The sequence below is a fragment of the Odocoileus virginianus genome, chromosome 2, assembly GCF_023699985.2.
Source record: "Odocoileus virginianus isolate 20LAN1187 ecotype Illinois chromosome 2, Ovbor_1.2, whole genome shotgun sequence".
Taxonomy (NCBI): Eukaryota; Metazoa; Chordata; class Mammalia; order Artiodactyla; family Cervidae; genus Odocoileus; species Odocoileus virginianus.
In genome coordinates, this window is record NC_069675.1 from 24,338,696 (window position 1) to 24,410,096 (window position 71,401).

At 49.5% G+C, this 71,401-nt stretch overlaps 2 long non-coding RNA genes and 1 other non-coding gene across 3 annotated transcripts; 1 reads left to right on the forward strand and 2 right to left on the reverse strand.

Moving 5' to 3' along the window:
- Positions 1-23,823: 23,823 nt before the first annotated feature.
- On the reverse strand, positions 23,824-32,000 carry LOC139037086 (uncharacterized). Its single transcript, XR_011489884.1, has 2 exons — positions 30,979-32,000; positions 23,824-25,551 (listed from the first exon to the last, which is right to left on the reverse strand). It is a non-coding gene; the product is annotated as an uncharacterized lncRNA (long non-coding RNA).
- Positions 32,001-45,957: 13,957 nt separating this feature from the next.
- On the reverse strand, positions 45,958-46,029 carry TRNAC-GCA (transfer RNA cysteine (anticodon GCA)). The gene has a single exon. It is a non-coding gene; the product is annotated as a tRNA-Cys (tRNA).
- Positions 46,030-62,474: 16,445 nt separating this feature from the next.
- LOC139038595 (uncharacterized) lies at positions 62,475-67,009 on the forward strand. Its single transcript, XR_011491616.1, has 2 exons — positions 62,475-62,683; positions 63,471-67,009. It is a non-coding gene; the product is annotated as an uncharacterized lncRNA (long non-coding RNA).
- The last annotated feature ends 4,392 nt before the right edge of the window (positions 67,010-71,401 follow it).

Here is a 71,401-nt window from a genome sequence, read left to right on the forward strand (position 1 = left end):
ATAGGGTAATTTCAGGGTGTCATGCGTGCCCCAGGAAAGAAAGTCCATACTAACAGAAAAAAATTTCTATATTACTATGTTAGTTACATTACTGTGTTGTGCTTAGTCGCTCAGTTGTGTCAGATTCTTTGTGACCTCATGGACTGTAGCCCACCAGGATCCTCTGTCCTTGTGGATTCTCCAGGCAAGAATACTGGAGTGGGTTGCCATGCCTTCCTCCAGGGAATCTTCCTAACCTAGGGATCGAACCCAGGTCTCCCGAATTGCAGGTGGATTCCTTACCATCTGAGCCACCAGGGAAGCCCTCGTTATATTAGTTACATTTTATATATATTCGGTTTCCTTCATCGCTCAGTTGGTAAAGAATCTGCCTGCATTAGTTATATATGTTCTTGCCTGGAGAATCCCAGGGACAAGGGAGCCTGGTGGGCTGCCGTCTATGGGGTCGCACAGAGTCGAACATGACTGAAGCAACTTAGCAGCAGCAGTGGCAACATATTAGTTATATATTGCAGTTATATTGCAACTATTTTTAATTATAGCATTCATTGCTATGCAATTAATTCTCTTCTACATCCTGTTTGCAGCAACAATGGTGGTCTTGGGAGGGCAGGGAAGGCTTCTGGGAGGAAGGGCACTTCACTTAAGACTTGCTTAGTCTGTTCAGGCTGCCGTAACAGTACACCACAGACTGGGTGACTTAGAAGCAACAGAAATTCATTTCTCACAGTTCTGGAGGTGGGAAGTCCAAGATCAATGCACCAGCAGGTTTGATGCCCAGTGAGAGCCTGTTTCCACCTGCTTCCAGATGGCCATCTTTCTGCTGTGTGCTTACATGATGTGAAAGGTGAGGGAGCTCCCTGGGGTGTCTTTTATAAGGGCACTAATCTCATTCACCAGGGTTCTAACCTTAAGGCTTAATCACCTCCAAAGGCCTCACCTCCTAATACCATCATGTTGTGGTTAGGATCTTGACATATGAACTTTGGTGGCACACAGACATTCAGTCCACAGTGAGTCTTAAAAACTCAAGGATGAGGAAGCTCCAGTGAGCGTGGGGACAGGAAAGACGAGGTGCAATTCTGAGCATTGGTACAGGAGGCCCCAGAGTTGGAGGCCCCCCTCTCCTGGATGGAATCAATTGGGACAGGACTGCAGGCATCTGGAGAAGCACTAGCCAAGGCGAGCATACAAGACTGGGCAAATAGAGACAAAGGAAACTCAAACTGTGTGCGTTGCCTCTGCTTTCTATAAAAGCAGCTTGAGTACTTGGCACTCAGAAGAGGAAATGGCAGGTGTCACACTGACCTTTCGTCAGGAACCGCCACAACACCCTCCCTTCCACTGCACAACTCCCCAGTTGACTTGGTAGCCGACCCATGGCTGGACGTGAGGGAGGGGTTTATGACCAGACACAGACCTGAATGTACATGCATGTGAGCACGTAGGACTGGGTGAAGTGGCTGGATGCCTGAGCGCATGACATCTGTTATTGTTTCATTTGTTTCAGTTTGCAAGACTAGGGCAGCAAAGAATGTGAAAAACACAAGCGTGAGTTTTAGAAACACCCAAGTTCGAATTCTGACTCTGTCACTTTGTTACTGTTTAGTCACTAAAGCCTGTCTGACCCTTTTGCGGCCCCATGGACTCTTGCCCACCAGGCTCCTCTGTCCAAGGGATTTCTCAGGCAAGAATGCTGGAGTGGGTTGCCATTTCCTTCCTCAGGGGATCTTCTTAACCCAGATATCGAAACCGAGTCTCCTGCATGGCGGATAGATTCCTTAAAACGAAGCTATCTGGGAAGCCCACTCTGTCACTTACTCACTGGTTAATCTCCACTGAGTTACTTAATCTCTCTGAGCCTAAATTTCCCTCTTTGCAAAATGGGGAAAATGCCACCTAATTTTACCTTAAAACAAGCAAGCCAACAAATTAATGGGGATAATGCTAAACTTGCAGAATCATTAGGAGGATTAAATGAGATGATGCAAGCAAAAGAGCAGGCACATAATTGACTCTGTAGAGGTTTATTTTCTTTTCCTCCAAGCACCACACCTGCTATTCACACATGAATAATAAGAGCAGAGGCATTTATCTAATGTGAATCAACCTCATAAGATTTTCTAAGGTATTCATAATTAAGAAATGGAACATCACACTCTTTGAATATCCCAGTGAGATTTCCTGTGTTTACAAACTTTCATAAACTGAGAATCATCAGGACTTGTTACTCACCAGTGGTTAAGATTTAAAGAAAGACCCATATCTGGGGACAGTCAGGTATTTCCATCATTAACTTTCTGCTGGTCACAAATGACCAGTAGAAACTGTTTTCCTTATTCCAATTTAGGAATTTCTCTGGGATGTGTTCTCAGGACTCCCAGGGAGTAATGGGTCATCTGTAGCTCTTCTGGTGCTGTCAGCACTGATCGCCCCAAGCAGAGGCCTAAATCTGTGATCTGTTCTGCTAATCCCAGCGAAAACCCTGTTTTCTGGGCTTCCCTGGTGGCTCAGATGGTAGAGAATCAGCCTGCCGTGCAGGAGACCCAGGTTTGATCCTTGAGTCAGGATTGAACCTTCTCCTTGGAGAAGGGAATGGCATCCCACTCCAGTATTCTTGCCTAGGAAATTCCATGGGCTGAAGAGCCTGGCAGGCTGCAGTGCATGGGGTCGCAAAGAGTCAGACACGACTGAAAGACTGACTCACACTCACTTTCTCTTGCCTCTGCTTTGAACACTGAAGAAGATCTCTATTGTGGATTAAATGTTTGTATTACCACCATCCCTGCATTTATATGTTGAAGCCCTCGCCAACCGGTGTGGCTGTATTTGGAAATGGGAAGTAATTAGCATTAAATAAGAGCATGAGAGCCTGAATCCAGTAGGACTGATGTCCTTACAAGAAGAGGAAGAGACATGAGAGATTTCTCTTGCTCTGCACCTGCACAGAGGAAAGATCATGAGAGAATGCAGAAAGAAGGCAGCCGTCTACAGCCGTGAGGAGAGCCCTCCCTAGGCAGCAGATCAGCTGCCACCTTAACCTTGAACTTTCAGCCTCCAAAACTATGAGAAATGAATGTCTGGTGTTGAAACCACCCAGCTTCCAGTGCTTTGCTACGGCAGCCCAAGTGGACAAATAAGCCTCTCTGTTCCTCCCATGCCTGATCTACCCACAACCGCTTTGTCTCAGACTCCTGCCAGCACATGACACCAGGGCCCCTCTCCGCTTCTAATCAGCGGGTTTCCCCAGAAACCAACTTTCCACGCAGCCCATTCCCTTTCCTCTTAATCAGGTTCAGTTTTCATCTAACGGACTTTTTTCCCCCGAGCTTTGTTTTTATTTATGCATCTAATTTTCACAATACTAGTATGAAGGCTGGATTGTTATAATGATACTCATTTTACTGATGAGGAACCAAAAGCATAGAGAAGTTAAATAAATTACCCAAAGTCCCTCACGCAACCAAGACCAGAGTTTGGCCTCCGAAGCATTGGATGGACTTCTTGGCTCACTGTGCTGAAGGCAGCAGAATCTAGAAACTGGCATTTTCTAGGCACTTTTCGTCTTTGAACTGCTTTTCCCACCCCCCAAATCTGTATGGTAAACATATCCAAAGGGCACAGCAGTTTTTAAATGGTGATGCCATTGAGTGGCCGTCTTTGGAGTGCTCACTCTGTGTTCTTGAGGGGTCGGGAAACGGAGGGGAAGATGGTATGTGAATGCCCCCCCAACCCCAAAGGGCTGGGCTCCCTTGGGTTATCATTTCTTCGCTCCTGCTCTTCCTGTCCTCAGCCTCCCTTCCACTTCTAGCCCACCACGCTGCCTCGGGTCCACTCTCTCTTCCCCCTGTCTTACCTCCCTTTTAGACGGTCAGCCCCCTGCAGGGGTGGCTGTGTCTCTCTCACCTTTGTGAATCTGAATGACAAAGAGCTTGCCATGATTTACCGCTGTGCTTACCTGTGTTCTCTTTCCAATCTCAGTGTTAATTCCCTTGGGTAGTTTCTCTTGTCCCCATTTTACAGAAGAAGAAACTGATTCATTGAGACAAGTTTCCCTGCCTAGAATCAGGCCACAGAGGAAGGAACTGGGGTTCACATCGGGGCCCCTGGTAACAATCTCCTCTGCCCCCTCTGCCCCCAGCCCAGGCCCAGCCCTTGGTGCCTTTCCCGAGCTGCCGTCTCAAAGCCCCTTTCCCTCTGTCTGACCCGCTCACATGCTCCCCCAAGCTAGAGTCTTCTTCAGGACTCTTTATTTTCAGGTACATTCCTCTAGAACAGCAGCCCAGGAACCCACAGCACCTACAAACAAAACCTGCACGTGGCGGGTCCTTGATTACCTTGGGTGAAGAAATGAACCCTGTTTTCCTAACTAGACATCACGTCCTAAGCAACAGAGCACACCTGCTTAGCTTCTGTCCCCAGCACAGGGCTGGGCACACTGCGGGACTTCCTCCCCTGCCCACTGGACACTCCTGACTGTCCCACCCCTGCCTCCGGCTGCTCATTATAAAACCCCCCAGACTAGCACCCATGATCCTCACCCCTGCTGCCGGAACTCACATATGCCATGATTGTTAATATGGCCTTTCCTTTTTCTCTCTGAATCAACATTAGCTTTGCTAACTCCCTTCCCTCCAACTGATAAGGATGGGGTAACGGCATCTGGACAAACTTGGGGTGTACTTTTCTTGCCTTGTCAGAACAGCAGCTCCTATCTGGCCGGCGATGGGCTGGGAGCCAGCCCCCAACAATGGAGGCCTTGTGAGCCGGCCTTGGGGGTGTGCTGCGAGCCTGCAATTCAGCACACACACAGCCCTTCCGGGTGCCACCTTCTTATCTCCTGCCACCGAGCGCTTGCCCGCGTTGGGGGTGTAACCCAAGCCCTGTAATTGCATGTCCCGATAGAGCATTGCTGGGCCTGGGCCACCACTGTACATTGCACCCCTGTGAGAGTGCTGGGGACTGTCACCATATCCTGTGGGCACTCCTGTCTGGGGAGCCTCTGGCTGGGTGTCCTCCTCTCTTCTCCCAAGGGTCTTGGACTGACTAGGAAAACCACAGCACAGGGCAGGCCGTCTCAACTTCCCACACCCCAGAATCAGTGTGTTGGGGGACCCCCCTACTCCAGTCCAGACACAAAGAATGGGTTCTCTTTCCTGCGCATCCCCTCACCCCCAGCCTACTTTGTGCTGTTCTTAGTCTCCCTTTCTCTGGACTCCTCCACCTCTCTCATTCTGCTTGCCCATCTTATCTTCAGCTTTGTCCTGCTTTCTTTCTTGGCCTCTCCGCCTCCATAGGACCAGCCTCTCTTTCCATTTCCTCCTCCTCTCTGGGTCTTCTCCCACAGAAGGAGCTTGGAGGGCAACTCTGCTCTTCCCAGGACTCTGACCTCTCCGAAAGCTCCAAGATGTGGTGGGGGAAGCAGTTAACTCCAAAGACCCCACCCATTCACCCCAAGAACACCATCCTGGCTCACCAGGCACCCCCCCACCCCGGGCTGTGTGTTCGGGAGAGTGCCTGGGACACAGTGCACTATGGGGCTGAAAAGACCCTGGCCCTCCCAAAACTTCCTGTTTGGGAGAGAAAAATGGGTACTGAAAAAGTCTTCAGGTGGCAAGTGCTGTGATGAGTGACAGTGAGGTCTAATCTGGGACTTCCCCAGTGGAAAATTAGAATTGGTTTCTTTGCACTGGCACCGTTTGTTTCTAGTAGACCCCTTGTCACCAAGTTGTATTCAGTTTCGTTTGCAGGTTTCAAGAGGATGCCTCTGGTTGCCATTAACAACCAACAATAAGAGACAGTGAGCTCACAGAGACGGGGGAGCCCATCAGAATAACAAAGGAAGAGGTGATGAAGGCCTGGCATCATGCTGGCGATGGAAAAAATGGAGGGAAGGACCAATTCAAAAGCATCAGGGTGGTAGAAATGGTACATGGGAGGCTCGGATGCAGGGTGACATGGAAAGAGGCATAAATATGGCCCCAAGTTCTCTTGCTAGGTAGACAGAGATGCCATTTACAATATGGGAAAAGTGGGACAGCACATATTTGGGGCTGGGAGGGAAGCCAAGAGTTCAGCTGTAGACATGTTAAGTTTGAGATGCCCAGGAGATGACAGCATTAGCATCCCTACCCTCCTTTGCTGCAGTAGAAGCCTACTGCCTATCCCCCTACCCCAGCAAGTGTTTCTGGTTGAGTTGTCACAGTCACAGCCTCACTTCCACAAGCATACAGAAACACAAAAAGGTGTGATTCAGGCTGCCCAATCAGATTACTGACCCCCGGACACAGAGGTGGTTCTTGGGACGAGCACACATGGGGGACTCTGAGGAAGAGAGGACTGCATTCTTCTCTGAGTTTGCTAGCTACAAGGAAAGGTACAGCTAGCGCTGCCAGTGGCTTTGTTCAGCCAGAGAATAAAACTCACATGGGAGAAGCTCTGATCAGGAGATGGAGAGAGACTAAGCTCTGGCAACACCATTTGAACCTCTGGGTCCATCCTTACCTGAAGCTAGATCCTCTCTTTGATCCAATACCTGACCTCATAAAATCTTTTTTCCCTCTAGGAGCTAGTTTGAATACTTCTCCATGTGACTGAAAGAGACAATCCAATATGACTAACACCGCATCCTGGAGGTGTCAGGTGGACCTTCTGGAACAAAGACAGATGCAGGAGTGGAGGAAGTCAGGTTCTGAGGAGGGATAGACACATGAAACCATGGCCGGAGATGGACATGATGGAATCAAAGGACATGGGACTCCAACATTCACCTTTGCTTCCTTTCTCAAGTTTCTACCCTCCAGGTAGGTGTGACTGTGGGACTAAATCAGGTTAAAAGGATATGGGTGAAAGTCCTGTGGGGGCTTTCCTTTTCCCACTGGATGGTGAGAACTGCAGGAGTAGCTCTCATGGACATGGTAGCCTTGGACTCCAGTAGGCCCTGCCTGATGCCCCAGGGAAAACTGAAGCCCCCCCTTCCACCATCTGCCAAGAGTATTGTTTACTCACAGTTCAACTGAATCTGCCCCCAGAAACTGCTTTTTATGTTTCCTTCCTGGTGGGTGTTAAAAGGGGCCTGTATCCAATAACTAGTGGAGGAACAAGCGCAGCTCCTCGCCTTAATTGAGATAACTTTGAAGGCCATCCCAGCTCCTGAGCTCCTCCGGAATGGCTGAGTCCTCTGTTATGACTGCATCACGGCTCAGCTCTGCCCTTTGCCCTGTTTTACCTCCATCACCACCCCCCCGCCACCCACAATGAGAGTTCACTCCCCAGTAGGATGTCTGGCTGCACATCTATCTCAGAGTTCGTTTCCTGAGTAATCCAACCCCTGACAGAAGCTGTCTTAGACTGTGTTCTGGAAGCAGTATGCTGAAAATAGTGAAGAAAAAAGGTACAAGAAGCTTGAGTTCTCTAAAACCACTAAGCCCCAGTATCAGCCCTGAACCATCAAGGTATATGATAGAAAAACAAGCAAAAAAAAAGTAAGAAAGAAAAACCAACCTTCTATTTTGTTTAAGCCAATGTAGTTTGAGGTCTTTGTTATAGCAGTCTAAACCATATTCTGATTAACATAGAATTTGATATCCAGAAGTAGAATGTTAGATGTGGCAAAATTGTAAATATGAGGCATTGTGCTATCGTCAGACAGTGAGCAGGTATTTCAGGCTGGAAGGCTGGTGACCCGTGCTATGCAAAACAGTTGGTAACAGTATCTCATCTGATATCTTGGAAGACAGTTCACATACCTACTGAGCCTCTAGTTCTGGAGGAAGTGGTTAGAAAAGGTGCAAATGTTGGTGGGTATAGTCTTCTCCCCACATTTAGCAAGGTCCTGGAAGAGAGAAAAACTCAGCATAGAAACAGCAGTTTGCAAGCAGAGATGAAAATAAACAGACCTGTCTATGGAGATGCTTCCTGTCTGGGGCCAGTAGTGTAAGTTGACTAGGAATAATCTAGTATTTGGAAACTCCACATGCTGAGAAAGTCAACTGCTTGTGTACCCCAAACTGAGGAAGTGACGTGAAGGGACCCTGAAGAGGCGGGCTTTCCCAGGAGATAAGACAGACTATGGCCCAAGCCATTCCCAATCAGTTCCCGTTAAGAACAGCCTGCCAGCCAGTGGGAATCAGTTCAACAGCCCAGAGTAAATTAAGGGTGTTGTCTTTCCACCCAGGCCTGCCAGGTTAAGTAACTGCATGAAATATTGTTAAGTTAAGAGAAGGTAGGAAGGACTTCCCTGGAGGTCCAGTGGTTGGAAGGCTGCTCACCAATATAGGGGAGATGGGTTCAGTCCCTGGTCCAGGAGGTCCCACATACTATGGGAAAACTGAGCCGTTGTACCACAACTATCGAAACCCGTTCACCCTAGAGCCTGTGCTCCGTAACAAGAGAAGTCACTGCAACGAGGAACCCACACATCACAAGCAGAGAAAGCCCATGGGCAGCAAAGAGCCAATGCAGCCCCAAATAAATAAATAATAAGAGAGAGTGAGATGGGCAGATTATAGAGCCTGGGAAATAAATGTGCACAAATGTGTCTTCCGGCTTAAGAATTATGGCTACACCAGCTTTTTTCACTGGGCTACTTGCTTATGAGACAGATTAGAAATAAACAGACTGTAATTATATTGGTTTTTTAAAAAATAGTTTTATTGAGGTATAATTCATATATGAGAAATTCACCCTTTAAAATTGTACAATTTTGTGTATTCAGAGTTGTGTAACTGTCACCACTATCTCATCCTAGAACACTTTCATTACCTCCAAAAGAACCTCATTTTTCACCATATGTAAAAGTCTTCGAGTCCAGAGCCTCAATTCTGTTCCAGTTGTTTATGTCAGTCTCCATGCCAGTACTACACTGTGTTAATTACTATAGTTTTGCAGTAAGTTTTGAAGTAAGGTGGTATGAGTCTTCCAACTTTGTTCTTCTTTTTCAAGACTGTCTTGGCTACTCTGGGTCCCTTGCAACTTTGTATGAATCTTAAGATACATTTTCCATTTCTGCAAAAAAAAAAAAAAAGCAGTTGGAATTTTAATAGGGATTTCATTGAATCTGATCTGTTGGCCATTTGGGAGAGTGTTACCATCTGAACAATATTAAGTGTTCCAATCCACAGACATGGGGTGACCTCCATTTATTTAGTTATTCTCTAATTTTTTTTGATGATGTTTTATAGTTTTAAATGTACAAGCCTGGAACTTCTGTTGTTGGATTTGTTCCTATTTAATCCTTTTCAATATGATTGCAATTGGATTATTTTTTATATTTAATTTTTGTACATTATGCTAAGTTTCTGAGATAAATTAATTCACAAAAATCTACAGGGCTGGTCAGTACAAACTCTAGGATGGCTCAACTTCTAAAGCAAGCAGTGAGTTCCCAAACCTGCAGCAGTAGGAAACAGGCTCTGAACACTGCACCCTCACCAACCCAAAAGATTATATCCTCCAATGCTCTCTTCAGATGTGGCCCCAGAGGGGCCTTCTAGACAAAGAAGGATGGCCCAGAGGGCAGAGCCAAGAGTCTGAAAGAATGTTTTTAGAATATTCTCCTCTCTGAGCTAGGGAACCTCTGGAATTCTTGCTCAGTTAGATCTGCATCTGCTAATCGCTATGCTCCTGCTATGTGCTTTCTGTTTTTCTCTCATCCAAATGGCAAACCTAACTGTGGATATCCCATTCCTGGGCTTGCTTAGTAGCTCAGCTAGTAAAGAGTCTGCCTGCAATGCTGGAGACCCGGGTTCGATCCCTGGGTTGGGAAGATTCCCTGGGGAAGGGACAGGCTACCCACTCCAGTATTCATGGGTTTCCTTGGTGGCTCAGACAATAAAGAATCTGCCTGCCATGCGGGAGACCTGGGTTCATTCCCTGGGTTGAGAAGATTCCCTGGAGGAGGGCACAGCGACCCAAGCCAGTATTGTTGCCTGGAGAATCCCCATGGACAGAGAAGCCTGGCGGGCTACAGTCCATGGGGTCGCAAAGAGTCTGACACTACTGAGCGACTTAAGTACAGCACCGCACATCCCATTCCTATTGTATATGTGTATGTGTTGCTGGTTGGTAAAGATTAGGGGGTAAATAACTTATTTTTCAGTTTATGTCCCCAGACCTACATGTGAACTTCATATAAAGGTCTGACAATTGTCAGGAAGACCTGGGCTTGGAGCTGCTTGTGCTGATGGATAAAACCTTGTGTTTGGGCTTGAGAATGGGATGTGCATGTTGCAAGTATGAGAAGAATGTGCATTTATTTAGCTGGTCAGAGGTGCAGACTATCTCTAGATCTCTAGCTTTCCCTGGACAGCCATTCTCCTCTTCTTCAATAGGGATGGAATCTGACCCTTTGCTGCCCAAGGAAAGAATGTATTTCCTAAGTTCCTTTGCAACTAGGTGTGTGTTTGACCAAGCCTGAGAGCAACATCATGTGAGTAGATACAATGTATGCAGCTGGCAGGCCTTGGCCTTCAAAGGAAGTAGGCATACCTTCTTCCTCTTTTCCCCTTTTCTTCTGGCTGGGAGAATGAAGTGCTGGCAAGGGCTGGGCCATAAATCTCAGAGAAAAGCTGCAAGTGAAGGATGGCAAAGCAGGAGATAGAAGAAGCTACCATATCACTCCTACATTGCCTTCCCAGACTTTTCATGCAAGAGTCAAGCTTCTACTTTTGATGTCTACTCGGGGATTTCTATGTTACAGCAGCCTAGTGTTATCCTAACATAGAGAGTTTATCTGTTTTTCCTTTTTTTTTCCCCCAGCTGTGCCTCATGACTTGCAGGATCCCAGTTCCCTGACCAGAGATTGAACCTGGGCCATAGCAGTGAAAGAACGGATCCTGACCACTGGACCGCCAGGGAATCCCCAGTTTATCTGTTTTTAAGTCGGGAGAGACTAGAGCATGTTGGGTGCTCATGAAAATAACCCATTAAAGAGGGAGGGATTGATGAGGAAAGAGTGGGCAGATAACCGAAGGAACAGGGTCCTTGAGAAGATGAGAAGGAATGGGATTCAGGAAACAAGAGATAGAATCTTCCTTTCACTGAAGAAACTTGGATGTGTCTTCCATTGTGATAATGCAAACACAGGAATATTTGTGAATTTAGTGGTGGGAAGATGAGGGAGACTCAACATAATTGCAAGAGAGTGATGCTGTTATAACCCATGAAATCTTGTATTGGTCATACTCCTCCACATTTCATTTGTTCCCCGATGCACTCATCATTGATCGATGAATCCTTTATTTTTATTTAATTAGTTGTTTGTAGTGATGTAATAAGCACCTGCAAAACCACCAGCCAAACTGGAGCCTTGACAATGACCCACATCTTTCCCTATGATTCCTCCTCCCCCATGCATCCCTTGCCTCCCCCATCCACAGTAACTATCCTCTTCAAGTCTGTGTACCACATGCCCTTGGTATCCTTTTAGTGCAGTTTTATTCTATCTGTGCATATTTCCAAAATTCATGTTTTTTATATTAATTGTTTTTAACCTCATTAAAAGAATACCATTTCCCCCCACAATCTTTGAGGATGCACGTTGTTTACCTAACTGTATATTGCTAAGATTCATTTGTGTTATTTTACTTTGCTGTGGCTCATTTATTTAACCTGCTCTATAATAGTCCATAGTACCCCTGACTCAATGCATGAAATTAAGCAAATTCCCAGAGACAGTGGAAGGCAGGGGAGCCTGGCGTGCTGCAGTCCATGGGGTCACAAAGAGTCAGACACGACAGTGATTGAAAACGAAAACAACTAATGACAGTCCATTATGTGAATATCTCACAGTTTATTCATCCACAAACCATGGACTCTAAGCTGAGAATGGAAAGAAGTGAAGGCAGGAGGGGGCTGATGGGCAGAGAGAAAGTGAAGGAATCAGTGGACCGGAGTGTTCTGTGAGGCCCAAGAGCTGTGGCAGTGGCACCTGGATTGGGGAGCAGGAAGGCTTGGAGGTGATAGATGGATGAAGAGTGAGGGGATGAGAATTTCTGACTTCAGAAGTGATCAGGCTTTGGGACAAATGTGGCAATGATAGCTAAGGTGGGGATAATTGGAGATGTAGGTGACAGAAGCAAGAGGTCAGAGTGTGGATACAGGCCATTCTATTTGTCTAGGATGGTGGCAGGAGAGGGACAGAGGAGAAGATGAGGAGTTTCAAATGGGGGTCTTCAGTAGGGGAGGGAGCAGGCCTGGAAGGCTGGGAGGTGAGCGGAACGAGGGAGGAGGATGGCAGAGCCAGAAGCAGCAGTGTCTGAGTTCAGGGCTTTATAGGAGGCTGAGAGGAACAGCTGGAAATGACCCTGAGGAATAATAAAGAGAAGCTCCGCCTTTTAGCCCTGCGGCGCAGAGAATGTGAGCCTCAACAGCCTCCACTCCCGAGGGTTGTAGGGAGATGGTAGCTCAGGCCCAGGAGGAGGACACATTCTGAGAGGAGGCTGAAGGTGTAGCAGAGAGCGCTGCCTGTGGTGTATCGTGAGAGCAGGGGATGAGGATGGGGAAGCGGGCCTGCGTCTCAGGGCTCAGCGAGGCAGGCGAGGAAGCCGCACGGGGGTGGGAGGGGAGGTGGCCCTGGACCTCATGGATGGATGGCCAGCCTTGGCTGTCTCTCGCCAGCTAGGAGCGCTGCCTGCTCCTGGCCACTGCAGATGTGTGCGAGGGTCATCGCTCAGCATCTTGCTCCCATGCGGCGGTGACACCAGCCCTGCGTGTCCCTCGGGGCTGGTGTACCTCATGTGAAGGGGAGCCAGAGAGTCAGGGGAAGCCAGTGCAGAGAACTGCCCTGGTTAGAGGAGATCCAGGGATCCTGGACCCCCACTGTCAACTTCCTGTCAGTTCAGGGCCCTGGGCTCATCCAACATGTTCTATGAGAAGTCTTCTGACTCCAGTCTGAGATTAGAGACAACATCTTGGCTCTTAGGGAGGCCTGTCTAAGGGAGGAGTTTGGAGGGAAAGCAGATGAGGTGAAGCCAGCCACTTGGGAGACAAGGATGGTGCTAAAAAAGATGCAGCCTGCCAGCCACTGTTTTGCAACAACACCAGTACAGAAAGGGAAAGTCCAGCCCAGACTGTGTTTCTATGGTCTTAGGCAAGGTTTCCTTCTGGATTTCTCACCTGGGATTAACTCAGTTATTCCTCTTCAACTGTGAAAGCTTGGAGCAAGAGTCTGGGATTATTAGACACAAAGTCCCTGGATTATTTTTGGGGCCTCCCCTCCTACACTGACCTCTCACATGATCCAGCCATGGCCTCTCCCGGAAACCCAGGCCCTACTCTGCTGGTGCTTTCTCTTCCCTCCCTCAGGACCATGGGCCACGAGGATCTGAGTAGGAGCCGGGGGTTGGAACAGGTGGCAGCAGAAGAGGCAGGAACTGGCGATTTCTTCTGAGTTTCCATTGCTCGGCTTAGTAACTCGGTCCCCCCAGGCCCTGCCTCAGGGGCAGATGGGCCATCTGTGTGCTGCCCTTACCCTAAAGAGAGGGGCTTAACTAGTACCACGGGGTGGGGCGGGAAGGGGCCTGGGCTTTATACTTCTCCACCCCTCCAGCATTCAGGAATCCTAGTCTGATAAGGGAGCATGGTCTTCACTCTGTAGGAGCCCTGGGCAGAATCTGGTCTAACCCACATATGAAACACTTTGGAACATGCCCAGTGAGATGGAGTCAGGGTGCAGGGGAGACATGAAAATAATCTCTTAGGTCAAGTGAAGTCTTTCAGTCAAGTCCAACTCTTTGCTATCCTATGGACTGTAGCCTACCAGGCTCCTCTATCCATGGGGTTTTCCAGGCAAGAATACTGGTGTGGGTTGCCATTTCCTTCTCTTAGGTTCAGTTCAGTTCAGTTCAGTCGCTCACTCATGTCCATCTCTTTGCGACCCCATGAATTGCAGCACGCCAGGCCTCCCTGTCTATCATCAACTCCTGGAGTCTACTCAAACTCATGTCCATCAAGTCGGTGATGCCACCCAACCATCTCATCCTCTGTTGTCCCGTTCTCCTCCTGCCCCCAATCCCTCCCAGCATCAGGGTCTCTTCCAATGAGTCAACTCTTCACATGAGGTGGCCAAAATATTGGACTTTCAGCTTCAGCATCAGTCCTTCCAATGAATATTCACGACTAATTTCCTTTACGATGGACTGATTGGATCTCCTTGCAGCCCAAGGGACTCTCAAGAGTCTTCTCCAACACCACAGTTCAAAAGCATCAATTTTTTGGCACTCAGCTTTCTTCACAGTCCAACTCTCACATCCATACATGACCACTGGAAAAACCATAGCCTTGACTAGATGGACCTTTGTTGGCAAAGTAATGGCTCTGCTTTTTAATATGATATCTAGGTTGGTCATAACTTTCCTTCCAAGGACGAAGTGTCTTTTAATTTCATGGCTGCAATCACTATCTGCAGTGATTTTGGAGCCCCCCAAAATAAAGTCTGACACTGTTTCCACTGTTTCCCCATCTATTTCCCATGAAGTGATGGGACCAGATGCCATGATCTTAGTTTTCTGAATGTTGAGCTTTAAGCCAACTTTTTCACTCTCCTCTTTCACTTTCATCAAGAGGCTTTTTAGTTCCTCTCCACTTTCTGCCATAAGGGTGGTGGTCATCTGCATATCTGAAGTTATCGATATTTCTCCCAGCAATCTTGATTCCAGCTTGTGCTTCTTCCAGCCCAGCATTTCTCATGATGTACTCTACATATAAGTTAAATAAGCAGGGTGACAATATACAGCCTTGACATACTCCTTTTCCTATTTGGAATCAGTCTGTTGTTCCGTGTCCAGTTCTAACTGTTGCTTTCTGACCTGCATACAGGTTTCTCAAGAGGCAGGTCAGGTGGTCTGGTATGCCCATCGCTTTCAGAATTTTCCACAGTTAATTGTGATCCACACAGTCAAAGGCTTTAGCATAATCTCTTGGGTTAGGGAGACCTAATCTCTTAGGTCTCTGTGATGTGTCCGGTCATATTCTCAGCAAACGAAGGGTTGGTTGTAGGGAAGACTTTTCTGGATTTGGGTGGAAGTATACATGGTCAGAGAACAAATTTGGCCTTGGATACAAGAGATGGCATTTTCAGCTCACAGCAGTGGGAACCAATAGAAGGCCCCAAGATGTATTACTTAAGATGTAGTATTGTGCTCAGTTGCTCAGTCGTGGCCAGCTTTATGTGACCTCTGGACTGTAGCCCGCCAGGCTCCTCTATCCATGAGATTTTCCAGGCAAGAATACTATAGTGGGTTGCCATTTCCTTCTTCAGGGGATCTTCCTGACCCAGGGACTGAGCCCGTACCTCTTGCATCTTCTGCCTTGTCAGCTGGATGCTTTACCACTAATGCCATCAGCAGAAGCCCCAAATAAGACTGGCTTAAACCCTGGTGGCTCAGATGGTGAAGAACCTGCATGCAGTGCGGGAGACCCGAGTTCGATCCCTGGTCGAGAAGATCGCCTGGAGAAGGGAATGGCTACCCACTCCAGGATTCTTGCCTGGAGAATTCCACGGACAGAGACAATAGCCCATGGGCATGCAAAGAGTCAGACATGACTGAGCGACTAACACACACTAACAAGAGAGGTGTCTAAACTGGGGCCAAAATGACAGCAGGGACTCAGACTTTTCTAACTGACTTGATATTGGGCCATCTCTATGAGGTCCTGCCCTCATCCATAGGCTCCAAAGAGGGTCATCCTCACATAGACTTCCAGGCTGCACAGAGTAGGAGAAAGAGGGTCCAGAGGGGCTGCTTCCCATTTAGAAGTTCATGGTAGAAGTTCATCCCGTGGATGTGAGCAAGGGAAACTGGGAAGTGTAGTTTTTATTGTCGGCAGCCATGCATCCAGTAAGCACCTTTTGTTCTATTAAAGAAAAGGGGAAATTGTTCTTGGGGAGCAGCTAGCAGCTCTGCATCATGAGACCCCAAGTGCACAGCAAGAAGGTTCTCGTATTGTATGTGTCTGTCCTGTACCTCATTCCCACAGGGTTGGGCAAGTGACTCAGTCCAGGAAAACCACAGTAATGCACCCCTCTGCCCACGGCAGCTGGTCCAGAACTGAGTGCATGACTCAAGGTGAGCCAATGAGAACACTTCCTCAGGATCTTGCCCTAACCAAATAGTGGATGGTACAATTTCCTGTCTGGTCTTGAAACTGTGAAACGGTAACCCTGAACTGACCATGGTCATTTTCCCTGCCAAAGTGGGGCAAAGCCTGCCTGCAGAAGACCTGCCACCTGCCACCCTGCCTTGCCACCAGTCTCTGAGAGACGCAGAGTAGGGAGTCCCGGCAGGGTGAGCGCCACCCCTGCCCTGACTGAACCAGTTAAGTCAGCTGTCCCTTTTCACCAAGCTGATTCAAGCTAAGTTTTGGCCGTTTGGAGCCCAGAGTCCTGACTTAGTACTTAAAGTGCTGCTTTCTCCTGGGGGAGCTCGGGGGGGGTTTGGGTGGGGGTGACAGGGTGGGGACCCCGCTGAGACTGCAGACCTGGAGGAAAAGAATATGGGCTCCAGACAACGGGCAGCTTCCTCCTGCACATTTCACTTGATCTTAGCCAAAAGGCCGAAAGGCCGAGAACCGAGTCTCCTGCACGTTTGGTCTGAGGCCACGTGAAGTTGTCACTCGGCATCTCACTGCAGAGAAATATTCCATTTCTTTGCATTTTTTCCAGTCAGTTCTGTTTCCTGCAAGGCAGCTCAGCAGTGAGAAGGGGGCCTGAGGAGGGGCCACCCTCACAAAGGGCGCATTTTCAGCTTATCCAGGGCCGTTATCAGCCAAACCTAAACTCTGAATCACCTGCATCTGTGGGCAGCCCCATAGGTGGGGCGGCTTGATTCCCCTCTGGGCTTGCCTGTGTCAGGACCTGTGAGTGGGGGCGGACTTTCAACAAAGGTTCGTTGTTTTCTGTCCCTCCTGCTATCAGGGCTCTGGCCAAGGCATTCCTGAGCCCCTCTTCCTCGTCTCTCTACTCACCTGCAGTCCCTGGCCCCCTCCCTCTGGGCACCATCCATCACCACTTGACCTAGTACCCAGGCCTCCTGTATCAGCATAAAGCCCTCAGAGGAGAGGGGGTGGGGGCTGGAGAAGGAAGGCAATGTGCATGCCTATCTCTCTCCGACTCAGTCAGAACAAGACAGAATCTGAGAACGCCCTGTGCTTCCCAACCCGTGACTCCCCTAGTCCCTTGGGGCCTCCGGAGTCCTCTGGACTGCAACCAAGCTGTCCTGGGCCTGTGGTGTCACCTGATGGCCAGCTATGGAACTGTCTGGTTCCTACCTTTTGTTTCTTTTGCAGTTGAAGGGAGGGTCACATATGTACCATAATCTGCCTCTTTTCTTTTCTTTTTTTTCTTCAATATTCATTACTTTATTAGGCTGCATCAGGTCTTAGTTGCAGCATGCGAACTCTTAGTTGTTTATGCATATGAACTCTTAGTTTCAGCATGTGGGATCTAGTTCTTTGACCAAGGATCAAACCCAGGCCTCCTTCATTGGGAGTGCTGAGTCTTAGCCACTGGGCCACTAGGGAAGTCTCTTCACTCTGTTTTTGTTCTTTGTTTCTTCTTGCACAACCAGTTCAGTTCAGGTCATTCTTCCTCAGGATGTTTTTTTTTGGACACACCACACAGCTTGCAGGATCTTAGTTCCCCAACCAGGGATTGAACCCGGGCCCTCAGCAATGACAGTATGGAATCCTAACCACCAGACTGCCAGGGAATTCTCCTCAGGGCATCTTTAAAACCCAGATTTCACACCCTGAACCCCCTTCCTTCATCTCCTTTCTAATGACCCAACCACAGTTACCTCAGGAGCTCCTTTCTCTAGTTTATTCTTTCAGCTCAAACAATGCTGGCTGACTGCTTGTCAGGATAGAGCCAGGACTTCTCCTGCATCAAAAGAAAGGCAGACTGAATTCCAGAAAGATCCATCAGAATGATGAAGAACAAAAGCTTTCAGCCTTCAGAGCCCTTGAATTGCACCTGGAAGTTTCCTTCAGAGCGCCCCACCCATCACCTCATACTTCTATTAAGAAACCTCCTTTCCCTCAAGCACCAGCTTTCAAGAAAAAAGTAAACAGACTTTTCTAGATGCACATTGTTATTTTCCATTTCTACCTACAGGTCTTGCAACAGCAGGGTTTTTCTTTTTTCCCCCGTGTGGGTGTGTGGCACTCAGCTTTTAGATGTGTTAAATGAGCATTTATGGCTCAACCTGGAAAACTGAGCCCCATTCATAACGCTGAGTCCTAGACTTTTTTCTCTTGGCTCATTGTCTGGAACCCTGACCCACTTCCCAGAAACCAAGTTTTGAAATATTGCTAACTGGTAAGCAGGGACTTACTACCTGACTAGACATTTAAGATGAAGAGATACTTTCCAGGGCAAGATGGTGAAGGCCTTTTGTTGTTTCAAAAAGGATAATATACAAGAACTATCTGATTTCCCAAGGAAAGGAATCTGCTAGAACTCTTGGGGCTTGCAGGATGGGCAGGGCTAGTGGGCTAAGGCTGGTGTAGGAGACAGTATGTGAAGAACCAAGTGATGCTGTAGACTCAAGAACCGGGCAGAGAGGATGCAGGAAGGGCTGGGCTGAGTGGAGGGGTCTGGGGAGAAGTGTTAGGGCCACGTACTGGAGAGGCAGACCCAACTAACGTCTATTAAGCACCATCCACATGTCAGGAAGGGCCCAGTGGGGAAGCATGTGGATTCCCAACACCGCCTAATCATTCTATGCCCCATCAAACTGGCATTCCTTTACTATGAGTTCAGCTTTACTGTAGTGGAACTAATCTCTGCTTGGAGAAAGGAGAAAGCAGGCTGAGGAGAGGATCCGTACTGCAACACTCTATCTCCTCTGAGCAGTTCAGCTCTGACTGTGAACTTACCTGCTGCAATTAGACACACAAAAACTTGAGACCTTGCCCCATGCTCCTTATGAAACAGCTTAGAAATCAACTATTATTCTGGCCTGTTCTTTTGGGTTCCCCCACCCCACTGCTGATGCTGGGAAAGATGGAGTGCAGGAGGAAAAGGGGCGACAGAGGATGAGATAGTTGGATGGCATCGTCGACTCAATGGCCCTGAGTTTGAGCAAGCTCCAGGAGATAGTGAGGGACAGGGAAACCTGTCATGCTGCTGTCTATGGGGTCGCAAAGAGTCGAACAGACTGAGCGACTAAAACAACAACCCCACTGCTAGTAGCTTATTAAAGCAGAACATCCAACTGACTCTTCAAAGTGTTCCAGACATGATTTTCTTCATCTCCTTATATTTCCAGTGATGCCTGAGCACCTTGTAAAGATGGCGCCCAAGCAGCTGCCTGACTGGCTTGTCCCTTACACCAGCTCTGGTGCTGGCACTGAGAATGCTCTCGCCCCACTGTGTAAAGTAACGTGATCTGCAGTCTACCTGGTGAAACCCAGGCTGAGGGCAATTAGGTTAGCTGCCCAAGAGGCCCATAGCTGGTGAGTGAATCCCACGTTTGAGATGAGATCTGAATTCAGCTTTGTCCGTCTCATTCCAAAGCCCAAATCTTCTTCATCTCCTCCCCCTCCCCCCAGGAGAAAATGGAAAGAGAAAGGTGATGAGAGCAGGAGGGTGATTCCTCTGAGGAGATACAGGAAGTAGAGGTTTGAAAGTGCGTGCATGCTAAGTTGCTTCTGTGATGTCTGACTCTGTGTGACCCTGTGCACTGCAGCCTGCCAGGCCACGGCATTCTCCAGGCAAAAGTACTAGAGAGGGGTGCCATGCCCTCCTCCAGGGGATCTTCCTGACCCAGGGACCAAACCTGAGTCTCCTGTGTCTCCTGCTTTGCAGGTGAATTCTTTACCGCTGAACAGGCAGCTGTAACATGGAGAGTCAGGGATCTGCCTCTGCAAGATGGCTCAAGTGGAAGGAGTAGGGTGGAGCCAGCTTGGGCTCCTGGACTGTTGGAGGGGAAGCCGACTTGTCTTGGAGAGAGGGGAATGTGTATACTGCCAGGCCAGGATCTCTTCTTCTGCACACGGCCACCTAGTAATGCCCACTGAAAGGACGAGGCAGGCCTGGAGTCTAACAGAAAGAGGCTGGGGTCCAAGAGGAAATTTTGCAGGAGAAATCTCTCCTTCAGCCCTAGAGTCAAGGCTGCAGAAAGTCCTTTGGACCAGATGCAGACAGGATGCTGAGGGCTCAGGATTTAGCTCTAATTGATCCCCTTTCTCTCCTCATCGCCCTGCCCGCCGAACCCCTAGTCCAGGCCCCCTCTGTTCCAGGGCTAGAGAGGGCCTGGCAGCCTATTCCTGGCCTCGCCAGCAGAGGGCTCCAGAGCAGAGGCCTCCGGAGCAGGATGCCCTGCCTCCATCCCTGCAGGGAGTGTGTGAAGTACTGGGTGGTCCTCCCCGCTCACAGGAGCCTCGGGGTCCATCTGCACGGGTGCTCTTTCCTTGTACACAGGTGTATGTCTGTGTGTGTGACCCCCGCGGGTCTGTGCAAGTGTGCACAGCACCTGTATATGTGGGCCTGTCCATGTCTGTCGGTTCTCGGGCACACGGCCTGTTTGTGTGTTGGTACATGTGTGTTTGCTTGCTTCCTTCTTGCACGCACTGGTACTACTTGTGTCCCTGTGTATATCTGTGTACATGTGTGTGCCTTGTGATTTGTGCATAAGTATCTGTATAATTAAAAGATGCTTGCTCCAAGAAAAGCTATGACACACCTAGACAGCATATTAAAAAGCAGAGACATCACTTGGCTGACAGAAGTCTGTCTAGTCAAAGCTGTAGTTTTTCCAGTAGTCATGTATGGATGTGCCAGTTGGACCATAAAGACAGCTGAGTGCTAAAGAATTGATGCTTTCGAACTGTGGGGCTGGCGAAGACTCTTGAGAGTCCTTTGGACCGCAAGGAGATCAAGCCAGTCCATCCTAAAGGAAATCAACTCTGAGTATTCACTGGAAGGACTGATGCTGAAGCTGAAGCTCCAAAATTTTGGCCACCTGATGCAAAGAGTCTGACTCATTGGAAAAGACCCTGATGCTGGAAAAGATTGAAGGCAGGAGGGGAAGGGGGTGACAGGGGATGAGATGGTTGGATGGCATCACCGACTCACTGGACATGAATTTGAGCAAGCTCCAGGAGATAGTGATGGATAGGGAAGCATGGCGTGCTACTGTCCATAGGGTCGCAGAGTCGGACGTGACTGAATGACTGAACAACAACAATGATCTATGCTGGGCTTTGTGAGGAGAGAGGAAAAAAATAGTGAGAAGGTATGCAGTGGAATCTCAGCATTCTAGGGGCAAGGATGCGGACCCAGCCGGGCTGCCTCCTGCCCTCACTCAGCGCAGTTCCTGAGTTTGTTTGTTAAAATCCTGTTTACAGCAGGTGTAGCGGACGTCTAGTTCCCAGGAAACAGGTTTTCCAGAACGCTGTGTGTGTGTGTGTGTGTGTCTTTTCTGGCTCCTTCTTTTGCAGCTTGAAAATGTTGTTCTCCTCATTGGGAGTGGGGAGCAGTGCCCCAGAGAATGGGGGGAAGGTAGAGGGTCAGAAAAAACAACAGGCCCCTGGCTGCTTCATCCACAAGTGGGGAAGGCAGTGGCCGGGGGACCAAGGTCTTGGCCCAGGAGCCTGGGGGTCCTACCAGCTGGAGGCCCTGGCTGGTGGGCAGCAGCCCCTTCTGGCCTCCTCATGGTGGTCCCAGCCAGGGCTGTGGGGGAGACAGGTGGGATCCTCCCCTCACCTGGGGTCACGTTGAATAGGCACTGGTGGAAGGGAATGGGGCAGAGGGTGACGCTCACCACACAATATTTCCTATTGCTGCTGCAACAGATCACCACAAACTTAGTGGTTTAAAACAACACAAATTTCTTTTACGTTACTGGAGGTCGGAGTCCAAAATCGGCCTCACCAGGCCCACATCCGGGTATTAGCAATGCTGTGTGCCTTCTCGAGGCTTCCAGGGAAACCATCCCCTTGCCTTTTCCAGATTCTAGAAGCCACCTGCATTCATTGCCTTGTGGCCCCTGTCACATTGCCTTTCTATTACTTTGACCTTCTGGACCAGGTTTTATGAGGACCCTTGTGATCACACTGGACCCTCCCAGATAATCCAGGACAATTTCCTCATTTCAACATCCTTAACATGATCATGTCTGCTAAGTCCTTTTCCTGTGAGCTAACATATTCACAGGTTCTGGGCATTACATGTGGACACCTTGGTGGGGAGGCATTATTCTGCCTACTAACTAGGACAATCACAGACAAACTGGCGAAAGGGGGTGACATTTTTTGGGAGGGGGTGCATCCATGGCTTACGGGACCTTAGGTCCCTGACCAGGGATTGAACCCAGGCCCTGACAGTCAAAGGGCCGAGTCCTAAACACTGAGTCACCAGGAATTTCCCAGGGTGGACAGTCTTAATCCTCCTGAGGCTATGCTGAGGCACTGAGTGGGACCCTCACTCCTGCCGAGGAGCAGTATTGTCCTGACATCTTGTCTGGGGGACTGAGCACCAAGAACCAGGGAGTGCTGGCTGGTACAGGGCCCTTCCTTTCTGCCTGCTCTCCCAGCAGCTCCTGGCCAGGCACCAGCTATGATCTCCATTCAGAGTGACCCCTGGGTTCCCTGAGTCCCCCACTCACCTCCCCCTGCCCCTTGCAGCTCCAGATCCAGCCTCTGGCCCTGTCCACACCCCTAGAGCGCTTCTCACTCCTTGGTTCCTTTCCCGTCACAGCCCCCACTCCCTGCCCGGGAGGTGCGTTGGGCTCCAGCCTGCCAGCCCAGGCCCACCCACTAGCCAGCCCTCTCCACACGTGAGAAAACCACCCCACATGGGCTCTCTCCAGCTCCCCACAGAAAAGCCCAACTGCATGACTCGGAGGAGAGGAAGGGGGACGCGCAGAATGGTGCAGGCTAGTGCTCAGGGGGTCCCAGTGGGATGGCGGGCCTCCTGGATGCTTGGTAAGGCCAAACAGCACCGTCAGCACTACTGGAATTAAGCTGGAAATTCCAAGTGCTCTCTGCTGCTAAAAAAAAAAAAAAAAAAGTGTCAAATTTTCCCAGAGTTTTTGTGGAAGTGGGAAGCCCTGAGGGGCTGGAGCACTCACAACACAGGACCCCAGAGCTTTGGGGAAATCCAGACGTTACAATGTGTCCACAGTCCTCTGGCTGATAGCTCCCCCAGCCTCTCAGCTGTTGCTCCCGGCCCTGTGAAAATTAAAGACGCCTGGAGCAGAAGGGGGATTTTGCTTCTCCTAAGGACCCACAGATTTGTTCGTGTGTGTGTGTGTGTCACTGTGACTTTTCTGATAGGGATTAAGTTATTTTTTTCCTGGAGAGAAAAATGTTGACAGGGCTTAGGTGGATCGTCTGCCCAGAAATTCCTGGTTCACTCAGGTGTGCTCTCCCCTTTGTTCTAACACACAGGCACGTGCTCACACCACCCCGAGGTCTGGACCTCACCAACCATGCTGTCTGGGTCCCTTCAGGGCCTCAACTGCACTCCTTATTGTTGTTTCAGTCTCGAAGTCACGTCCGACTCTTTCGTGGCCCCATGGACTGTAGCCTGCCAGGCTCCTCTGTCTATGGCATTTCCCAGACAAGGATACTGGAGTGAGTTGCCGTGCCCTCCTCCAGAGGATCTTCCCAATCCAGGGATCGAACCTGTGTCTCTTGCATTAGCAGTCAGGTTCTTTACTATCTGAACCACCAGGGAAGCCCTACCCAACCACCTAGCCCAGCCCCAACCGGTGTGGGATGGGGATTCCATAGGGGTGAGTCTGCTGGCCCAGAAGAGGCGCGACCACTCTAGGCAAGTGGATGAGTTTCTTGTTGCTGTGGTAACAAATCACCAGGAGCCAAGTGACTCAAAGCAACTTTATTCTGTTACAGTTCTGGAAGTCAGAAGTCCAAAATCAGTCTCAGCGGTGATGACACAGTTTGGTCATGTGCTGCTAAGTCCCAAGGTAGGGCCCAGGTTTCACATCATCCTTTTTGTGGTCAAGATGCTGAGAATGAGATCTGGATCTGAGTTTTGACTCTGCCTCTTCCGAGCTATGGGACCTTTCTGAGCTCCCATGTCCTCGTCAGCAAAATGGGGATGATCACTGGCATACCTCTGTTTTGACAACTAAATAAGATCATGTTCTATTTAACTGAAGTCTGCAATTCTCTGGCACATAGATATGCCTCTAAATGGTGACTCTAAATAGTCTGTCTCATCTGGAATCCTGACCATTCCCTCTTCATGGTCTCATTCTAGGGTCTCAAACTTCTGGAATCAAAGAAGTATGATACCAAGGGGGTGGTGGGATGAATTGGCGGATAGGGGTTAACATATATGCTATGTTGTGTATAAAATAGACAATTAATGAGAGCCTATGTGTGTAGCACAGGGAACTATACTCAGTACTCTATAGTGAGCTAAATGGGAAGGAAATCCAAAAAAGAGTGGCTATATGCAAACGTACTATTGATTCGTTTTGTTGTACAGCAGAAACTAGCATAGCATCATTACAGTTTATCATTTATAGTTTCATAGAACAACTATAGTGCAATAAGTTACAAAAAAAAAAAAAAGCAATCTGATTAAGCTGATTCATACCAATTCCTGCCTCAGCCTTCCTCGATGAGCTTCTGATTTGATAGGTCTTGGGTGGGTTCCCAAACTCATTATTTTTATTAACCTTTTAATTTTTAGTAAATGTCCTGGGTGATCCTGATGTTTATCCAGGTTTGGGAGCCACTGGAATAAGTGACCATGGGGTTTTATTTTAATAAAGGCCAACTTGTGCACTCAAAATCAGGGGTTTAGCTTAGCGGTACCATCTCACGGCCCCTGGAACCACAGCAGTAGGACCCTCTCACTCCCTCTGGGGAGGTGGCATTCCTCCAGAGCACTCTGCAGGAAGGGGTAGGGGCTGCGCCAGCTGTGTCCCCTCCTGCAGCTGTTTCAGTACCGTGGCCCCTTGGAAATCACTGTGAAATCCATTCTCCACATCTCCCAAAGCTGGGCCAGGTGGCTCCTGGCTGGAGCAGCTGATCCCACCCGACTAGAGAGGGTCTGTGAGCCAAGGTAAAAAACCCACCCATTTTCACTAAGCACGGGGCTCCCCCTCCACCCGCAACCCTGCCCAATGCTGCCTTCCTGGGCCACCGAATGCTTTCTGTCCCAAATCAACTCACGCCTTCTCACAGGAAGACTTTACTTGGGAATGCCCAGCTTTCACATTTCTGCAGGTTCACTCAGGACTGTTTTGGCTCTGTAAGTTAGGGGTGGCTGGATTCTGCCTCCACCCTGGAACCCCCAAGGCCTGGGACAGAGCTGGCTGCACTGGGGAGAATGTAGAGAAAGTGCCAGGTTCCCCTCACTCCTGAGAATCACAGCCGATGGGGGCTTACCATGCTGCGGGGAACTCAGCCTGTTTATTAGCTGCACGGAGGTGCAGAAACTGGGGTTTGGCTGAGGAAGAAGGGAAAGGCCCAGAATGAGAGCACTGTCCTCCGCCAAGGACACAGGGCTGTTGACGTGGGCGAGATGGGTGCAGCCTCTGGATCAAGTCCACGGTGAGGAGGAAATGGTTTTCACTGAAAAACAAAGTTGAAAAACAGTTTACTGAAGGGAAGAGAAAGAGGAAAGGGGAGGAAAAAAAAAACCACCTAAAACTGTCTGATCATCAAAATCACCTAGTTGGTTAAAAATACAGATTCCAAAATGCGTTCCAAGTCAATAAAATATTATTCTTGGTAGCTCTGGGTTTCTTTTTCCTTGTGGTTTAAAAATGTAGATCCCTTGTCAATTATATCTCAAAAAAGCTGGGGAAAAAATTAAGCTACATGTAAAGTCAGTTGAAGAATGAAAATCAGTTGCACAGTAAGACAACTTTTTCAGAGGGGATTTTTCAGTGCATGCGGAGATTGAGGAACGTAAATTAAATCGTCACATTTCTAAGCTGGACATTAATATCTGAACTTGGAAGATTTAATAACATAATCAGCTTTTTTAAATTAAGGAGAATCTGCCATTGGAAATAGAATGTAAATCTTTAGAAAATGCAGATTTCAACTCATGTAGCTTGGAAGACCCCTGGCTGGGTAGGTATAATGAGTGAGCGGAAGCAGTGTCTTATGGAATCAACAGCATGGGTTATGTTTCTAATTTTCCCATTAGGCTTTGGGAAGGAGGAAGAGGAGACACAACAGGATCAGGAAGAAAAATCCTAAAAGCCACTTCTCTCCAACTGGCTGGGTGTCTCCAGGCTGGGTCTTCCGCTGAATGACTCTGTCCCATCCCTCCTTCCTTTTTCACTTGTTTTCCAGTGAGTTGTCTCCACTCACCTTCTCCCTTCCCTCTTCTTCCTCCACCTTAAGCCCCTGCCACCTGAACAATGGGAAGCTGACTAACGTCTTTCAATTCTGCAACATGTTCATGTCCCAGTCCCTGGAATCTGTCCTCATATAGGTCTGTGCATGCGTGATTAAATGAAGGATCTTGAGATGGGAAGATTATCATGGGCTATTCTGGTTGGTCTAATGTAATCACTAGGGTCCTTTAAGAGAGAGGCAGATCAAAGAGTAGAAGGTGATGAGATGACAGAAGCAGAGATCAGAGTGATGCCCTTTGAAGATGGAGGAAGGGACCACAAACCAAGGAATACAGACGGCCAACTAGGGCTGAAGAAGGCGAGGAGATGGGTTCTTCCCTGGAGCCTCAGGGAGGAACCAGCCCTCTGACAACTTGACTTTAGCCTGAGACTGATTTTGGGCTTTGGACTTCTAGAAATGTAAGAGAATGAAGCTTTATTATTTAAGTCACTCAGTTTGTAGTGATTTGTTACATAGAAATAAGAAAGTCCTATGCTGAGGCTTCCCTGGTGGTCCAGTGGCTAAGACTAAGTGCTCCCAATGCATGGATGCCCTAGGCTCAACCCTGGTCAGGGAACTAGATTCCACATGCCACAACTAAGAGTTCACATGCCGCAACTGAAAAAGACCCTCTAAGCTGTAATAAGACCCAGGACAGCTAAATAAATAAGTACCTTTTTAAAAAAGAGAAAGAAGTACACCTCCTGACCTCTGCCCTGTCCACCCCACCACCCAGTCCTCACCTGGGACCAAACTCTTGCCAACACTTGGGCCCTTCTTAGCACTGCTGTCCCTGGCCCTCGTAGCAATGTTCGATATTTTCCACCTTGCTCTTTCTTAAACCTTGCATCAGCCCACTCCCCTGCTGGTCCTTCTGCCTCTCGGGTCCTCTTCCTCAGCCCCTTCCTCGTACTCTTCTATGCCACCTCCAACACGGCTGTGTGTCCCAGGGTTCTCTTCTCAACCTGCTCTTCTGCTCACTTTCTACTTTCTAGGAGTGTCACATTCCAGGGATGACCCCCAAATCAAGGCCATGTGCTCCACACCCTAATAGCCAACTGCTAATAGTGGTCTTCCTGCTCCCTCCTCAGCAAACCACTACCTCTATCCGAAAGCATTTTCCACCTTCCCCACCTGTTGAAATCTGGCTCACCAGTTTACTCCTCAAGGTCCAGCTCAAATGTCACTTCCTCCAGGAAGTCTTCTCTGTCTGCCATGCCACATGCTTATCTTAAATAAGTTTCTTTTTATTTTACCAACTTTATTTTTTTTTAGAGCAGTTTTAGGGTTCACAGCAAAATTAAACAGAAAATTCCTGAGGAGCACTTATTTTTCATAGGCTGTTGTGTGACCAGCTTTTATTAACATTATTCATTTCACTTAAATCTATGTAGTAGAGAGGCATTTTCTTTTTCTTTCTTTCTTTAATTCTTTCCTTCCTCTGTTCCTTCCTTTCATCCAGGTTTATTGGACATATAATTGACAAGTAAGAATTGCATATATTTAAGGTGTACAATATGATTTTTTGTGATTGTTTTGAAGTAGTTAATTAACTTATTTGGCGGCATTGAGTCTTAGTCGCGGCATGGGGGATCTTTCATTGAGGCCCTAACATTTCTCTCTAGTTGTATTGTGCAGGCTCTAAAGCCCATGAGCTTCAGTCAGTATGCAGGCTTAGTTCCCCTGCAGCGTGTGGGATCTTAGTTCTCTGACCAGGGATCAAACCTGTGTCTCCTGCATTGGAAGATGGATTCTTAACCACTGGACTACCAGGGAAGCCCCATGATGTTTTGATACACATGTACATTGTGAAATGATTACCACAACCAAGATAATTAACACATATTACTTCACGTTTTACCTTTTTTCCCTTTGTGAAAACAATTAAGAGCTACTCCTTTAGCAAATTTCAAGTTTATAATATAATATAATGCTAACTATGGTGGGGGTGGGGGTGGTTTAGTCCCTAAGGCATGTCTGATTCTTTTGCGACCCCATGGACTGTAGCCCTCCAGGCTCCTCTGTCTGTAGGATTTCCCAGGCAGGAATACTGGGGTGAGTTGCCGTTTCCTTCTCCAGGGGATATTAATTCTAGTCTAGTACTATACATTAGATCTCCAGAACTTATTCATACCGTGTGTCTGAAACTTTGAACACTTTGATCAACATCGCCCCATTTCTCCCATCTCCCAGCCCCTGGTAACCTCCATTCTACTGTCTGCTTCCGTGAGTTGGACTTTTTAAACTTTCACATATGATAGAGATCACGCGGTATTTGTCTTTCTGGGTCTGGTTGATTTCACTTAGCATAATGCCCTGCAGGTTGACCCAAGTTGTCCCAAATGACAGGATTTCCTTGCCATATGCTTGTTAACTCTGCCCATCTGTTGGCCTGAAGGGACTGTGAAACCCTTAGAAGAAGTCATAGCCTGATCAACCTTGGACCCTCAGCACCTAAACCAGTGGGATAGATGGAACTCTAGAACACCCTCCTCACCCACAGTCTGACCAGGAGATAGAACCCCGCCCCTGCCCCTCCTCTCCTGTCTTCCAGTCCAGAGAAGGCTGTCACGGCAGAGCCCCTTAACCTCAAAGGTTCACGACAACAGATGTCAAGTGTCCTGTACAGGCCTGTGCTTTAGCAACACCGGGTGGTGGAGAGAGAACTTGAGCTGTGTCTTGGAGTTCTGGATCCTATCCTGTCTCTCACAGCTTGCCAGCCTCAAACAAGCCCTGTCTGTCCCTCTGAGACTAGGATGCCCTATGTGAAGAAGGAAAGGGTGATCCCTATTCTGTATCTTCCCCAAGAGGCCACACGGATGGACTAGAAGGAAATCCTCCGTGAAGGAACTTACAAGAGGGCGTGGTGCCCCATACCAGGTGCTGGGAGCCCCCAGGGGGCTCTGAACAGGCAGTGCATTGCCCACCAAGCCCAGGACAACAACTACCCCTCCCAACCTCCCTCTGCTCAGCTGACCACAGTTCCCCCTGGGCTCCAGGGTGCTTCTGAGAAGATGAGGGGAGCAGCTGGGTGGCAGAAGAAGGAGCCAGACCCAGCCAGGGAGCACCAGGGGTTGCTGGCTTCAGCCTCCAGCCAGACTCCAAAAGACAGTCAGTCACACCAGGTGGGTGGAGGGGGTACACCCGAAACCCCAGAAATCTCTATAGGTCTCAGAAAGTGCAGCGAATGTGGTAAAGCCCTGCTCTGGTGTTCCCTATTACTTTTGTCCTCATTAATACAATTTAACGAGTATGCATTGATGGGAGACACCAAACACTTTGCAGAGATTCACAGCCTCTGTCCCTCATGGGTCTTCAGAGGGTGGGCAGGACCTGGGAGTCTCTGGAGGGAGCCTGACGCCATTGCTGAAGGAAGCCTGGTTGATTTTGGGGGGAGGCTGGGTTTTGACAGCACCCCACAGCATGTGGGATCTAAGTTCCCCGACCAGGGATCGCCCCCTGCACTGGAAGTGCAAAGTCTAAACCACTGGACCACAAAGGAAGTCCCCTGCTTGGTTTCATAGTCCTTCTAGGTGCTGTGTTTCTGTTCCTGTTGTCTCCCTATAGGGTTTATTAACTCTAGTATAACTTGCCCCAGGTTTCTTAGCTGTGCAATGCTAAAAGAAGCCAAAGACTGTGTTTCCAGCTATACTCAGGCCAGAGAATGGAAAGGACTGTGGCCTCCTGAGGATCTGGCAGCAGGAGACAATGGGAAAGAAGAAAGTGACCCAAAGAGGAAAACATGTAGAGGGAGACAGAGTCAGGGCTGTTTGGTGCTACTGGTCCTCCCGCCTGGAAGTTCTCCTTTCTGAACTAATTCTTGGGAGTTCTGGTGGTAAAGAACTAACACGAGTAATGCTTTTAAAAATCACGTTTTGTCCTCTGGATAAATAAATGCATGCCAATTCTAGAAAATTTTTAAAATTCAGATAACCAAAATCAAAATAAAAACAAAGGAAAAAGAAGAAATCTAAAATTTCTCCTTATCTCACAACTAGTCAAGGTTTCAGTGTATATCCTTCCAGTATTTTTAATGGATCGACATAGTTTCTAAATCAGATTGATTTTTATACTCATCAGCCTTTTGTTTTTCTGCTTACTATGCTTTAAATTTATTTCTGAGTTACTAACTGTTCTTCTATGGCATCATCTTTTATTTATTTATTGGCCACCTGGCATGTGAGATCTTAGTTCCCCAACCAGGGATTGAACCCACGTCCCTGCATTGGAAGCATGGAGTCTTAACCACTAGACCAACAGCGGAGTCTCAGCACCATCTTTGAAAGGCATTTTATTTTCTGGATGGTTCATAATTTATCTAACCAATCCCCTCTCATTGGATATTTAGGCTGTTTCCAGTTTTTCAGGCTTAGAAATAACAATGAAGAACAACCCTATAGCTGTCTTCACACATATGATATGTATGTCCCTAGAATAAAGTCTCAGGAATAAACTCCCTGAATTAAAGGGCTCTAGGTTTTGTTTTCATCACTGAGCAGGCCCCAGAGAAGGCTGGGTGTTTCTAGAAGTCTGTGCACTCAGCCTGGCGCCAAGTCCTGGGGCTCACCCAGCCCCCAAGTCTGCATGCTCCACAAGCTTCAAGTCATCCTCCTTTCTTCTCCCAAACACACCCCCAGGCCGTGGGCTCACCTGAGGAGTGAATTACACCTCCAAGCCCGACATGAGGCCATCTGTCTTATGCTCTGGAATCCTGATGAGATAAAATCTGGGCAGAACACATTTATTTATTTAATGTATTTCTGGGCAGGCCAGCCTCCATGTCAGAGATCACCTTTCTCCAGACCAAGGTTAAGAGTTTACAGGAGGAGGAACAGCTCATGGAGTGCTGAGCGACCAGCTCCAGGGCTCACCCCATGAGGGCCAGAGGGGGCCCCACTTTCCATCACCCCAAGAACATCCTGTCCCGAGTTCCAGCCTCCCACATCCTGCCTCCCAACCTGGGGCTCAGGAAACATCACTGATACAGCTGAGCTGGCAGTGAGGATTCCACTTTTCAGAGGCAGAGCTGGGTTGTGAGCCATGTGCCCAAATAACTCATCGTGAGAAGCAGAGTCTCCCAAGTCCCCATGCCTGGGCGCGGGGTACCTCCATGAGGCCTCTCTGGTGCTGGATTCTGAAATCCTGCTCAGGCCTCTGAGCATGTGCAGCGATCCACTCTTTAGGGCTTTATCCTTATTTTAGGCTCAAACTCTGCCAATGCCCCCATGAGACCCCACAAATATCCGGGGTTCTCTTGTGTTCAGACAATCAGATCGCGTTCCTGACCTTCCTTCCTGCCTGTCCTGTGTCACATCTCTGACTCTCTTCAAGTTTGGTGTCTCTCCATGTAATTTGGGGAGCCTGGGGCTCCTGACCCTGTCAGAACACCAGGGGAGCTCCATAAATACATGGGGTCCAGGGCCTCTCCCCCAGAAACACAGGCTTTGTGGGTCAGGAGAGGTTCCCTGAAACCCATATTTTCACAGAGGGTGGTCCTCCTGGTTCTTCGCACAGAGTTGGCTTCTTGTCCCTCACGTCTGTTGATATGCTGGGGGGACAGGGCCTTTGGCCCCTGAGTCAAGCAGGCCCAAGGCGGGGAAGGCAGTAACAGATGGGCTCCCAGGCTGCCTCCTCAGGTAACCCGAGTTCAGGAGCTCTGGCAGCCAAAGGGGCCCCTCCTGGCGGGGGACTTGGCCGGGACGAGCGGAGAGCCGCACAAAGCCACCCTCACAGCCGCTCTGGCTGTGCGTCCCCGGGCGCTGGCCTGCCAGGGTGCACAGGCGCTCCTCTGTCAGCCGGGTCTAGAGGGTTTGCGGCCGGAGAATCAAAGCAGCATCCTCAGACTCCTGCGGACACTTCCTCCAGAGGCTCTGGAAGCAGCAGTTTGAGGTGGAAGGGCCTCTGTGGGCCAGAGGTTGGTATCTGCAGACAGAGGCCCACACATCACCCTTCCTGTTCCAGTGCCACCCCTTACCTGGGCCCCAGGTCTCCTGTGCCAGCCTGGAGGACTAGGGGGGGCGGGGGATGGCAGCAGGGAGCAAACCTCTTCAGGCTGCTGCCCTTCCCCCACCCTGAGGCAAGAAGGTGAGCCTCCTTCTTTCTCCACACGGGCTCTTGGGACCACCTAGGGCTGCAGTGGATGGTGTGATGAGCCAGAGGTCCCTGTGGGTGCTGGGGGACCCCATAGATGTCCTACTCATTTCCAGCCATTCCTGATTTTCGGCGGTTGAAGCAGTTTAAATGTTCAACAAAACTCATTCCCTCTCTCAGTTAATGGTTAACTCCATGCTCTCAGTTGCTCAGGTCAAAACCTTGGAATTGACCTTGAATCTCTTCTCTCAGAACATGGGTTCAGTCCCTCAAGAGTCCTGTCGGCTGCATTCTAATATAGTCCAGACCCCAGCCACCTCTCACTATTTCTGCTCTAGCATCTCTTGCCCAAATAGTTTCAACAGACTTCCACCCAGTGTCCCTGCTCTACAGAATAACCAGGAGACAGAGCTGGGTGGGGATGGAGGCTCTGCCACTGACCCTCATGTGTGTTCAGGACCCTCCTGTCCAGATTTGATTGTGTCTTGGCCAGTCTTACCAAGAAAAGCAGTTCATTCATCATGTACAAATGAGATTCTTTTTATATCTTTATAAGATATCACTATCTCCCAAATTCTTCAAATCTTCCATCCTAATCCAGGGTTTATGAAATCCACCATCCTCCCATGGACTCCTCTCTGGCATGAGGATTCCAAGCCTCACTCAATACAAGAAAGTCAGTACTGCAGGGGCCTCTCCGGGATGATGCGACGAGGGATGGTGGGGCCCCAGCAGAGCAATGCCCTGCTGGGAAATCGCTGTGATGATTTTGCAGCAGGTGCGATGATGCAACAGCTGTGCGTGAATGACATGGGAAAGCTGGGCCCCTTTGCCCTGGGGATGCTTCCACCACCCTCATCAGCAAGGAAGGAGTTCCTCCTAGGAGCTTAAATCAGGACTCATCTTTCTATGGGACGTCAAGCTCCTTGCTGGGTGATGTGGGTAGGAACAGGTTTTTCCTGGGACACTCTGATGTGTGGGTGTTCCTGTGCGTGAGGACACACCTGCCCCGCATAGCCCGCAACTCCTCCAACCTGGAGGTGACAGTAATCAGGCTCAGCCTCTCTTAGCTGGCCCTCCTACCCTAGCTGCATCTCCCTTTAAGGCCCAGCTTAGTCTTGCTTTCCAAGCCGCCGCCACTGGACTGGACTCCCTGGCTATAGCTGAGCAGCCCCACATCAGGGCTCGGAGGAGCCAGGCCGTCCTGCCCAAGTGAGGACTTGGGGCTCTGAGAGGAGGATGCCGCCAAGCCCTTGTGGCCCAGCAGGTCCACGGCAGAAGGGGGTCAAAAGACAGATCCTCTTGTCAGTGCTGGCCTGGCCTGCTGGGAAAGGGGTCAGGGTCAGGCAGGGGAGGGAGGAAGGATAAGCAGCTCTCAGACTGGGGTGCCAGAATCAGCAGCTCTCCTCACCCCCGTCTCAGCCCTGAGGCCTTCCCAGGTCCACTCCCTGCCAGCCGTGGCCCCTCTGCCTTCTTGAGTCCCCAGGGCCTGCCAGAGTCTTCCCCATTCTGCTGCCTCCGGCCATCCCCTCACAGTTCCCTCCCCTTCTTGGCTGCTGCCTCTGCCAGCTCCAGGCCGGAGAGCAGGACCTGGGGGTGGGGGGAGTTTGGACCGGCCAACCTCTTAGCAGTCAGACTGCCCTCCCCTTAACAGACTTCCTAGAAGGCACCCCACCCTCCCCATCCCTACCCCCATACCCACCCCTGCTTCCCCCAGGCCCTGACTCAGCCCATAAATTACCTGGGGATGGTCGCTGACTCAGCCAGGAAGCCCAGAGCACCCCCCTCTCCATCCCCAGGCCTCAACCCCACAGCTGGCTCTCATTCCAGAATGCTTGGGCCCCTCCCCTCAGGAAATTCCTGGAAAATATCAGGCTTCTTCAAGGGGAGATCTAACCACAGCCTCAGCAAGGAGGGGAGCGATTGCAGCCTCATCCATCATCCTGCAGCCCTGGGCCTCCTCCCTCAGCTGGGGTGTGTGTGTGTGTGTGTGCGTGTCTATCGGGGTAGGGGGCATTGGCTGAGTGTCAAGGTGTCGGTCTCCATAAAATGACTGGTGCCTGGCCATGGAGGGACAGCAGCAAGGGAGGAGAGCCCGGCGTTGGGTGGGGCGCTCAGGGCAGGCTGCTGGGAGGTGGGACCAGTCCTGGGCCCCAGAGGATGGTGAAACTGCGCAGTGGGGAGATGGGAAGGGAGCTCCAGGTCCAGGGAACGACCTGAGTAAAGGTTCAGAGGTGGGAAGCAGTCCAGTCTGTACAGAGGATGGGAAGGGAGCTGGAGAGCAACCAGGTGGAAGGGGTTCCAGGCAAGAGAACCTGGGTTGATGAGACAGGAGGGCTAGGGCCAGGCTGAGGAATTTACAGAGGATGTCCAAAGCCATGGAGAAGGCAATGGCACCCCACTCCAGTACTCTTGCCTGGAAAATCCCATGGATGGGGGAGCCTGGCAGGCTTCAGTCCATGGGGTTGCTAAGAGTCAGACACGACTGAGCGACTTCACTCTCACTTTTCACTTTCACGCATTGGAGAAGGAAATGGCAGCCCACTCCAGTGTTCTTGCCTGGAGAATCTCAGGGACGGCAGAGCCTGATGGGCTGCCATCTACGGGGTCGCACAGAGTTGGACACGACCGAAATGACTAAGCGGCAGCAGCAGTCCAAAGCCAAGGCCTGGGAGACTCTGGGGCCCAGGAGCAGAGAGGACAGAGTAGTCCAGTGATGGCTGAAGAGATGAGTCTGGGAAGAGATGAATGTTAACTGACGAGCAAGCCCAAGAAACACTGGTCTTGGCAGCATCCGGGGCCCGCTCAAACCTGGAGGAGGGTGGTGTGGGGCAGGGCCTCTATATCGTCAGATGGCAGAGGCAGGGCTCCTGCCCTCAAGGAACCCAGCATCTTTGAGCCATCAATCTAAGGGAGGGACAGACACCCCAAGACCTTGCTTCCTCCTCTGGACCCAAGGATACCTCATTGAATGCCTTCTTCGGAAACCCCATTAGTTTGTGACGAAAAGCCAAGTCCAGCCTGCAGATAAAACCCCTCCTTTTTTTTTTTTTTTCCTGGCTGCTTCCCCTCGGACAAAAACAACTTTTTAAAAAAAATGCAAAAATTTCTGCCCAACTTCCCCTCAGGAAGGATGGCTGGATGATGTGGCTAGAGCCATAGTAACAGAGTTGCTGAGAAGATAAACAAAGTAAGCTAGCGGACCCAAGGGGTGCGTCAATGGCGAAGATTTCCTGAGACCCCCAGACCCTGGATGGGATACCAAGCCAGGGAGCTGTGGAAAGGGGTCTGCTGAGTATCTAGTATTCATTCACCTTTCCTGAAAATAACATAACAGGTTTACAAGGCATGGCAGGGAGTCAGAAAGATGTGGAGTCGAAAACAGAGAGAAAGGTGGGATGGAGCCAGCCAGAGGAACCAGAAAAAAAAAAAGAAGGAAAGACAGGGAGAGGCAGAGTGACCCAGAGAGGAAATTCCTTGAAAGCAAGGGCTGGGTCTCACTCAATTTGTATATCCTCAGCCTTGAAGCTGGGGAAGCTGCTCATGAACTGTGTCCCCTGCTCCACCCCACTCCCCAGCCCTGGAAGACAGTCCTTATCACGCCTGGACTAAATGCTCCTCGGCGCACATGTCTGTCAAAACCCTAAAACATTGTATTAACACCTTTGAGTTGCTTTTTGGATCACCACACCCCACTCTGGAGCTCCCAGCCTTGTTCACTGTTATGTGGCAGCTCCTGGGGCAGGGGCAGCCACACCCCTTCACTGTCTATTCAAGGTAAGAAAGAAAGAGGGAGAGACGTTGGGCTGGAGGCGATCCCACAGACCCACCACCATGGGTGTGGCCTCTTGGGAGAGGCTCCAGGGCACCTATCTGCCCCTCTCTTTTGGCCTTGGAGCCTGAGGTTGTGGAGGGCAGCCAGGGAGGGGCTGTCCCCTACCTCTGCAGAGGCAGACAGGCCAGAGAGGGTTACCTCAGTGGCCCCAGTCCAGAGAGGCGCTAGGTCTGCTGGCAAGGTTGGCATGGTCAGGGCGGGAGGGGGGTGCATCCTGCTTTATTGTCACTGACCCAGGCTCATTTCCAGAAATTCTTCCCTCTAGTAAGAAGAGGAAAGAGAAGCCTAGAGAGCCTCTTGGGCTGCCGGGAAAGGGACGGGCAAATGGGAACCAGGGTTCCCATAGGTCTCACGGGCCAGGCTGGAGCCCTGGGGCCTCTTGCCTGGGCCGAAGGCCAATCAACCCTGAGACAGAGTCTGGGCCCCAGCCAGAGGTGTCAGAAGAACTGACCAATGGAATCGTACCTGGCCAGGTCCACGCCCGCTGGGCAACGTTTGTGGCTGCCGAGCTGAGGCAGGAAAAAAGAAAGCCTAGAAATCACTGGGCTTCCCACAGGCCTTTTCAGATTCTGGGACTAGGGGAGACCAAAGCTTAAATTCAACCCAGAGTAGTTATTGCCTCTCCTCCCGTTTCAGGGTCTAGCCCTGTACTAGATCTTGTTGGGAAGACATAGGAAAAATTCCTATTATTGTGGTTGTTATTCTCCAGCATAGCATTTCTCTAGTGTGTTCTGCCTACAGGCATAATCCTTGGTAAAATAGGTTTACAGACCCTGGCACATCAGCTACCCACTTAAAGACTCCTAGTGCACAATGTGAGTGTTAAAGTCTCAAAAAGGGACTTCCCTGGTGGTCCAGTGGTTAAGAATCTGCCTTCCGGTGTGAGGGACATGGGTTTGATCCCCGGCCAAGGAACTAAGATTCCCACATGCTGCGTGCGGGGCTACTGAGGCCATGCACCTCAACTGGAGCCACAACTAAGATGCAATGCAGCCAAATAAATAAATATTTTTAATTAAAAAAAAAATAAAGTCTCAAAAAAATCTTGACGAGACCCAATTAACTTCAGTTAATTCACTGTTTCTTCAGCTTATTTGACCATGGAACCCCTTTTTTTTTTTTCATGAAACACCATAAAGCAGAGTTTCCAGAAACACATTCTGGGGAAAGCTCTAATAAAGCTCTGCAGGGGGGTGGTTCTCCTTGTTCCAGCCAAGGTGTCCCAGGGGTGATCTAAGGCAAAGGGGGAAATGAACCAGCTGGACGCCGGTTCTCCATCCCAACCCAGTTTCACCAGCAGGTCCTATATTCTGCTTGAATCAGTTTTCCAACAATACAGTTTTATTGGGCAGAAGGGTTCTGCAGCTAAAATTAAGTTTGAAAGCAATCATTTTATGATTCTTCATGAGTATATGAAGAAAGAGAAAGAAATAGGCAGAGTTGGTCTGGGCAAGGAGGGAGGGAATCTGGAAATAAAAAGAGTGAAATTTTAAAAGCAATAGATTAAACAGAACAGGAGCAGAGTGTCTGAGGAAATCATCTAGTGTATAATTTCCCAGTTCTCTGACCAGGTATTTCTAATTCCACTTCTGAAGCAGAGAAAGTGGGACAGAAGGAGTTGAGTTACCTGCCCAGGACTCTGATCAGATCTCTGACCAGCTTTCTTGCCATCTTTCCTCAGTACCAGCGGTTAAGAGAAGGACCCCTACCTTCAGGAAGCTCCCAGTTTCACGGAGGAGGAGAAATTTTCTCACCGAAGAATGGTGAATGGAAGCAGTCTAAGGTTCAAGGCAGAAGCAAAGGTCCGGTGGTTAGAGTTGAGAAGGTCAGAAGAGAGGGATTTCGAGAGCAAGGGGATCCAAAAGCCTTGTCCTTGATATCTGGAGCTACAGTATGATGGCCCAGAACCTGTGTGAAGACTCACGTCTGTCTTCAGTCCTAGAGGTTTCTCAGCCATTGTCTCTCTGAAGATTGCCTTTCATTCTTTCCAATCTGTCTTTGTGAAATTCTGTGTGACACGGATCGGACCATCTCATTCTATTCTCCACACCTTTTGCTCTTCCCTATTTTCCACTTATTTACTTCTTTGTGCTGCATTTTTGGGTGAATTCTGAGATTTCCTTCTCTAGCTCTGTTTCTCTCAATGAGTTTGAAATTTCTTTCTTTCTTTTTTTCTTTTTTTAAAATATTTTTGACTGTGTTATTTCTTCATTGCAGCCTACAGGATATTTAGTTGCAACATGTGAACTCTTAACTGGAACATGTAGGATCTAGTTCCCTGACTAGACATTGAACCCAGGCCTCCTGCATTGGGAGCTCGGAGTCTTAGCCACTGGACCACCAAGAAAGTCACTGAAATTTCAGTGATTATGCTTTTTATTTTAGAAGTTCTACATTCTGGCTTTTGAAACTCAAAACCCATGAATTCTAGTCTAATCTCTGAGCCAACAAGTACTGGAATGGCCAAGATCTTGCTTCCCACTAAGTATCCCATGGCTGACAGTTCCAGTCCCCAGCAGCCTCTCTAGGTCTGCTTCAGTCATCCCAAGTGCCATGTGAACACCCATTCTCTCTGTGCACCTTAAAGCAAACTAGCTACAGAAAGTGGGCAAAGCTATCTCGTGCAAGAAAACATTGGGGGGAAAGACTAATGGTTTCTTTTCTGTTTCTTTTGGCCACATCTCCATGGCATGTGGGATCTTTGCTTCCCAACTAGGGATCAAAGCCATTGGATGGCCAGGGAAGTCTTGAGCATTTTATTGTTTTTTGTGATCTTTTTTTGAAAATTAATTTTTTTTACTGGAGTACAGTGACACTAGTGGTAAAGAACCCGCCTGCCAGTGCAGGAGATGTAAGAGATATAGGTTCAATCCCTGGGTCGTGTCCACAGAGTTGGACATGACTGAAGTGACTTGGCACACAGACTCTCACAGTTGCTTTACATTGCTTTACACTGTTAGTTTCTACTGCATTGCAAAATGAATCATACATATACATACATCCCCTCTTTTTTGGATTTCCTTTCCATGCAGGTCAGCACAGTGAATTAAGTAGAGTTCCCTGTGCTATACAATATGTTCTCATTAGTTATCTATTTTATCTGCTCTCTCTGCTCAGATGCTCAGTCGTGTCTGACTCTTTGTGACGTCGTGGACTGTAGCCCACCAGCCTCCTCTGTCCATAGGATTCTCCTGGCAAGAATACTGGAGTGGGATGCCATTTCTTCCTCCAGGGGATCTTTCCGATCCAGGGATCAAACCCAAGTCTCCTGCATTGGCAGGCAGATTCTTTACCACTAGCACCACCTGGGAAACCCTATCTAGTTTTGGCATAGTATCAGTAGTGTGTATGAGTCAATCCCAATCACCCAATCCCTCCCCACCCCCTGCATATTTTCAAAAGTATCATCCCAGCATGTATCCTATTTTATATAGTGAAAATGCAGTGAAAGTCGTTCAGTCATGTCCTACTCTTTGCGACCCCATGGACGGACTATACTGTCCATGGAGTTCTCCAGGCCAGAATACTGGAGTGGGTAGCCGTATCCCTCTCCAGGGGATTTTCCGAAACCAGGGATGGATAGTAGTCGCTACTATTACCACAGTTACAATGATTGTGACTAGTCTTCCACCTTTCCACCTAACCTTGGGAATGTCCCCATCCCTCCCTAAACTGTGGTTCCCTCCCCTGAGGCTGCACTCATCAGCTGCATTTGATTCCTTTTTTCTTCCTCCCTGAAGCTGCCCCTCTCCATAATCTTCCTCCCGCTCCTTTTCCTGGTCCAATAAAGGGGCAAGGCTGGCAGAGGCCTGGGCCCTGATAACAGTGGAACAATGACAGCGAAGGCCCTGGGCGAGGGCGTGGGAACCAGCCGAAGTTATGGGGAGAGGGACAGGAAAAGCGGAGGGGAAACCCAGCAACCGGGACAGGCAGGCACGTCCGCCCCAGCCTTGCCCTGGAAGCTCTGCTTGGCAGTGGGTGGAAACCAGGCTGTTTCTCTTGGATGGTCCCTCCCGGCTTCTCACTCATTCAAGGGCTATTTACTGGACACCTACTAGGTGGTAGGCCCCGTGCCAGGAACAACCTTGCCCCTCGGGACTGTCCCTTCCACTCGGCAAAAATATTCACGACTGTGGCTTCTGGGCCCACACAACAGCCCTGTGTAGCAGGGAGGGCTCTGATGGAAAACACTTTTTCTTCTTCATTTTTTTTTTAATAACAAATCTTTGCTCAGTGCCTTGCAAATTCTTTTTTATATTTTATTTATTTATTTGGTCTTGGTTGTGATGCCCGCTATGCGGGACCTTCCTGGTGTCACGCAGGATCTTCTGTCATGGTGCACAGACTCTTTAGCTGTGTCGCTCAGGCTCGAGAGTGTGCAGGCTCAGTAGTTGCAGCAGGCCATCAAAGTTGCCCCGCAGCATGTGGGATCTTAGTTCCTGGACCAAGGACCAAACTCATGTCCCCTGAATAGGAAGGCAGATTCTTAACCACTGGACCACCAGGGAAGTTTCTGGACAACTCTTCCTGACGAATCAGAGGCTCAAGAAGGTGCCAAGAGTCCTCAAAGGCACACCACAGAGCAGCCTTCACTCCCCCTGCTGCCCCCAGGCTGGGAGAATGAAATCCTCCCTTGCCTGAGGGCAGATAGAAGATGTAGATTCACCCCATTTTGTGGCTTCCAGTGGACTGGTGGGGAGGGGAACGATTCTTACTGTGAACACTTGAACTAGGGGCTCCAGCTCTCCGGCAACCTTCTCCCTTAGCAGGGAGCCACTTTTTAAAAAAAGGTATACCCCAATTTCATTGTAGAAACTGCTAAGCTTTCTAATAAAAAGTCACTGGGAACATTTTCCACCTTTGTCAAGTGAAGGGAAGGTCTGAAAAGTTTGATGAGCAATGTTTCTTGGAAACAGCAAGCTGAAGGTTTTAATCATCCTTCATGACCCAGCAGCTGGGTGCCCATTGGATCCAGTCTTTTTCTGCCTGTCTGGACTTCACAGGATGTGGAAAGTAGAGCTCAGAGACTTCTGATTTCTTCTCAGAAGAGCCAACCCTAAAAAAAGACTCAGGGCTTTTTGTTCTCAAGTTCTGATGATACTTCACATCATCTCCAGGACCTGCTCAAAGGCCAGAGCGTCATGGGACACACAAGCATCACAGCTCTGCACAAGGACACCATGTGCCTACCCAGAATGCACGTGTCACAGGTCATGCATACATGGTGCACACATGTCCTGCATAAGTACACATTATACCTACCTATTTTGCTGTCCACTATACACAACAGCACGCTGCACGTACCCCACCCACTGCCGACTCAGAACACAAACCATGTCCATGCTCCACGGACATGCCTGCTGCAGAACACACACTAAGTATACACACATGATCACGCCACCCTTACACTACACAAATATGTCCTGCGCATCAACATGAGTTATATACATACAATACATTCCCAAACACACACAACATTCACCAACTCATACCTGTATACACACCCACAGATACCCATGCATTTCACAAACATTCTATTTTCTGATTAAAGTTCTCAAGATTTTAGTTTCCCATGAAACCCATTTATATAACTCATCAACTTCTTTTGGACTGTCTTTTTCTTTCTTTACAATTTTTATGGATTTTTTTTCTGTTTCAGCAAAAAAGCAACAGAGCAACAACAAAATTTTCCTTCTTATTAGCTATAAATAAATGCAGCTGGACATATATTTTTCAAAATGCCAGAAAAACAAACAGACCAAGAACTCCGATGTGGGGGTGTTTACCCTCCCTCTTCTTCCTCGTGAAACCGTGGCTCTTCCTGTGTTTATACCAGGCCAAGAGACAGATGCTTGGCGACACCTACACTCCATCTAGATGTTTGGCTCTGGAGAATACACAGAAGATTTGTCACAAGGACCAGGAGCACCTTTCTTCACAGAAGGGTGGTCCACCCCCTCATCCCCTGCCTGCTTTTAGAATGCATGAAGACTGGAGGTCGAAGGCATGGATACCACGCCCCCCCAACCCCAATCAGAAGGCCACATCAGACATCACTAATGGATCACAGCATCTGTTCCTCCTAGTCTGGACTTGGCGTCACAGTCCTCCACTTAGCTTTACCAGTTAGTCAGGGCTGGCAGATTACCTGGGAATCATTTGAGAGCCCACAGATTCCAACCCCTTTGGTTTATGGGTGAGGAAAATGAGGTCCAAAGAGGCAGAGTGACTCGTGTGAGGTCCAACGGCACCATTCAATCTGCTCAGCTCTGTGCCCCACAAGTATGGCTGGTGGAGGGGCAGGGCCCTTCCTCGGGGCTGAAGGAGATGGGCCGGAGGGAGATGAGGCCAGGCTGGGTCTCCCTAGATGCACTGAGCCCCTGTTTCCCTGATCTAAGCCCTGCCCACCCCTCGCTGGGACAAGCTGAGTGCCACTGCTCTCTCAGATACAGTGCCCTTGGCCCCCCATCCCCAGGCCTCTGGCCTGCGAGATCCATGTGGGAAGTAGGGGGTCTTCCGGGGTTCATGGATGTCGTTCCCCTGAAGTGCTCTTCCCTCCTCCCTGAGGCCTTCCTGAGCCACCCAGGCTCGCCTAGTTTCTCTCCCCAGAATTGCCACACCTCCCAACAGACATGTGTCCACACACTGACACCTACCGACTCTTATCTGGGCACCAGGTATGATCCCTCCAAGGAATCACAAGTGCCCCCACTGATGGCCATTCCTCTGCCCTTCCCATCTTCCCCGGGTTCCCACCAACCCTGTAATACCCGTCACAGGAGTCACCCTGCCTTTCCCAAAGGACACATGTGCCTCACTCAAAATCACCAAAACTGCATTTCTGGGCTTTTCTCACCACCCTGGTCAGGTTGCTCACTGTTGCCGTGACAGTGAGTGAATGTTGTCTGGGTTCCATCCCCTCAGGGCAGTGGGCCTGGGACTCGTAATAACTACAGAGTTCCTCTCCAGGGGGCAGCCTGTCCCTCCTGAGGCCACAGCCAGACAACCAGGACCAGCGTGGGAGCTTCTGCTCATCCTCACTGAAGGCTCCCTGGCCAGGCCCCAGCACCCACCACACTGTAGGTGCTGGCCGGGCACCCTTGCCCTCTAGGGGTTCCGGGGCACACCCACTCCCTGGACTGGGCCCCAGCTGAACACAGGAGGGCTCCCGTGGACTGGCTGCCTTGCCTCCCGAAACTTCCCTTCAGGGCATTCGGGCCCTTAGGGCAACAGCTGTGGCAGGCAGCACTAATGGGGACGCTGGAGGGCTGGCTTCTCCTCCCGGGAGGCCCTGTGATGGGGCCAGCTGGACACAGCACCCCCACCTGTGCTGCCGCTCCAGCCTGGGGTGGGCACTGAGGCTGCCAGGGACATTCTTTCCCTGGGGGCGGGATACAGCTGCTTTGAGAGCAGCGGGGTGATGGGGGAGGGTGGGAGAGGCTAAGGGAGTGTGAGCCTCAACATTTGAGTCACATCACACTCAGACAGATACTGACCCAGACAGACAAATGTGCCATCGTGGGTGCTCATCACACACCCACACAGATACCCCCACCCAAGTACAATCCGTACATGGAATGGCCACCTCCACCAGGAGTTTGGGCAGAACCAACACTGGGACAGGCTGAAATGATTTCCAACAATGAAGGAAGAAAATGCAGTAACCAAAGGCAGAACAGGAAGAACTCTGCCCTTACCAGGGTGAAAACCCCAGATCCTATTGATTCTAGCCCAGCTCAGACCCATGGCTTTAAAGACTGTCTGTATCTTCTCTAGACCCCAGAGCCCACAGCCCAGAGCTCACCCTGGTCAGCCTCCACAACAGCCCCGTGACGCACATGGTGGAAAAATGTTGGATGGGGACCCAGGGGGTCTAGATCTCCAGCCTCAGCCAGGACCAGCTGGACAACCTTGGCTGAGTTCCTTGACTTTTCAGCTCCCTGCTTTCTGAACAAAGAGCAGCTCTACTGTCCTTTCAGCTTGGAAATTTTGTTAAAGGGGGATGGGGCAGGGTGAGACAAGGGGACAGTGAGGGAGTAGAAGCTTTAAAGGGGACCCTCTATCAAATGTGGGAATACGGAGCATTTCAGAGGTTGCCCTTTGATTCTTCCTAAAGAAAGGAGAGGTGCTTCTCCTCCACTGGGCTAAGGTGCTCTCTCCACTGGGCTAAGAGGCCACTTCCTCTGGCAAGCCTTCCCCACCCTTGTGGACAAGTCCGGGTTGGCAAGACCATGGCAGGTCCCCTCTCCTGGACCAGCCTTCCCAGGGCTCTGAGTGTGGTTCAGCTTCTGTGCTTAGGTTCCAGAGACACTCCTGGCATTCTCAACTCTGAAAGAAGCTTGTGTGTGTGTGTGTGTGCATATGCACTCAGTCGTGTCTGGCTCTTTGAGACCCCATGGACTACATGGACTAGCCCACCAGGCTATAGTCTGTTCACAGAATTTTCCAGGCAAAAATACTAAAGTGGGTTGCCATTTCCTTCTCCAGGGGATCTTCCTGAACCAGGGATCAAACCTTGTGTCTCTTGTGTCTCCTGCTGTGGCTGAGCCATCAGGGGAACTCCATATAGGAGCCTTGACCTCAGTGAAACACTGATGGGCACTGTCCTCTCTCTTGGGACCCAGCCACATTCGAACAAGGCTCAGTTACACAGGTGGAATCATTGCAGAGGCAGGACCAGGTGGGGGCATCCAAGTGACAAGGGTGACCACCATTCCCACGCCCCAGGCAGCGGTGAGCTCCCACCCTTAGGGAGGGTCCATGTTTCTAACCTGAGGGGCTCGATGCTTCAGTGCTGGAAATGATAACAGGATAACGACGCCCCAGGAGCAGCCTGTGGCTGTCTGTTGCTGTTGTTTTGTTTTCTGAGTGTTTTTTCCACCTAGGCTCTCACTACACTACTTACTTTATGAACACGACCTCTAATCATTAGAGCAACCCTGAGTTAGAGACACTGTCTTCATCAATGTTTTAAAGACAAACTCACCAAGGTGCATGAAGTTTAACCCCCATGCCTGAGGCCACACAGTAAGTGAGGAACTGGAGCCTGGGACCACCCGACAGGATAGTCTGTTCTGTGCTTCCTTCACCCCAGCGATGACCATTCTGCATTAGAGGCGTCAGAGTTCTTTGGCAACTTATCAATATCTGCAATCATGTGCTCCCTTGATCCTGCCAGCCACCTAGCATGACAGGCATTATTTTCCCCAGTTTACAAGTGATGAAACTGAGGCTCAGAAGGACAAGTGATCATCCCAAGGTTGCCCTTCCAGGAAGTGGCAGTGTCAGGACCAGAGTCCCAACCTGAGTTTAAGTCACACACGTCCTCCTGCTGCTATGATTCGCATCCACAGAAGAGAGAACCAGGAGTCTCCCCTGGTAGAACTGGTGGAAGACAAGGAAAGAAAGAAGAAGGAGGAAGGAGGAGAGAGAAGAAGAAAGGGAAGGAAAAAAACACTCCAAATTTCTTTATCTGCTTCCATTTCATATAATTTATAGATATTCCTGCTCTATTGTGGCCCACTGGACACTGGATATGTTTTCAGTCCTTCAAAATGTGGTGAAGAAGTGAAGTGAAGTGAAGTCGCTCAGTCATGCCCCACTCTTTGGGACCCCATGGACTGTAGCCTACCAGACTCCTCCCTCCATGGGATTCTCCAGGCATGAATACTGGAGTGGGTTGCCATTCCCTTCTCCAGGGGATCTTCCCAACCTAGGGATCGAACCCAGGTCTCCTGCATTGCAGGCAGACGCTTTAACCTCTGAGCCACCAGGGAAGCCCTAAAATGTGGTACTGACTCCTATAAAATTTGGGTTTCCTCATCAATGTAAAATTATTTCTTATTTTTTCTTTTATTTTTTAAATTATGAAAGTATGACAACATATTTACAAGAGTCTTGGAAAATACATAACAAAGTTACATATAGTTCCACTATATAGTACAATTATTCTTTAAGAGAATAAATTAAGATTTTTAGTTGAAATTTCAATATCAAACTCCCAAAAATTAATAGAATGAATATACAGAAACGTAGAAGGATATAGTAGACCTAAAAAGCACCATGAATCAATTCAACATTAAGATTTATCCAGTTTTCACACAACAGCAGGATACAGGTTCTATTCAAGTTCCCATAGACTATAAACTAGGAGACACTGGAACATGGCCAGGAACATAAAACAAGGTGCAAAAATTCCATGGTCTAAAGGTATTGAAATCATAGAGTCTGTTCTCTTACCGCTGTGGAAATATGTTAGAAATCAATACTAAAAGATATTTGAAAATAACCCACATATTTTCAGGTACATTGTGACATTTACCAAGACCAATCTTTGACTTAGTTGTTGAAAGCCTCAAGAAAGTTAGAAGTCTGAAAAAACACAGAAGGTGACTGCAGAGATGATTGCATTGAAATGAAAAATTAATTTCAAAGATAATTTTAAAACCTCATATATGAGGAAATTAAATGTCCACTTTAAAATGGAGAGTGTATCTAAGAAGCCATAACAAGGAAAACTAACAAATATTTATAACAGAATAAAAATGAAAAGAGAATTTACCAGAATTTGTTGTTTGCAGCTGAAGTTGCTCAATGCAACTAAATACAATGTGGAATCTTGAATAAGGTATGAAAACAAATAATGGACACATGTGAAATTTGAAAAAAATCTGTACTTTAGTTAATAATATGGTATCACATGTTAATTTCTTGTTTTTTTTAACAGCATAGTATTTCTTTATATTCTCAGAAGTTTCATGCCTCATTCAATTTTTTAAATTGTTATTTCTTATGTCTATACAATGCTTTCTATGCACTTTGTTTTCTTTTTTATTTTACTTTATTTATTTTAATTAGAGGATAATTATTTTACAATATTGTGATGGTTTTTGCTATTCATCAAACATGAATAGGCCACAGGTATTCATGTGTCCCCACCCCCCTTCCTGAACCCTCTCCCACCTCCCTCCCCACCCTCACCCTCTAGGTTGGCCCAGACCACCGGCTTTTGGGTGCCCTGCTTCATCCATGGAACTTGCTTTGGTCATCTATTTTACATATGGTAATATATATGTTTTAATGCTATTCTCTCAAATCATCCCACACTCACCTTCTCCCACTGAGTCCAAAGTCTGTTCTTTGTGCCTGTATCCCTTTTGCTGTCCTGCGTGTAGAATTGTTGGTACCATCTGTCTAAATTCCATATATATGTGTTAACATACAGGATTTGTCTTTCTCTTTCTGAATTATTTCACTCTGTATAATAGGTTCCAGGGTCATCCACCTCATTAGAACTGACTCAAATGTGTTCTTTTTTATAATTGAGTAATATTCCATTGGGTACATGTACCACAACTTCCTTATCCATTCATCTGCCGATGAACATCTAGGTTGCTTCCATGTCCTAGCTATTGTAAATAATGCTGCAATGAACAATGGGGTACATGTGTCTCTTTCAGTTCTGGTTTCCTCAGAGTATACGCCCAGCAGTGGGATTGCTGGGTCGTATGGTAGTTCTAGTCCCAATTTTTTAACTTCCTATGCACTTTGGATCCCTTCCAAAAACCGATATTCAGTTACCCTACATCTAATGTTAGTTTAAAATGAGATACCCTAGACTTCCACCAAGGAAGAGTTTATGAGTAACGCACCCAAAGGTCCACAGAATTTTGCAACCTGCTTTATATATTTAATATATTTTGACTTCCCCAGTGGCTCAGATGGTAAAGCATCTGTCTACAATGTGGGAGACCTGGGTTCAATCCCTGGGTTGGGAAGATTTCCTGAAGAAGGAAACGGCAACCCACTCCAGTACTCTTGCCTAGAAAATCCCATGGATGGAGGAGCCTGCTGCAGGCTACTGTCCGTGGGGTCACAAAGAATTGGACACGACTGAGCGACTCCAGATTAATTCAACATAGATCTGCATTCTTTCCTCTTTTTTTTGCTTAAATACTTTTTAAAATTTCAATATAAGTAAATGTGAGATACAACAAAATGCAGATAGGGACCAGATAGGACTCTGGCAGACCAGTGGTTAGGACTCCACATTTCCCCTGCAGGGGAGGCAGGTTTGATCCTTATTTGGGGAATGAAGATCCCACATGCCACACAGCATGGCCAAAAGTAAAAAAAAAAAGATTGAAAATGCAAAGTTATTTGATTTGATAAAATATTTTACATATATATCATTCATTTAACCCCAACCGAGATCAAGATAAGAAATATTTCCAATGCCCCAGAAGGTTTCCTCATCTCTTTCCTGGTCAATACCTCTCTGTCCCCATAGGCAATGCTTCTGGTCTCTATCACTGTAGATAATTTTGCCTGTTTGGGATTTGCATCTAAATGGATTCACACAGTATATATATTCTTCTGTGTTTGGTTTCTTCCACTCAACATCCTGTTTTCTGAGATTCATCCATGTGGTTAAATCAATCTGTAGTTCATTCTTATTCATCGCTGTGCCAATTCTCAGCTTGTTAAGTATACCACAATATGTTTATCCCTTTTTCTGCTGACATATATTTAGAAATGCAGATGAAAACCACAAAGCAACACCTTTACACATTCCTAGAAAAGCCAGCATGAGACAGGCTGATGATACTGGGTGCTGGTGAAGACAGGGTCCAAGTGGGCCACCACGAGGTGGTGGCTGGGTTGGTTGGAACAGTTACTGGTTAGCGCCATCAAATTGCACACACATTGATCCTCTGACCCAGAAATTCCATTTTAGGTACATACCCAAGAGAAAAGCATGCTTATGCTTGCCAAAAGACATGAACCAGAGTGTTCATGGCAGCTTTATTGATAATTCCATCAGTGTAACTGGCTGCCAAGTTCTCCACTGTATACACGTACCAACCTCCCATGGCCCCGTATCAACTCTAAACCAGGCAGAGATAAGGGTCCTGATACACACACCTTGTGTGAACTTATAATTATTTCCTTAGGATCGACTCCCAGAAATGAATCGCTGAGTCAGAAGACATGTACATCTTTGGGGTTGGAGACCCACACTCTAAGCTGTCCCCAGAGAGGGTGCATCCTTTCCCTTTTGCACTGATCGTGTGTGCTCGTGGCTGAGAGGCTTTCACAAACTCCACAGTCCCTCCCTGTTTGAACGTGCCCAGCCCTGTCCCCAAAGCCTACAGAGCCAAGGCTTTCCTGGCTGCTGGCAGTGAAAGGAAGGAAGGTTTAGGATAAACATGCTGAAAGCACATGTCGCAGCCCTCAGGGCCAGGCGTTGGGGCCCTGGAGCCATCACCCTTTCTCCATCTGCTACCGCCAGAGTGTCCGCTGACCTCCCCCAGGCCAAGCACAGTGGGGCCAGCTGCACTGGCTCAGGAGTGCTGAGGCAGGCCCCTCCGACACGAGGACATCAGCGGCTGAGCGAAACCCCGAGCACTTCCTCCTCCTCAGCCCTTCCTCTGGGCACTGGTCTCTCTCTGAACCTCTTACAGATTTCCCTTCCCCAAATCCCCAAAGGGTGCCCTGATGTTCAGGAGGGCAGCTGCGGGCAAGGGTGTGGGGGAGGAGCTCAGGACGACCTGAGTGTCAAAGGCCTGTCCTCTCCTCTGGGATCAGGGCCAGTCTCTGACATGACGAGAAGAGCCTTGAGAAGTCCCCAGGGACAGACAGTGCCTGAAAGGTCTGCCTTGTCCTTCTTCTGCCTTTGTGTCTGAAACTGTCCACCTGCCCATTCACGAGGGAGCCGCTAAGTCAGCAGGACGGAAGGAAGTTGGGAGACCTCTTCCTCCTGGGGGAAAGCGGAAGGAAGGCGACAGGAAGACTGCTTCCCCGAACTCATAAATTCAGCTGCCATCTGTGTGGGTCAGGCCAGCTGTTCCAGCCATTCCAACCCTGTTAAGCCCTCTCTCCCCGCCACAGGAAGACCCAGTACTCAATTTCCCCTGGTTCTTTCCTGCGGAGTGTTGGGCTTCTGCCAACGCCCCTTGCCACCACCCCCATCAGGCAGAAGGGGCTGGGTGTCTGCAGGAGACTGGGAGTTAGCCTGGCAGAGGCCTTCAGTTCCCTGGGACACTGAGGCCAAGAGAACTATCTGTTCTCAGTTGCCACATCAAGAAGATGGGACTAATAATAGGCCAGGCTCAGGGTGGAGGCCGAGGGAAGGGAAGAGACAGGCTGAGCAGCCCCCCACCCCCACCGGCCTTCCTCCTCTGCTTGGACCAGAGCCCCCAGCTTAGGCCTCCAGTTTCCCTCCATCCTCTGTCTGCTCTTAGCCCTGCAGCCGAGGACAGCTGTGCCTTGATCAGCTCCATCCTTGCCCCAAAGCCATACGCGTCTGGAGATAGGAGTCCTTGGATGTCCATAGACCCGCCTGAGCCTCAGGTTAGGGTCCTAGAAGCAAAGCCTGAAATGACAATCCCTGTAAAAATAGTTAACTGGGAGAGCACTCCTGGAGGGGCAGTGAGGGAAGCAGGGTGCGGCAGGGATCAGTAAAGCAAAGATGTGGCCTCCAGCTCCAGCTAGATCCTGTGGGGCCCCAGAGATGACTTATAACGCTATGCTGGTCCAGCCCATGATGCCCTGGGTCAGTCGTTGGCTGTGGGTGGGGAACTGGTGGGTGGGTTCCTGGGAGATGGCAGCCAAGAAAATGGTCCAGAGAAGTGGGTGCAGTGAACCTTAGCCGCCAAGTCTCACAGCAGCTGGTGAAGGGACCTGTGTGAGGCACCCACAGCAGCGACCACACTCATCTCACTGCAGGTGGGGAGCCCCCAGGCAACCAGCAACATGCCAGCCTGTAGGCTCACCTCAGCTAATTCTCTGCAGCACTGCCTGGGGAGTGCAAAGGCCCTGTCTCCAGAGGAGCACAGGGGGCCCCGGGAGCAGGTGACAAAAGAGCAGCAGAGCCAGGCCCTTACTTCTGAGGCAGGAGCCCCTCGCTGGGGGTCAGAGACCTGTGCCTGCCCCGGGAATCTCATGCTGGCTGTGGCCCATGCACAGTGGGTGTTTCGGGAGAGAAGACCCACAAGTGTCACAGAGTCTCAAAGGCAAGGAAGCTCAGTGTAACCGTTGTCATCACCTGGTTGTTGCCACAGACATGTCGCTGGCCAGGTGGGTCTGACAGGGATTCGGGGCTCAGGAAATGCAGGGAGAACTCAAGACAGGTTCTGTAGAGCCTTGCACCCTGCCTTCTCCTCCTGGCCTCGACAGGGGCGCTGGGCTGGCCTGGAGTCAGAAGAAGGCACTTCCTCCCTTCATCCTGGGGTGGGGCTGGGTCAGAATGCCAGGGCTGAACCCTAAGAGCCACCAGAAGGCAGCAGCAGCCAGAGCAGGCCACCGTGTACCCTGGCAACCTCTCTGTGCGTATTAGAAAGGCACCCTCAGGGAGAGAGACAAACTTTGAAATCACCCCCAGTGAAAGTCAGTGAACTTCAGAAAGGGCCTCCTCTGCAGGGCCAGCCTGGGCCCTCCCATGGCTGCACGACTCGGCAGGCTCTTTCCCATCTCAACCGGTCAGCACTCGGGGACAAGCCCACCACGCTCCTTGGGCCCCCAGAAACTGAGACCTGTTTCCAGAGTGAGAGAGGGAGCAGGGAAACCTCGGGGTGCGTGCCATGGGCTTTGAAATCTGAACTAGGGCAGAGTTGGGGCAGCATCTTAATGAAGCTGAAGGCCCACAGATTCTGGGCCTCGAGCCAGCTGCATGGCAGACCTGCGAGGGGGGATCCCAGCTCTGCGAGGCTGGTGGGGCCGCTGAAGTCAGGGCCAGGGAGCATATGATGGCAGCCCAGCTACCATGGCCTTGGACGTGCCCTGAAGCCAGCAGAGGCTGAGGGACCTGAGAGGTTCTGGGAGGCAACGAGCCTGAGCCTCCATTCAAGGCGGTAACGTCCAGTAAGCCCTGCCTGGAGCTGGTGGCATCTAGACATGTGACTGAGGAAGCAAGCCCTCTCTCTAACAACAGCCTGCCTGTGGGGACTGGGAGAGGTATCCATGGAGGGGTCCTCCACCAAGTCCGATTCCATGAACCTCAATCCTTCAATCCTGCGTGTTCCTAAGGATCACCTGAGCTTTAAAGCAATGCAGTCTCTGCGCCACACCAGGTTTGCATAATTCTGGAGGAAGGTCATGTTTCACTTATTCATTTAGGTTTAGGCTTAAGGTTATTCTACTGTGCCACCAGCCAGCTAGTGAATGCCTTGATCGTTCACTCCAAGAGAGGCTCATCTTTCCAGAAAGGGCTCTGAGATCAATGAGATTTGGGAAATGGCTTCTACTCTAGCTCCTTTTGGAGATTCACAGGTGATTGTTCTTCAGTAACTCAGTCATGTCCAGCTCTTTGTGGCCCCATGGACTGCAGCATGCCAGCTTCCCTGTCCTTCACTGCCTCCCAGAGTTTGCTCAAACTCACTGAATCGATGACGATGTCCAGCCATCTCATTCTTTGTCGCCCCGTTCTCCTCCTGCCCTCAATCTTTCCCAACAACAGAGTCTTTCCCAATGATTCACAGGGCACATTTCAAAGAATTTCCTGAGCAAAAAAGTCTTTCCTCTGGAAACTTGTTCTTGGTGGTGGTAATGTGTGTGTGTGTGTGTGTGTGTGTGTGTGTGTGTGTACATGCGTGCACATAGTGCAATGCTATCCTTGTTTTATAAATGGGACTCCTAGAGGTTAGGACATTTGCCTGATGTGGTCCCCACAGTCGGGCAGAGTGCCGATTCAGACACAGGCCTCCTTCCACTTTGCACATCGTCCCCACTCAATGCTCCTAAACCCCCCTAGAAATGGCACTCTCAGCTACGCCCCCTGGGAGTCAGGTGGCCCCAGATGGGCAAGATACTCACTCAGCTCCCTCTCCAGCTGGACTACTGTCTCTCCCTGCAGTCTGGCCCCAGTCTGCTTCCTGTCCAGCCCCTCACATAGAGCGGAGCCCATGCTGTCCTCCCTGCGGGGGGGGCTAGTGCCTTCCCTGTGCCCAGACCCTCTTGGTCTGCCTTGGTGCAGGCTCGCAATCCTCTGGCAATCTGGCTCCCCTGCGGGTAGGAAGGAAGGTGGACAGTTTCCAAGTTGTGTTTCTGCAAGTTCACATCATCAAAATGGTTTTCCTCACACTAAAAAGTGGGTCATTTTTCCAGGTGCAACGGTGGAGTGCAAAGCACCAGGGAACACTCAATGAAGAGTTGCTGGAGGTTACATGACCACCTTTCAGGAGAGCTTTAGGCCCTGCAAGCTCCAATATGCAGGCTGCTCTCCCATGCCTGCCAGGTCCCCACTCTCTGCTCCTAAGGCTAGGGCAAGAGCTCCTCCTTCCAAAGGAATTTCAAAGAAATTTTCCTACTCCCCAGGTCACTGCATTCCTTCATCAAAAGGAGGCTCACTGAGATGGTGAAACCTGAGTCCTGCGGTGCAGACTGGACCAGAGGCACGTCTGAGTTCTCGAAGATGTATGTGGGAAAATCTCTTAGAGTGTGTTCATTTTTCTCTGGCTACATCTAATTAAGATGAAACCTTAGCTTCCTCGGGAGTCTGCTGCATCCATCAGGCAGGTCCTGAGAGGGGCTGTGAAAACTCTGGCTTCCCTGCGGCAAGACTCGCTCAAAATGTGTCCCGTTCTCTCTGGACTCTTATTTCAGCAACAAATCAATGTCTCCCCATGAGATGTGTGGATGATAAACTTCTGTTTCCCAGAGAAGTTTATGAATTAAAAATCCACCCCATCATACACCACTCTCCACAGTGGGGGACTCGACATGAACCTAACAACTCTTTTTTTATTCTCAGTGACCTGCCCAAAGCAAGTAAGATAGGCAGTCAGAATCAGAGACGTGTAGAAGAGATCAGAAGGCCAAGTGCCATGACAGTGAGCAAGGCACAGTCAGAGCAATAACTCCTCCTCCAGAGAGACAGATGGGTGGCACCTGGTAAGTCAGCTTGGGGACCCAAGTGGCGAAACAAAATGACAGATCCTCCAAGGTAGGCCCAGCTGGCTAGCACCCCAACACCCAGCAGGGCTGGCATCGTAACGTGACAGAGTAACTGTGCACATGCAGGTGCTTGTCTATGTACTTTATGTTTCTTTAACCTTCCCAACAATTCGGTAATATCCCCATTTTAGAGATGAAGTAACTGAGGCCCAGGGAGAGTAGGTAACTTGCCTAGAGTCATACAGTCAGTATGTTGTAGGGTCAGATTTGAATTCCAACAGTCTGGCTTTGGGCTACCCTGGTGATTCAGATGCTAAAAAATCCGTCTGCAACTCGGGAGACCCAGGTTTGATCCCTGGATTGGGAAGATTCCCCTGAAGGAGGCCATGGCAACCCACTCCAGTATTCTTGCCTGGAGAATCCCCATGGACAGAGGATCCTGGTAGGCTACAGTCCATGAGGTCGCAAAGAGTCAGACACGACTGAGTGACTAACACACACACACACACACACACACACACACACACACACACCAGAGCCTGGCTTCAGAATCTATGCACTAAAACCACCACCCCACAGCTGACAGTCTGATACATTTGTCACAGTGAATAAACCAGTATCAATATATTATGATAAGCATTATTATTACAGTGTAAGTCCATATTTTCTTCAGATTTCCTTAGTTTTTTACTTAATGTCCCCTTTCTTTTCTGGGTATCACATTATATTTAGTTGTCATGCCTCTGTAGGTCCCTCTTGGCTGTGACGGTTTCTCAGACTTACCTTGTTTTTGATCATCTTGACAGTTTTGAGGAGTGTTGGTCAGGAATTATATGGGCCATGTCTGGTGCTTTTTCTCGTAGTTAGACTGGAATCATGGGTTCGGGAAGGAAGACCACAGAGGTAAAGCTGTTGTCATCACATCACAGCAAGGGTGCAGGATTCCAACATGACTTATCACTGTTGATGCTCACCTTGACCACCTGGCCGAGGTTTCTCTAGTATCAAGTTACTCTTTTGTCCCTTTTCCACACTGCACTGTTTGGAAGGAAGTCATTATGTACAGCCCGCGTTTAAGGAGTGGGGAGCCAGGCTTCCCCTTAAGGGGGATGTGTCTGCATAAACCACCGGGAATTTTTCTGCACTGGAGTTTTTCTTTCCTCCCCCATTTATTTGTTTTATTTAATAACTCAATTAAATATGTCATTAATTGTTGAATTATTTATTTATTTAAGTACAGGCTCATGAATATTTATTTTATACTTTGGGTAATAATCCAATACAACTATATTTATTTTCTTGCTCAGATTGTTCCAGCTTTGGTCACTGGAGCTCTTTCAGTTGGCCCGTGTATCTCTTTGGCATACTCCCATCTATTTTTTTTAAGCACTTTTTTGCTTTCCGGCACTACAAGATGCTCCAGCTTCATCTTGTGTTATTTCCTGCCTCCTGTCCTAGGAGCAGCCATCTTTCCATGGAGCCCTAGTTCTTTTTATTGGAAAGTAGTGTTAGAAATGAAGATGTAAGTGTGCTCATTGTTACTGGAGTGTCATTGCTTCTAGGCTCTTATCTGATACAACAATATAATACGTGTGTATACTAACCTGTGTGTCTATCAGACTAACCAAATATAGAGAAATCTATAAATGTTTCTATATGTAACCTTCTGTATCTACATTAAGGTAAACCTGAGTTCATGTTGATATCTACAACTTTAATCCGTTATCACAAGGATCACACCAGCCTTCTCCCTATGCTTATCTGTAACATTCACTTCCCACTCCCAAAGAGAGAAACCATCCATTTACTGAGTGGTTCAGTTCCAATATACATGTATAGAGGTTTCAGAATCGTTAATCCATACCCTACAGGAAACTGCTTCATCAACTAGCATACAGTGCTCATACAGTTTCTTTTGCCTTTAGTCTTACAGACTATGCATTCCAAAGTTCATTTAAATTGAAACCTTTCCCCCCCACCCACTTCATTGAGGTTGTTTCATACATCTGTCATACATATAATTTTGTCATAGTCTGTATTCCATCCTGGGATCTCCAGGCCTCCTAAATGACTTTTCTAAATGTGCATACATTAAGATTTAGGCTTCACAAGTGGCTCAGTGGTAAAGAATCTGCCTGCCAATGTAGGAGATACAGTACTTTGATTTGATCCCGGGGTGGGGAAGATTCCCTGAAGGAGGAAATGGCAACCCACTCCAGCATTCTTGCCTAGAGAATCCCGTAGACGGAGGAGTCTGGGGGTTTACAGTTCTATGGGGTCACAAAGAGTCAGACATGACTGAGTGACCACACACACACACAGTAAGATTTACTCTTCGTGCAGTAAAGTTTTATGGGTTTCAACAAACACAATGTCATGCACCTATCATTAAAAGATCATGTAGAACAATTTCACTCTCTTAAAAAAAAACCTGCATGCATGCATGCCCACTCAGTCGTGTCTGACTCGTTGTGACCTCATAGACTGTAACCCACCATCCCTGGGCTTCACTTACTCAACCTTTCCCCCATCCTCAAGAAGTCTTCAATTTTAGAGCATATTTAAACGCTTTTTTGAAGTTCTTCTTATGCACATTACCTATTTAATCTGCAAAAGTGGTTGAAAAGAGAAGAAGCATCATTCCTACTTCATGAAGAGGAGATGGAGGCTCAGAAGCATTAATGAGCTTGCCTTTGGCTACATGGCTAGTGTGTGCACACCTGAGTGATCTTGCTGCTTTATTCCTACTCTACTAAGGTCAAGGGTGGCTCCCAGACCCTAGAGGTGGAGGAGGCAGGAAGGGATTCCAGGCAGGCAAGAGACCAGGCTGTAATTGAAAACAAGCTGTGGGCAAACAGGGACACCCAAGCTATGATCTTGGTTCTGCCACCTATTCACCAGGTGTGCCTGTATGCTTGCTAAGTCACTTCAGTCGTGTCCAACTCTTTGCAACCCCATGGATTATAGCCTGACAGGCTCCTCTGTTCACAGGATTTCCCAGGTAAGAACACTGGAGAGGGTTGCCATTTCCTCCTCTAGGGGAGCTTCTCAACTCAGGGACTGAATCCCAGTCTCATACGTCTCCTGCACTGGCAGGCAGGTTCTTTACCACGAGTGCCACCTGGGAAGCCCATTCACCAGGTCAGTTCAATTCAGTCGCTCAGTTGTGTCCGACTCTTTGAGACCCCATGGACTGCAGCACACCAGGCTTCCCTGTCCATTACCAACTCCCAGACTTGCTCAAACTCATGTCCATCAGGTCAGTGATGCCATCCAACCATCTCATCCTCTGTCATCCCCTTCTCCTCCCTTTAATCTTTACCAGCATCAGGGTCTTTTCCAATGAGTCAGCTCTTCGCATCGGGTGGCCAAAGTATTGGAGTTTCAGCTTCAGCATCAGTCCTTACAATGAACACCCAGGACTGATCTCCTTTAGGATGGACTGGTTGGATCTCCTTGCAGTCCAAGGGACTCTCAAGAGTCTTCTCCAACACCACAGTTCAAAAGCATCAATTTTTCGGCGCTCAGCTTTCTTCACAGTCCAACTCTCACATCCATACATGGACACTGGAAAAACCATAGCCTTGACCAAACTGACCTTTGCTGGCAAAGTAATGTCTCTGTATTTTAATACGCTGTCTAGGTTGGTCACAACTTTTCTTCCAAGGAGCAAGCTTCTTCTACCTCCATGGCTGCAGTCACCATTTGCAGTGATTTTGGAGCCCAAGAAAATAGTCTGTCACTGTTCCCATTGTTTCCCTATCTATTTGCTATGAAGTGATGGGACCGGATGCCATGATCTTAGTTTTTTGAATGCTGAGTTTTAAGCCAACTTTTTCACTCTCCTCTTTCACCTTTATCAAGAAGCTCTTCAGTTCCTCTTTGCTTTCTGCCATAAAAGTGGGGTCATCTGCATATCTGAGGTTACTGATATTCCTCTAGGCAATCTTGATTCCAGTTTGTGCTTCCATCCAGTCCAGCATTTTGCATGATGTACTCTGCATATATGTTAAATAAGAAAGGTGACAATATACAGCCTTGATGTACTTCTTTCCCAATTTGGAACCAGTCTGTTGTTCCCTGTCCAGCTCTAACTGTTGCTTTTTTACATGCATACAGATTTCTCAGGAGGCAGCTAAGGTGGTCTTGTATTCCCATCTCTTTCAGAAACGTCCACAGTTTGTTGTAATCCACACAGTAAAAGGCTTTAGCATAATCACTGAAGCAGAAGTAGATGTTTTTTTGGAATTCTCCTGCTTTTTGATGATCCAACGGATGTTGGCAATTTGATCTCTGGTTCCTCTGCCTTTTCTAAATTCAACTTGAACATCTGGAAGTTCTCGGTTCACGTACTGTTGAAACCTAGCTTGGAGAATTTTGAGCATTACTTTGCTAGCGTGTGAGATGAGTGCAATTGTGAGGTACTTTGAACAATCTTTGGCATTGCGTTTCTTTGGGATTAGAATGAAAACTGACCTTTTCCAGTCCTGTGGCCACTGCTGAGTTTTCCAAATTTGCTGGCATATTAAGTGCAGAACTTTCACAGCATCATCTTTTAGGCTTTGAAATAGCTCAGCTGGAATTCCATTACTTCCACTAGCTTTGTTCATAGTGATGCCCCCTAAGGCCCACTTGACTTTGCACTCCAGGATGTCTGGCTCTAGGTGAGTGGTCACACTATCGAGGTTATCTGGGTCATGAACACCTTTTTTGTACGGTTCCTCTGTGTATTCTTGCCACCACTTCTTAATATCTTCTGCATCTGGTTAGGTCCATACCATTTCTGTCCTTTATTGTGCTCATCTTTGCATGAAATGTTCCCTTGGTATCTCTAATTTTCTTGAAGAGATCTCTAGTCTTTCCCATTTTATTGTTTTCCTCTGTTTCTTTGCAATGATCACCGAGGAAGGCTTTCTTATCTCTCCTTGCTATTCTTTGGAACTCTGCATTCAGATGGGTATATCTTTCCTTTTCTCCTTTGCCTTTCGCTTCTCTTCTTTTATCAGCTATTTGTAAGGCCTCCTCAGACAATCATTTTGCCTGTTTGCATTTCTTCTTCTTGGGGATGATTTTGATCCCTGCCTCCTGTACAGTGTTACAAACCTGCATCCATAGTTCTTCAGGCACTCTATCAGATCTAACCACCTGAATCTATTCATCACTTCCATTGTATAATCGTAAGGGTTTGAGTCACATCATCTAGTGCTTTTCCCTACTTTCTTCAATTTCAGTCTGAATTTGGCAATAAGGGTTCATGATCTGAGCCACAGTCAGCTCCTGGTCTTGTTTTTGCCGACTGACTACAGATGGTGTTGACTAAACTGCTTTCCCTGACTGGGACGTTTACAGAAGTTTCCTCTTCTCTAAAGTCGTGAGGGGCGTGGTGATCCCAGGGTCCTATTGGAGTTTAGCAAGCTACGCCTGGCCTCAGCACGGAGCCCAGCGCAGTCAGCAGGGAGGTCTGGGGGCAGTCAGGAGAGGCAGCTGAGAAGCAAAGCTGCAGTCAACCATGGAGAAGCGGCGGCAGGCCGCACTGCGGTCAGCGGATTGCCCCCAGGGTGGCAGCTCCCATCCTGCTCTTTCCCCAGCAAGCTCTCCAGGCAGTGAAACTACACTAGCTTTTGTATCCCATTCCATGGTTTATGGCAGTGTTTTTCAAACTGTAGTTCAAGACCCAATGGGTCATGACTTACAATTTTTATTTTATTTTTAAATGTTTATTTTTGTTTACTTATTGGGTTGCACTGGGTCTTAGTAGCAGGAAGTGGGATCTTTAGTTGCATGTGGGATCTAATTCCTTGACCAGGGATTGAACCTGGGTTCCCTGAATTGCTAGCACTGAATCTTAACCCCTGGGCCACCAGTCAAGCCTCATGACTTGCAATTTTTTAAAAATAGAATGAAATAGAGTTAGATAGATCAGTGCATTCAACATAATAAGAAAAAGCGTAAACTTTTGTTTTGCTTCTATGTGAAGGTAATGGGTCAAAACGTAAAATGTATTGGTCAAAAAAGGTTGAAGTTGCTGGCTGACAGAACACATTCTACAACTTTATCTCATTTTATTCTTCCTATCCCTGTGGGGAGGGTTTATTATTATCATCCTTACTTTTCAGTGAGGAAACAAGCTCAGAGATGTCTGTTGCTATACTCAAGGTCTCCTAGGCAGTGAGGGGAAGGTTATGAAGAACTCTCCCAGCTCCCAGACCCAGCTGGACTTTCCTGCATTTGACCCCAAACAGAACTGTGGCACTGTCTGCTTCACAAAGTCCTGGGCAGCATAGTGCATGGGAAGGAGGTCCACGATGGGGGTGTCTGGACCCCTCAGCCTGGTCCACCCCACTTCAGCTTGGCAGGAGAAAGGCGGGTTTGCCATCCACCCACCACTGCCCCCTCCTAGAAGCAGACTCAGTGGGAGGTCAGCCAGGACCAAGGCTCTGCCAGGGTGGGCAATTAGGGTGGGGAGAGTGGGCTGCTGGGAGAGGCTGGGAAAGACCCCGTGGGCCTCCTGCCTCCACCCAGGTGCCACACACACCACACTTAGCAAACACACTCATAAAAACACGCTCTGGCTGGGACTCCAGACTCCCTCAGGGCCTGAATCCCAGCCCGGAGTGACCACGGATCCTATAATGTGTTCATCTGTCCTGCCTCTGTTCCCCAGGTTCTCCTGCTTTGACTGAGACCAATATGAGCCCACTGGGAATGCATTTTGTCCCTTTCCTTCTTTCTGGTCCCTCCTAATCTGAACACCCACAACAAAACTGTTGTCTTGTGATTTACGAGCTCACAAAACTCACTAACACTTTTTCCTCAAACACCTCGATGTAAAGAAACCCTTGGTTTCTCTGCAGACAAGAGGGCCCTACTTCTCCCTCAAGCATGGACCACCAGGCCCAGACCAGGAGCCCGCCCAACAGGGCTCTGTGGTTTATTGTGATCTGTTCATTCAAAGGTCACCATTGGGAAATCCTTGACAGTGGTGAGGAAAAAAGGAAAGAAAAGTGAGGGCCAGGAAGTTTTCCCACAGCACAGGCCTCCTGGCCGGCCTCTTTCCGGCTGCAGTCGCTTGGTGAGCCGGCTGCCTCCACCAGGCCACAGAGGGTCTCAGCATCTCCCAGTGACTGGGGTTTGAAGCACCAGGAAAAGGCTCCTGGTGGGAACTTTCCAGCAAGTCCAGGACCCCCCTGGAGAGAAAGCACTTGACCTCACTTTAGGTCTCTGCTCAGGTGTCACCAACTCAGACTGGCCTCCTGTGACCACCCAATCCCCCTGCCAGCTCCCAGACCCCCTTCCTGATTTTGCCACTCTCTATAGCCCTTCCTACCATCTGACAGCTGGTTTCCTTATTTTCCAGAGGACTCTCCCACTAGAATGTAACACGGGAACTTCGCTTTGTTCATGTCTTTCTCCCTTGTGGCCTACGATGGTTTCCAGCACAGAGTAAACACCCAATAAGTATTTGTTGAGTGAATCAGTGAATGAATTTCTCAGGCCTAAATGTGGCCCAAAAGACCTGTTCCATAGCCTGCCCAGAATTCTTCAAATATATGTGTGTGTGCTCAGTCATGTCTGACTCTTTGTGACCCCATGGACTGTAGCCCACCAGGCTCCTCTGTCCTCGGGATTTCCAAGGCAAGAAGAATACTGGAGTGGATTGCTACTTCCCCCGCCAAGGCATCTTCCCAACCTAGGCATCTCTTGCGTCTCCTGCATTGGTAGGCAGACTTTACCACTGAGCCACCTGAGAAGCTCCAAGATACATACTGTCAATGAATTCTAGAAGAGCAGCCAGCCAGACCCACACCAAAGATGACCCAGACCCAACCTGCTCCTTGGCCAACACTGCTGGGGCTCATGGCGGCCCACAAGGCTGAGACTGCTTCAGAGCTGCTCCCCTTTCTGGCCTGGCCACAGGAGGCCATGTGCTAAGTGTCCTGAGTCCACTCCAGCCTGTGCTCACATCCTGCTGTAGGAGACACCCCACACCTTCCTGGGGCCAGCACTATTTCAGAGCTGCCCACACCAGAGAACCCAGAGTTTCCTCCAAACTGCAAGGAGACATGGCTTGAACCCCAAGCATCCTTGGTTTCCTTACATTTAAGGAGCCGAGTCGCTGGGGTCCCTGGGAAGAAAAGAAGGAAGGGCCTGAGGATTGCTGAGCTCCCAGATGGACCCATAGGTGAGCAGGCAAGTTGAACCTTGGCCTTGGGAGAGATACAGGGAACAGAGAGACAGGGAGAGCCTCAGAGTGGACAGGCAGAAGGGGAAGGAGGGAGGAGACAGGGGACAGGAAGACACACACACGGGCAGGGAGGAAAGGCATGAGAGAGAGCAGCAGCCGGGGAAGCAGCCCCGGAGACCCGGCAAGCAGAGTCGGAGGACAAGAGCAGAAGACAGGGAAGGGGCGGCCGAGGGGCTCGCGGGGCGGGCGGGCGCAGCTGAATCGCCGCTCTGTTCTCCGCGCGGCACTGAGGGGCTTTCTTCGCGGCCGTGGGAAAGTGGTGGGCGAGCGCGCGCCCCGCCGCCATGTGGACGGTAATTAGCCGGATTAGGGCGGGAGCCTCGCGGGCCGGTCGGGAACAAAAGGCCCCTCTTTGCCCGTGCAAGCGGCGGGTTCGCGGGGTCACCAGGCAGGGTCCCCCAGGAGCGGCCGAGGGGACGCGGGGCCAGAGAATGGGGCCTCTGTGCACCTGATGGGGCCTGGCTTTGGGGTCCTGACTTGGGGGTGCGGGATGGACAGCAGGGGACAGAGAACAGAGGCCGGAGACGGCAGCCCCGCCCAGCCTCGGGATCTGATCGGGGATCGGGACTATTAATACTATTAGTAAGCACTTTGGCAAAATGGGTACCATTTATTGAGCGCTTACTGTGTACCAGCTGCATGCCAAGAGATGCATCACCTCGTCTGATCCTCACGAGGAACTTCAGGGTTGATGTGTAAGATCGATTTTACAGATAAGGGAGGTGGAGGCAGAGATTGTGCCTTGCCCAAGGTCATGCAGTAGGAAATGGTGTCTCACACATTCGCTGGCCCTGACTAGACACTCAACAAGTACATGCCAGATGAATGAATTAGCGAATGAATAAATGAATGACAAGGTTGGCCCAGACCTCACTCTGTGGTTCCTGCATGACCTGGGAGGCTGAGGAAGTGGCAGCTCTCAGCCTGCGACTCCTGTCCACTCCCTTCTAGGAAGCTGTTCTAGGAGATCTGTGCAGGGGTGTGTGTTGGTACTAGCACCTCCACTCACCCAGGGAATTTTGGTCACTAGGGTTGGGGGTTTGAGGGGTGGGAAACGCGACCATGTGGTTTCCTTTGCAGCAGCCCCAGCAGAACTGTAGGTCCCTCGGGATCTATGCCCGCAGCCCCTCAGGCCTCTCCAGTGCACAGAAGAGTGTGAGCAGCTGGTGATGACCGATGCGGGAAGAAGAGGACCGGGGACTTTCTCCTGCCTCCTGGCTCTCAGTTGAACTCCAGAGGGCCCGAAATACTCCAGTTTTGAATGAAGAGCATCCTCTGACCCATGGGTGTCACTGTCCTCACAGGTGGTATAGTCGGAGAGCACACACCCTGCCCACAGTAGCAGCTGGTGATGAGGATGGGAGAAGTGGGCAAAGCGGGCAGGGGAGCGTGGTGTGAGGCCTTGGGAGTAGGGGGATTGTGGCAAACTCTGTAGTGAAGGTGGCAATGACTGCTCCTTCTCGCCCACTAGTGCCTTAGGGGCCAAAATGGCCAGGCCTGAGCTTTTCAAGAGGGAGAAAGTAATCCAGCCTTTTGGGTGGGGTCTTCCAATTTTAAAATATGCTGTGGGGGCTTCCCTAGTGGCTCAGATGGTAAAGAATCTGTCTGCAATGCGGGAGAACTGGGTTCAATCCCTGGGTCGGGAAGATCCCTTGGAGGAGGGCGTGACAACCCACTCCAGTATTCTTGCCTGGAAAATCCCCATGGACAGAGGAGCCTGACGCGCCACAGTCCATGGGGTCGCAAAGAGTCGGACATGAAGAGTGATTAAGCACAGCACACTAACATAGAGTCAGCCCACAGGTTGGCAGTTCACAAACCCCTTTCCTAGGTGTAGTGTTAGAGATGTTCCTGGTACTCAAAGCCTCAGGAAGAAGAAATGCCCCATCCCTTCCCCCAAGACCCTCTCCCTCCACCTTCTCCAGTGTCAGTGAGTGAGGAAGGGGTGAGGGATGGGTGCTGGAGGATGCCCAGCCCGTGCCAGATACCCAGGCCCTGCATCAGGCTGTCCCATGATGCAGAGGGGTCAGGCAGGCAACCTCCAGGCCACTGAGATCTGACTGACTTGGTGCCCAGCCAAAAGCTGGAGGTTGTCACTTCCAGCTCGGCCAGGGAAAGCCCAGTGAACCAGTAAAAGAGAGTTTTTCTGCAGTGCTGGAGTGTGAAAATGGCTACAGGAGGAGGAAATGCCAGCTTCCACCCAGTTCTCGCTCCATCGCCCTCATGAACTTCTCGGCGAGGGTAAGATTGCTGTAATCCCATTTCTCAGATGGAGAAACTGAGACCTGGAGAGCTGGAGTATGTGTGAGCATCTAGGGGTCATAGCAAGTTTAAAGTTTTTTGAAATGTTAACAATTGATGTGAATTTTGCTTCCCACTTACAACATAGACATGGTGTTTCAATATAAAAATAATGGGAGGTTTTCCTCCGATCATCTGGTAAGCTTGACCCTGGGAGGATGAACCACGTTTATCCTGTGGCATCTCAAACCCTGGCACTTCATTGTGAAGCCACAGCAGTCCACAGCCACAAGAGAGAGAAGCCGGGGCTGGGGAACCAGCCCCCAAAGTCAGTTCGTGACAAAGTAACCCTGAACCCAAGACCCTGACTTCCTCAGGGAGCACGATGGAATAAAGGAGTTTTGTTTTTGTTCAGGTCTTTCCTCTGGTCCCCATGGTCCCCGAGGTCTTTCCTGGGGTCTGCCTCATGGAAAGCTGGGGGGAGGGGCTCTGCCTGGCTCAGAACTGAGTCAGCCCCCAGCCCCCACAAAGCCAGGACACAGTCTCTCCTTTCCTCCTCTCGGCTTCCTCCACGTCGTCTCTTTTTTACAGACAAAACTACACCACAGCAGCTGCTGCCTCTAGCTCCTGAGAGGCGCAGGGCTGTGTGGCAAAGCCCTCCCAACCTCGGACACAGGCCAAGGTGCAGGGAGAGTCTTATGCCCTGGGGTGAGGGTTGGGGGTGTTTCTTGTGGGAGGGATGGCTAAGGGGCAGTGGTGACAAGCAGGGGGTCGGGCCACTCTCTCTCCTGGCCCCTAAAAGAGCACAGATCAGGGTGCCCGAGACCACAGGGATGGACAGAGAAAGGCGTCGCTGCCCTCGAGGAACATGGGACAGTGCCATGAGGGAAAGGACAGCTCAGAACCTGAGAACCAGGAAAAACTTTTTCCTCTCCCAGGAATACCCATCACCGGACCTCGTCGCCCCACTGGAGTGCTCTAGGGGTCCTGGGGGGCTCTCCCCTCTCTCCTCTAGCACTTGCCCACTTTGCCCTTCTGGCAGCGGGTGGTGGTTTCCGAAACAGCGAGGCCAGAATCCTTAAAGCGCAGTAAGTGCTTGCTTCCTGTCCTCACCCCACCCTGTTTGAATGGGAGACATGTTTAAGCGGCAGGATTACTCCAAAGAAACCCAAGTTCTGGTGAGAAAGACTTCCGAGAAATGTGGGAAAACTCTGGAGCTCTTACAGTCCCCGATCAAATTTCTGAGTCCTGCGTTCCCAGCCTGGGCCAGAACACTGAGATCTCAGAGTCCCTCTCTTCGCCTCTCTCCCCATTTTGCACGTAACCAGCACAAGGGCTCAAGTTCCAGCTCAGGAAGCACGAGGCACAGCCCACCCTTCCACCAGGGGAGAGGAGGAATTTCATTCCAAGGCTTCAGGCTAATTACATTGCCCGCGTACTCAAGCCTCCACCCTGGAGGAAAGTCAAATTCCCCCAAGTGTCTCTCTTTTTTCTTCCCAGCTCTGCTCATCCCCCCACACCCCCCACCTCCAACCTAGAGCCCTTGAGATGACCAACTGCAGCGTGGATGTCAAGGCAGGCCTGGAGCTCAGGAGGAGGGTACAGAGAGAAACCTGCTCTACCCACTGGTGAACTTGACATCATGGTTTTGGACGTGTACTGTGGAAAGATTGGCTTGAACATTCACAATGCAGTAAGCAGTGAGCTCTGACGGGAGAAGGTGAAGCTCTGGGGAATAATGAAGGACAGGGAAGCCTGGCATGCTGCAGTCCATGGGGTCACATAGAGGTGGAAAGGACTGAGTGACTGAGCAACAATAGCAACAAAGCATGAGCTCAAGGTCTGACCCAGGTAGCCCTCGAATCTTGCTGATGGGATTGAGGGGAGACACCCAGATGCACAGCCTCTGTAGCTGGAGTCCAGACAGTGTTTCATAGCATCCTTCATGTTGGAGACTTTGAGGGCGGAGCCGATTATGTCCAAGGGCTGCTGAGTCCTCCAGGGATGAGCCTCAAGGTCCATGGCAGCAAGAAGAGCACTTCCTATGCAGCCCTGAAGCCTTCAGCATGTTTGCAGGCACTTGGATGAAGCTGTAGGTGGTAGACTCCTCAAGTTTGCAGACCATCAAGTCTGAGAAGAGTAGGAAATACACTGTGTGATAAAAGCTAACAGATTTGGTCATGCTGGGTGAATAGGGCCCATTTCAGAGATGAGTCTGAAGACGGCTCAATGTCACACTCTGCTTATGGGGTCCAAGAAATCACCTGCCTCAGCACGTGTGTGTGTGTGGGGGAACATGGAAGGATCTGGGGTATTCAGCATATTGCCAATCAACTGTGTGATTAATCTGAACAAAACAGTGATGTGATCTTCAGCTACATTGAGGAAGTTCTTGTTTTCCAAGATTTCTTTGTCCTGTGAATCCCATTAAGAGATTTCTTATGGGTCCACTGACCACTCAAAAACTTCTGGGGCTTGTTAAAAATTCAGATTTGGGGGCCTACCTAGATTGTTCATTCAGGCTCTATAGGGAGGAAGCCCCAGAAGATGTATTTTCAACCACTTCCCAAGTGATTTTTTGAGAACATTTTCAATTCTGCCTACCTCTTTAGCTAATGCTACGCCCTCTTGCCAGGACTGTTTTACTGCTAAGCAAAATAAGAGGACCCCCTGCCCAGCCAAGCTTCCCTCTAGGCTAGAAATTCCACTAGTGGAACTTGGTCCTTTGAGTTAGAATCCTGCCCCTACAAATGGCCTTGTCAGCAAAGATTTTAAAAGATAAAGACAGCTGGCTTATAGCAACATTGTGGTGGGGGCAGTGGGTAGGGACCCAGGCTGAACTTCCCAGACAAAGAGTAAGGCTTAATCATACTGCCAGAGGGCCTCCATCCAGCTCGGCCTGAAGCCGTGGAGAGACCGAGAAATAAGCCATTTGTTCCTGCCTGGCGTGGGAAGCGCTCAGTCTTCGGAGAAGCAGCCTGACCTGAGTGTAAATCCCACTCAGGCCCTCAGCAGCTGTGTGACCCTGAACATTGACTTCAGCTTCTCTGAGGCTCAGATTTCCTCTCTGAGATCTTGACGCATTCCTCACCCAGCTGTTCTAAGGACTTGAAGAATAATGTATGTGGTTACATGTAGGTAGAGCCCCCTGAGATCCTGGCACACAGTAAGTGCTCAGTATTGCTTGTTGAATGCATGAATGGATAAACAGTAGATGGATGGATGGATGGACAGACGGACAGACGGACAGATGGCCTCTGTGAATTCTTCTTTTTGCAGACAATCCGCCTCTGCCTCTGAATTGATTAGCCGTAGTTGCCCCGCCCCAGCGTCATTCCCTGACATCTCACAGATGTCTTGATTTAGGCTCCAAGTTGTGCCTCCTGGGAAAAACCCCTTTCTTTCCTCACCCCTCTCTTCCCCAAATGCCCTGCTCCCAGCTTCTATCCAACTGCCAAGGAATTCTCATCTGGCTCTGGCTCTCAGATTCAGCACAGGGGCAAATCTTAGGGCACAAGCTCTCACAGACTCCCCTGATTCAGGTCAGGAGCAGGTTTCCAACTCCGGTTCAGGTCACCTTTCTGGACAGCCCTTTAGGAATAGCCCATCTTCAGGCTGGCTGGGACTTGCTGAGGAAAATGAGCTGTGTGAGGCCCAAAGCCTGCCCTTCTGCAACTTGGACTCAAGGAGGAAAAACAGGAGACAGTTAGAAGGTGTTAGCTGCTGAGGGTGAGAAAGCGTTCCCAGTTGGCAGAATCAGAGCAGATGTGAAGGGGGTAACATGTGGACCTTAAAGGTTGGATAGATTGGAACATTCAGAGTGGGAGAAAGAGCATTGCGAAGAGAAGGAACAGAGAGGTGATGGCCCAGCCTGACAGGAGCAGGGGTGAGGGGGAGGTGGACGAGACAGGCTGTAGAACTGGCTGGGGCACGCGCTCTGCATGACAAGCCAAGGTGCCCTCTTGATTCCCCTGCTGTGAATCCAGGCAGACGCAGGAGCTGTGGCCCGGGTGTGGCCCCCTTTTCTCTCTCCCCTCAAGGCTTTGCCTGTATCTCGCGTCCCACTCCCCCAGCAGGCATCTGTGAACACTGATCTGCATGCCTCTTTGACCCTCGGAAGCCTGGTAGGCCACCCCTTCTGCAGCCAGCTGCATTTACAAAGCTATACCACTCTGCCCACTCTTGCTCCCGAAGGAATGAATGGAGGAAGTCCAGGCCTTGTGCAGGCTGTGGGGGGCCCCCTGATGCCCATGGAAGAGGAAGGGGTGTCTCAGCCCCAGACATGTGCAGCTGCTCCCTTGGTTGCAGGTCACTCCCTCTTCCCCTGTCACCCCCCTGCAGCCTGCAAGTGGAAGGTCTCACCCCTGCACTTTCCCCAGCTAATCCAAGTCACACAAAGAGCAGCCCGCCCGCCAGCGGGTCTTGTTTCACTGGAATGTTGGCATCAAACTTGAGATCGGAAATGAACTCATTATCTGATTATTTTTATTTGTGAAAATGTAACTGCCCTGGGAGAGGCCTTTCTTGAATAGTCTTCAGAGTGGATGAGTAATTCTCTCCCCTTAATATACATACACATGCACTCAGACACATATGTTCAGGCGCACACACGCACATACTCAAATATTCCACACCCCATCCCCTTCAGACACACACACACATATGCACACACATCACACGTAGACACACAGAGGAAGCCATATAACACATACTTTCAGATATACACACAATTGCATGGAGACATGTTCTGGGTTTAATAAGCTCCTCTGAGGGCAGGGACTTTGTCTCTCTTATTCACGGCAGGATCCCTACATTATGAGCAGTCAGTAAATAATTGCAGACTGAACGGCTACTGAGTGGATGCACACACACCCACTACCCAGACACACACACACACATAAATGTGTGCATGCCCAGCTAGCCTCTCTCCCTTCCCAGAGAACGGCAAAGTCAGAGAATCTCTGATTCCACAGCCTGAAGTCTTCACACCATGAACCACACCTAGTATTATTATTTGGAAACACAGCATCCAGAGCCTTCCAGTGGAGATGTCCATCACCAGCTCCCAGAAGGCCAAGGTAGCTCCTCCCTTGACCTGCCACGGCCTCACCAGATGCTTAATAAAGCCATCCGATCACCTTGCCAATCTGGAACCTAATGTGATGATGGTCTGGCCAAGAAAGCCTGAAGTGACTGTGCAGGGCAGGCTGTTCTCCACGGGTGTCCTCTGGGGGCCACCCCCACTCTCCCACGCCGGCTCAGTGGCGGGCCCCGACACAGGGTCCAGGGCACTGGAGACCCCAGACTCTGTCTTTGTTTCTATCTCTCCTCCAGTCCATGGCCAGGACTCAGGCTTTCCAAGGCCTGTGAATGCCTCCTGGAGAGGTGACCCAGCCAGAGGCAAGGCTGCTGGGCAGGCAAGAGTGAAGAGGCCCAGAAAGGGTGGCCTGAAGTCTGATCTCAGGGTGGAACAATCCACAGGACCATGACCCTTACACCTAACTGTCCTTGAAGGGCTCCCGCATGGAGCGGGTAGCCTGCTGTCATGGAAAGAGTTCTGGACTGGAGTGAGGCCCGTCTGAGCTGACCACCTCGCTGGCCCCATTCTGGCCATGTGACTTTGGGCAGGTCGTTAACCCTGGAACTTACTGTCCACCAGCATCTTGGGCAATCACATTCTTGCTGCCTCGCTGCCCTGGCCCTCACCCTCTCCTGACCTCTGTCCAGCCCCTGAAGAAGAACCCACAACTCCCTCTGCAGCTGTTCAGGCCTATTCAAGTGACTCTTTCAAAGTGCAGAGCCCTCCAGGGTAGGTTGCGCAGTTCCTCACACCCAGCATTGTGTAAGAGCTGCCTGAACTTTCCAGGAAGAGGCACCCAGGAGATGGGAGGACATAGAGAGGAAGGGACCATTTGCTTTGCTAATGTTGCCTTGTCCCAAGGCCAGGAGAAGTGAGAAGGAAGGTCTCCTAAAACTCCAAATCCCCCAGCAATTCCACTCCTAGTTACATACCTGGGGGATCAAATGCATGTGTTCATGAATAGGTATGCACAAGAATGCTTCATTCACAGTAACTCAAACTGAAACAATCCAAATATTCATTGACAGGAAAATAGTTAAACATATTGTGATGTATCCATATAATGGACTCATATATCCATAGGTTCAACAAGAGCTTCTGCTACACACAAAACACACAAAAATGGATGAATCTCCCAGGCATGATGTTGAATAAAATAAGCCAGACAGCATTTGTAGGTCAATAGCAGTCAACATGAATCAATGGTGGGAGAAGGTAGACCATTGGTTACTTCTAGGGGTGGTGTTCACTGGTGAGGGGCACAGGAGACCCTCCCTAGTGCTGAAACGTTCTATCTCTTTACCTGTTGGTCACATGGGCACAGACACACTTGTGGAATCCATCCAGCTGTGCACAGTTTACACTAATGTACATACGTTTTACTAGGTGAGCAACCCAAGTCACAAGGGTCTAACCCAGGCAGACAGGAGGAGTTCTTCAAGGAACGGGGTCAAAGGCCAGGAAACTGGAAAGGAGTGAAGCCAAGAGTGGAAAAGAGAAGGCCCAGAGTATTCTTCCCAGACTGAGTGACTTGGCCGAGGAGGGCCCGCCATGAAGGAGTGGATAGGACATGAAGGACATGACCCTCCCACTGACCCCTCATGTGTCAGATCAGGATACCCTTCGGTGTGTGTCCTGCGCAGGGCTGGACATTGTGGTTGGGACCCAACGTGGAAGGCGGTCTCAGACC